At 51.9% G+C, this 64,795-nt stretch overlaps 23 protein-coding genes across 23 annotated transcripts in view; 14 read left to right on the top strand and 9 right to left on the bottom strand.

The window, feature by feature from the left end:
* Positions 1-1,809: 1,809 nt before the first annotated feature.
* On the top strand, positions 1,810-2,088 carry BDZ83DRAFT_533193 (uncharacterized protein; the record flags this gene model as incomplete). Its single annotated transcript, XM_060503336.1, has 1 exon — positions 1,810-2,088. A coding segment is annotated over one exon (279 nt), but the record flags the coding sequence as incomplete, so codon positions are not given.
* Positions 2,089-3,657: 1,569 nt separating this feature from the next.
* Positions 3,658-3,969, bottom strand: BDZ83DRAFT_590241 (uncharacterized protein; the record flags this gene model as incomplete). Its single annotated transcript, XM_060506317.1, has 1 exon — positions 3,658-3,969. A coding segment is annotated over one exon (312 nt), but the record flags the coding sequence as incomplete, so codon positions are not given.
* Positions 3,970-5,854: 1,885 nt separating this feature from the next.
* BDZ83DRAFT_757090 (uncharacterized protein) lies at positions 5,855-6,160 on the top strand (the record flags this gene model as incomplete). Its single annotated transcript, XM_060514846.1, has 1 exon — positions 5,855-6,160. One exon carries the CDS (start codon positions 5,855-5,857, stop codon positions 6,158-6,160), a length of 306 nt encoding a protein of 101 aa, XP_060359337.1.
* A 1,014-nt stretch (positions 6,161-7,174) lies between these two features.
* BDZ83DRAFT_757092 (uncharacterized protein) lies at positions 7,175-8,182 on the top strand (the record flags this gene model as incomplete). Its single annotated transcript, XM_060514847.1, has 1 exon — positions 7,175-8,182. One exon carries the CDS (start codon positions 7,175-7,177, stop codon positions 8,180-8,182), a length of 1,008 nt encoding a protein of 335 aa, XP_060359338.1.
* A 4,088-nt stretch (positions 8,183-12,270) lies between these two features.
* BDZ83DRAFT_638699 (uncharacterized protein) lies at positions 12,271-13,847 on the bottom strand. The gene has a single exon (XM_060509378.1). It carries the CDS (start codon positions 13,775-13,777, stop codon positions 12,440-12,442), a length of 1,338 nt encoding a protein of 445 aa, XP_060359339.1. The 5' UTR covers positions 13,778-13,847; the 3' UTR covers positions 12,271-12,439.
* A 971-nt stretch (positions 13,848-14,818) lies between these two features.
* BDZ83DRAFT_656603 (uncharacterized protein) lies at positions 14,819-15,529 on the top strand (the record flags this gene model as incomplete). Its single annotated transcript, XM_060510886.1, has 4 exons — positions 14,819-14,918; positions 14,949-15,062; positions 15,088-15,350; positions 15,428-15,529. 4 exons carry the CDS (start codon positions 14,819-14,821, stop codon positions 15,527-15,529), a joined length of 579 nt encoding a protein of 192 aa, XP_060359340.1.
* Positions 15,530-16,029: 500 nt separating this feature from the next.
* Positions 16,030-16,520, bottom strand: BDZ83DRAFT_656604 (uncharacterized protein; the record flags this gene model as incomplete). The annotated part of the gene is made up of 2 exons (XM_060510887.1): positions 16,030-16,356; positions 16,404-16,520. The coding sequence occupies 2 exons, from the start codon at positions 16,518-16,520 to the stop codon at positions 16,030-16,032; spliced, it is 444 nt and encodes a 147-aa protein (XP_060359341.1).
* A 451-nt stretch (positions 16,521-16,971) lies between these two features.
* Positions 16,972-17,756, top strand: BDZ83DRAFT_723683 (uncharacterized protein; the record flags this gene model as incomplete). Its single annotated transcript, XM_060512589.1, has 2 exons — positions 16,972-17,096; positions 17,156-17,756. 2 exons carry the CDS (start codon positions 16,972-16,974, stop codon positions 17,754-17,756), a joined length of 726 nt encoding a protein of 241 aa, XP_060359342.1.
* A 1,414-nt stretch (positions 17,757-19,170) lies between these two features.
* On the top strand, positions 19,171-20,130 carry BDZ83DRAFT_590221 (uncharacterized protein; the record flags this gene model as incomplete). The annotated part of the gene is made up of 1 exon (XM_060506315.1): positions 19,171-20,130. One exon carries the CDS (start codon positions 19,171-19,173, stop codon positions 20,128-20,130), a length of 960 nt encoding a protein of 319 aa, XP_060359343.1.
* Positions 20,131-20,225: 95 nt separating this feature from the next.
* On the top strand, positions 20,226-21,137 carry BDZ83DRAFT_723684 (uncharacterized protein; the record flags this gene model as incomplete). The annotated part of the gene is made up of 2 exons (XM_060512590.1): positions 20,226-20,689; positions 20,723-21,137. The coding sequence occupies 2 exons, from the start codon at positions 20,226-20,228 to the stop codon at positions 21,135-21,137; spliced, it is 879 nt and encodes a 292-aa protein (XP_060359344.1).
* Positions 21,138-22,446: 1,309 nt separating this feature from the next.
* On the top strand, positions 22,447-24,451 carry BDZ83DRAFT_104996 (uncharacterized protein). Its single transcript, XM_060501047.1, has 3 exons — positions 22,447-22,916; positions 22,974-23,896; positions 23,952-24,451. The coding sequence occupies exons 1-3, from the start codon at positions 22,694-22,696 to the stop codon at positions 24,186-24,188; spliced, it is 1,383 nt and encodes a 460-aa protein (XP_060359345.1). The 5' UTR covers positions 22,447-22,693; the 3' UTR covers positions 24,189-24,451.
* Positions 24,452-25,527: 1,076 nt separating this feature from the next.
* BDZ83DRAFT_638732 (uncharacterized protein) lies at positions 25,528-26,684 on the bottom strand. Its single transcript, XM_060509379.1, has 3 exons — positions 26,036-26,684; positions 25,872-25,967; positions 25,528-25,799 (listed from the first exon to the last, which is right to left on the bottom strand). Exons 1-3 carry the CDS (start codon positions 26,226-26,228, stop codon positions 25,690-25,692), a joined length of 399 nt encoding a protein of 132 aa, XP_060359346.1. The 5' UTR covers positions 26,229-26,684; the 3' UTR covers positions 25,528-25,689.
* On the top strand, positions 26,574-27,680 carry BDZ83DRAFT_590233 (uncharacterized protein; the record flags this gene model as incomplete). Its single annotated transcript, XM_060506316.1, has 3 exons — positions 26,574-26,965; positions 27,022-27,097; positions 27,207-27,680. 3 exons carry the CDS (start codon positions 26,574-26,576, stop codon positions 27,678-27,680), a joined length of 942 nt encoding a protein of 313 aa, XP_060359347.1.
* An 886-nt stretch (positions 27,681-28,566) lies between these two features.
* On the top strand, positions 28,567-29,522 carry BDZ83DRAFT_638744 (uncharacterized protein). The gene is made up of 2 exons (XM_060509380.1): positions 28,567-28,840; positions 28,938-29,522. Exons 1-2 carry the CDS (start codon positions 28,801-28,803, stop codon positions 29,210-29,212), a joined length of 315 nt encoding a protein of 104 aa, XP_060359348.1. The 5' UTR covers positions 28,567-28,800; the 3' UTR covers positions 29,213-29,522.
* Positions 29,523-30,992: 1,470 nt separating this feature from the next.
* BDZ83DRAFT_528734 (uncharacterized protein) lies at positions 30,993-31,247 on the bottom strand (the record flags this gene model as incomplete). The annotated part of the gene is made up of 1 exon (XM_060503310.1): positions 30,993-31,247. A coding segment is annotated over one exon (255 nt), but the record flags the coding sequence as incomplete, so codon positions are not given.
* A 7,129-nt stretch (positions 31,248-38,376) lies between these two features.
* BDZ83DRAFT_656610 (uncharacterized protein) lies at positions 38,377-39,558 on the bottom strand (the record flags this gene model as incomplete). The annotated part of the gene is made up of 2 exons (XM_060510888.1): positions 38,377-38,644; positions 38,813-39,558. The coding sequence occupies 2 exons, from the start codon at positions 39,556-39,558 to the stop codon at positions 38,377-38,379; spliced, it is 1,014 nt and encodes a 337-aa protein (XP_060359350.1).
* Positions 39,559-43,655: 4,097 nt separating this feature from the next.
* Positions 43,656-44,315, top strand: BDZ83DRAFT_682390 (uncharacterized protein; the record flags this gene model as incomplete). The annotated part of the gene is made up of 2 exons (XM_060511220.1): positions 43,656-44,159; positions 44,199-44,315. Coding segments are annotated over exons 1-2 (306 nt in total), but the record flags the coding sequence as incomplete, so codon positions are not given.
* Positions 44,316-45,816: 1,501 nt separating this feature from the next.
* Positions 45,817-46,566, bottom strand: BDZ83DRAFT_105201 (uncharacterized protein). The gene is made up of 2 exons (XM_060501048.1): positions 46,119-46,566; positions 45,817-46,073 (listed from the first exon to the last, which is right to left on the bottom strand). The coding sequence occupies exons 1-2, from the start codon at positions 46,341-46,343 to the stop codon at positions 45,858-45,860; spliced, it is 441 nt and encodes a 146-aa protein (XP_060359352.1). The 5' UTR covers positions 46,344-46,566; the 3' UTR covers positions 45,817-45,857.
* A 1,353-nt stretch (positions 46,567-47,919) lies between these two features.
* On the bottom strand, positions 47,920-49,669 carry BDZ83DRAFT_638791 (uncharacterized protein). The gene is made up of 2 exons (XM_060509381.1): positions 49,168-49,669; positions 47,920-49,099 (listed from the first exon to the last, which is right to left on the bottom strand). Exons 1-2 carry the CDS (start codon positions 49,629-49,631, stop codon positions 48,196-48,198), a joined length of 1,368 nt encoding a protein of 455 aa, XP_060359353.1. The 5' UTR covers positions 49,632-49,669; the 3' UTR covers positions 47,920-48,195.
* Positions 49,670-50,556: 887 nt separating this feature from the next.
* Positions 50,557-51,110, bottom strand: BDZ83DRAFT_638801 (uncharacterized protein). The gene is made up of 2 exons (XM_060509382.1): positions 51,006-51,110; positions 50,557-50,948 (listed from the first exon to the last, which is right to left on the bottom strand). Exons 1-2 carry the CDS (start codon positions 51,062-51,064, stop codon positions 50,687-50,689), a joined length of 321 nt encoding a protein of 106 aa, XP_060359354.1. The 5' UTR covers positions 51,065-51,110; the 3' UTR covers positions 50,557-50,686.
* Positions 51,111-58,156: 7,046 nt separating this feature from the next.
* Positions 58,157-59,522, top strand: BDZ83DRAFT_638808 (uncharacterized protein). Its single transcript, XM_060509383.1, has 4 exons — positions 58,157-58,200; positions 58,626-58,770; positions 58,930-59,166; positions 59,218-59,522. Exons 1-4 carry the CDS (start codon positions 58,170-58,172, stop codon positions 59,300-59,302), a joined length of 498 nt encoding a protein of 165 aa, XP_060359355.1. The 5' UTR covers positions 58,157-58,169; the 3' UTR covers positions 59,303-59,522.
* Positions 59,523-61,262: 1,740 nt separating this feature from the next.
* On the top strand, positions 61,263-62,881 carry BDZ83DRAFT_710329 (uncharacterized protein; the record flags this gene model as incomplete). The annotated part of the gene is made up of 2 exons (XM_060511587.1): positions 61,263-61,529; positions 61,579-62,881. The coding sequence occupies 2 exons, from the start codon at positions 61,263-61,265 to the stop codon at positions 62,725-62,727; spliced, it is 1,416 nt and encodes a 471-aa protein (XP_060359356.1). The 3' UTR covers positions 62,728-62,881.
* An 859-nt stretch (positions 62,882-63,740) lies between these two features.
* The window catches only part of BDZ83DRAFT_105342 (uncharacterized protein), a 1,472-nt gene continuing 417 nt past the window's right edge, over positions 63,741-64,795 (top strand). The window contains exons 1-2 of the mRNA XM_060501049.1: positions 63,741-64,213; positions 64,265-64,795. The exon at positions 64,265-64,795 is cut by the window's right edge and continues 417 nt beyond it. Coding sequence (XP_060359357.1) covers positions 63,944-64,213; positions 64,265-64,795 — 801 coding nt within the window. The 5' untranslated portion in view covers positions 63,741-63,943. The remainder of the gene's footprint in view (positions 64,214-64,264) is intronic.

Consider the following 64,795-nt stretch of genomic DNA (forward strand, 5'->3'; position numbering starts at 1 on the left):
GCTAGATAGCATGTTGGACTGCTTGGGATGTCACGAGCCTGATTTGCAGCACATAACGCCAGCCACGCCTTGTTGGCATAGCTAAATGTCGGGAGTCATTGATTTCATATTTTTTCAAGCTAAATGGGTTGCACAACTTTCTCTCCTGTGCAGCAACACATGTACCAACGAGCAGGAAGGCCCATGGCGCGGTACAAGGGAGAACCTTTATGTTCAGACCTGTAAGCTCTGACTGACATTTTGATAACTATTTTGCTGATTAATTGTCTGGCGAAAGGAATTGGAAAAGCTTTTATGGCACAATAGGGTGTAAAGACCTCTATTGCGGTCAGATGCATCGTTGGACTCGTTCTACAATAGCATCTTAAATAGGGCTTGACCAAGATCGCAACTGGCGTTGCAGAATTGGCTGGTCTTAACCGCTATCCAACCAGGACAGCTGTCATTCCATGTTGCGTTCTGCAACTAGGTACCTTTGTCAATTCGGCTCAATAATCGCCTCGACGGCAAGGGACGCAGAAAGCTCGTGAATGGAGGGGCCTTCTGATCAAGTACCAAAGTAGGGACACTCGCCTACATGTCGATGGAGGATCTTGGGCCATTCACCCTATCTACGAGATCACGATTCAAATTCTGAGTTCCACGAGGTGCGCTTCACGTTCAGTGGATCACGGCAGGTCTTAGACAAATCAAGCGAATGCCGACTGTATGGCTTCCACTTCTCGTCACAACCAAGCAAAAAGCCACTAACATTTGGGCACCCACATGCAACGGAATCGGAGGTAACTTACTGCTTCGTCACGAAGACGATACGACAGCAAAGAAACATCGGAGTGACTGTAATTACAGTTATAGCAAGCAAGTCGAAGTCTCGCAGTACCGTCCCGAGCAAGACACCTGATCAGCCAGCCACACCACAACACTGCTAGCTATGCGGGGGATCGCTTCGACGCGATGAACAACTAAACGCGTACGTCAGAGTGACATATTGGCTGCTACGACATACTGGCACTTCAAAGGAGGCCCTTAAGTCGCTGGGGCAAGTCCATCTTCTCGCCGCCTTAGGCTAGGGTAGACTGGCGTCCTTCGCCAACAGGGTTGACACCAAGCCTACGGGGCCTGTCGGATGAGAACTATGGCGAAGGAGGGAATACGCAGTGTACAAGAACTGTGGCTAGAAGAGACATTGCTTCCACTCACCACTCGGCTATAAGTATGACCCAGAGATGCGTACCGGACAGAGCTTTATCGTTATGCCGTTGTTGCCTATTTCTCTTTTTCACCCTGAAACAATGCCAGGCTCGCAAGATTACGACGAATCGAGGGACAAACCGAGCCCGGATAGTCCTACGATGGCCACCAGCTTCAGGCGTCTATTACCAGCCGGTGCTAGCTCTCGCGTTATCTCAACAGAACGCCCATTTCGACGGCAGAGACAGACCGTTCCAGCGGCTTGTTTGGAGTGCCGCAGACGGAAAGTAAAGGTAAATTCGCCAAGTATACAATCAAGAAGAGAAGGAGGAAGGTCGCCCACTTCTAGCTGCCGTCTACCCTGATAAGAACATAAAGTACCTTTTGCCATGACCTAGTGTCAATACATTTCCAGCTTTTTGGCGCAGCCATTAAGTGGGCCATCGAGGCAAAGTTGTCAAAAGACCTGTCAAATCATGAATAGATTAGACAGTTAACCGTCATGCCGTCATTGGTAACCCCTCCTTCATCTGTCCCCTCCTGCCTAATCAAACACCTAAAAACATCCGTCATCAGCGGCACGGCCAGGCACAGAGTCAGGCATTTGGCTGATGGGTAGTGTTCGAAACACAGTGTTCCGCAACCCGACCGATCTGTTCGCGATGTTCCGTTCAGAATGTCGAGTGCGAATGGGACACGGAACCCGAAACGACGCGCCGACGAGCGATAGTTAGTCGGCTTCAAGAGTGCGAAAGAGAAAACAGCAATCTCCACGAGTTGATTAGAAACCTGCAATCACGGCCCGAAGCCGAAGCAACCGAAATTTTCAATCGACTACGAGCGGCGAGAGACCCGTTCCAAGTCTTGGATCTCATCCGGATAGGGGACATCCTCCTGGGGAAAGCATATCAATGAAGTTGATAACTTTGGTGAAAGGATTTGAGCCCGCTACCTTCCAAGCCGAGGTTAGCGAGGGATAAATGTTGACACCTGGCATGGCATTTCTAGCATAGTTCTATCACGAATACCTCCTCGAGTCTACGACCAAGACTAGATAAGATTGGCTCGCTAGTCGGTACCGAAGTGTCAAGCTTGCCCTTTACGCCTTCATAGTGGCCAATCGAAATGCATGCTGCTTCCTTACGCAGTTTCGTCTATCCCCTCTTTCTACTTCAGGAAAGCCGGCCAGTGGAAACTGAGATCGCCAGGACATACCAGGTGGCAACATTGGTGGCGACGGAGCGCGAACTCGACGAAGACTTGATGGTGGAGTCAAATAACGCATTCCTCGACCTAGGAAACGATGGGAGACGAACCTTTGACCACTCTCGACATTACCTCTACAATTAGGGCAAAGCATGGGCCGGCTTGAACCTGGCAATGTGTGGAAAGACTCCTTGAGCACTGGCTTTCTCGAAAGCCATCGTTGGATCAACCCAGAAGGAGGACAGTATTCCGCATGTGAACGGAAGATGCTGCATTAGAGACAACCGCTTGCATTCTTCCATCAGACAAGATCTGTAAGACTCTACGGTGAGGGACGGCGGAAATTACAGAGCCGAATCGACCTTCATCCTGGCAGAAACATAAATCTGTCTGATTTCTGCAGGAAGGGAGATTGAGAACTGCGCACACAATAGCACCACCGCCATCATCGGGAAACGCGACCCGCAGGTAGTCACAGTGTCGCTTAATCATTGAACCGCGGCGTCTGGAGCGCGGCCGAGATCATTACCTGATGACGAGTTCTCTAAGTACGCTGGGGTCGACAATGAATATTTTGGTCAATCTAGGTTCAAAACCGCATTTGGGGCACGAGATCCAGCGTGGCAAGAGAACCTAATTAGTTTGTTCTTTTCATGTGATTGCAAAAGCATGGTGGTGTCGGCGGATCCCGCCCTGTCGTCGGCGCGGTCGTATATTGGATTGGGAGCAAGTATTCCGGGCTGGCCTTGAACATTCGGACACATCGCCTCAGGTGGTTGGAAATACCATGGGTCTGAGGAAAGCTGATGTCCACCCTGGGTCTTCGAAAATTGCAGAGCGTAACGGCGTATACCAACCCGACGTCACCCAAGCCAAATGTCGCCAATCACTTGCGTTTATTGTCGATTCTTTGATATCGGCACGACATGGAGTGCCCTGTCGGGACTAACTTTGTACAGTGTACTTAAAGTCATCCGCTCCGATCCGCGACCATCAAGCCTCACCCGCCACTCCATTCACAGAGAATTCCTACCGCTTCGTAGCTGGGATAGTTCGATCTCGTCTATCATCAAGAGACAGCTGAAGAGTCCCTTGAACTAAACTTCTGTTGATGACAGGTTCCAAAGCAGGATCCATTGATGGAATTGGGTCGTCTTGTGCTCGGGTGGGACTTTTGAGAAGTAAATCGAAAAAGCAAATCCAGGGCAATTCCGGTTGCCGATTTCGAGTGGATGCCGAGTTGGCAAGACCCAAGCTTGTCTACTTTGATCTTTCGCCAGCCTCGTTGGGTTGCTTTCTCCGTAGAAGGTCGCCTGTCCGGACGAGGTGCAAGACGTGGAACGCGTCGCCTGACGTTCGTAACCGATGAAATATTTCGACAGCTTCGGCCTCCGGCCGTGAAGAAAGTTCTCTGACCAGCTCGTGGAGATCGCTGTTCACCTTTTCGAGCTTTTCGAGCTCTTCAAGACACTTAGCAATCGCCCGCCGATACATCATTGCGGACTCAGTGACCCATTTGCAGTCGACATCTTGGGGAGAACATCGCGAGCAGGTAGGAGTAATACCCGAACACTAAAAGAGATGGTGAGACATTAATCAAAAGCACCTTGAGAGTAGCGATAATAGACCTGGCTAAGCGTAAGATAGGTAGATAAAAGGGGTAGGTGTGAAGATTGTCGGTCTGCTTTATATTTTATGTATGATTTGACATGCCCCTGGCCGGTTCCTCCACTTAATTGGCTGCAATGCTAATAACTGGGTAGTCTGGTACGCACACCTTTGTGGCAAAAAGGCGCTTTCCCCACGCTGGACAGTCGGAAGAAGGCGAGCTTTTTTTCCCCTTCTTTGCGGGTGTTCGACAACCTTACCTCCATTTTTTGCCTGCGGCATTCTAGGCAAACTGCTGGGACCGTCTCCAATTCCCGTCTATGTAGTGGACTTCTTACAGTGTCGCGAGGTGCAGCGCCGGCTGGTGAGATTTGCCTCAAGCTGGATGTGGTCGCAGAGTCATCTGGGTTCGGGGAATCTCCGCGGTCGTTATCGTGTTGCGGACGCAGCATTGTGTCAGAATAAATTGAGGAAGCATGAGCAGGTGTCCGTGCCGTATCTATTGCCGCACCTGCTTTAGGAGATACGCTTGCCCCGATAACTCATTGACTGTAGAATGTAGGAGCTCAAAACTGAAGTGCCGTTGAAATGTCTGGGTGCCCCGCGGAGAGGCATTTGTGGGCTCATATACATCCAATGAGGGGCGGGGGCCTCATAGTGGACCCCACACAAGAGCCCAGGTCTCCAACCTCCTCATCGTAGCCGAGCTCTCATGATTGATACACAAACCAATCAATCTGGGTCCATTTTCGACCCCGACTACAATGACGCATTCGATCCGTCATGGTCTGATCATATAGCAGCGGGAAGGTAGGAAGACGTCGAAGACATAATTAATAACTCGGTTTGTTACGATAAGGAATGATCAACAGTGCCTACATGTCAAGGTTCTCTTGAGGGTCGTAGTAGGTACATGACAAGTGGAGAGAGGCATGGCACAGTTACGTCAGCGGCACGGCAGAGGTTTATAAATAGATACATTCATCTTCACGATCGTCAGATTATTGTATAGACAGCAAAGAACTTATACTTTGATTAAACCACATTACAGCCATGTGTCTCTCAACCGCAACATGGATGACATGCTTCCGGTAGGCATCTAGACGTTGGTAATGTAACATGCTCAACTAAGACCTAGCCTAAACACGACTACATTCACGACCACAATGATGGGTAAGCGCTGCCCGGCCCTGCAAATCATCCAAGTCCCGGCCATAATCTTCGGCTTGTCAGGTCGAGCAACACTTCAAATCTAATCGGGTAGAGCCTCAGTAAACTGTCTCTCGTCCACCTTGAACTTTGCATGACTTATGATAATGAAGTGTGATAGGTGCTCAGCTGCGCTTGCATATTTTGGGGGAGGGGTACCTGCGGGCGGAATCGTGATGGCTATATTATCTCGTCGAACCTCAAGCCATCAACTGTGGAAGTGCTCGGGTGGATCTCCTTTGAAGTTTAGCAGTGCCCGTCGCGACAACAGTGGCCTCTTAGCAGTAATTTGCTAGAGCTTGCCGCCGGTGACTGGTATGCGCTGCCGAAGCATTTAATTAGAGTTTTACTGTCTGGGCAGATACTATTTGGCTAACCGAGCAGTAATCCTCTTTATTTAGCCCGTGCGACCAACCAGAGCACAGTGGTTTTTAGCGCCTGCTCCGACCCAGCTCCCGTACCTCCCGCGCGGGCCCAAGCTCAGAACCTCCATCTTCTAAGTACGTACTTCCACTTTCACCCAGTACGTACTGCGCACTTCCACGATAATTGCACTTCCACACACCCACTTACCTACCTACAGTCACCTCGACTTCCAACCTCCACCACCATGTCGTCGCCGTCGCGCAGTCATTCAACAATGGATTTATCGCGACTTTCGACGCCAAAAGTCGATTCAGCAGACTCTTGCTATAATGCCGCTAATTTTCCGCGCATCGAATATTCTCCTACAGACAGCGCGCCCGCTGATTCGATTGACGCCCTCATGGCCACCCTCCAGGCCTTCGCCCGCGACCACGGCTTCGCAATCGTTCGCCGCAATAGTTCCAAGTACGTCAATGGCGAGGCCACTTACGACACTCTACGATGCGACCGAGACGCAGTCCGCCAGACTCAGGGCGTTGGTCTCCGCCCATCGAAGACGCAGAAGGTCGGCTGCCCTTAGCATGGTGTAGCTACTGCTCGCGCCCAAGACGGAAGGAAGTGGACGGTCAGAATCAAGATGGGAGATCACAACAACAGTCCATCCCTCCACCCGTAGGTCTACCCTACCCACCGACAGCTCTCCTCCGACCAGACCGCCCTCATTGGTAGCTTATCAAAGCATAATGCCATCAAGCCTCGCGAGATCTCTGCGGTAGTCCGCGACCACACACACCCGACGTATCGTCGTACTTCAAGCAGAATGACGTCCACAATGAGCGGCAGAAGCAGCGACTTGAGCGCCTCGCCGGCAGGAGCCCTACCCAGGCAGTCTTGCACGACATTCAGACCCGTGGCCTCTGCCACCGCGTCTTGTGGAGTGAGGAAGACCCCGACCTGCCCGTGGCCATACTGTAGACCTACCCATGGTATGAGACGATGTGGAAGCGCTTTCCGCAGGCGGTTGGCTTTGATAATACATCCAAGACCAATAAGTTCAAGATGCCTCTTTCTCAGGTTACTGGCACTACAGACACTGGCTCGCTGCTCAACTGCGCCCCCCGTCGGAACGCCGCGAATCGTACTACTTCCTCATATGATCGATCGTTCAATGCAATTCGACGGAAGGTAGGCGGCCAGTCACCAAATGTGGCCACTACCGACTTCGAAGATGCCCTGCGCTCGGCCCTGCTCGAGGTTCTGCCCACAGTCCAACTCCAAGTTTGCATCATCCACATCAATGTGAACGTGGACCTCAACGTCAAACGCAAATGGGTGGGCGACAGCGCTATGGATGTTCAAGATGAGTTTGAGGTCAACAGGGACAAGGAATCCGTCGAAGCTTCTGCGTTGGCCCGCAAGGAACAGAAGGCCGCCGCCGTCGCCCTCCTCCACAACCCTCCGACTGCGGCACTCAACGAGATCTCACGTGCCAACAGATCCTTCACCGCCCAACAGCTCAGGGCCACCGAGTTCGAGCACACACCCACGGGCTTCTGCTAAGTATGGGTTTGCGTGCTCTACGCGGATCTAGAGGATGACTTTGATGCTGCCTGGAGTACTTCAAGCGGAATTCGCTGACCAAACTCTGGCTCTCTCATACGTGGCCAACACGTACATCCCCCTCCGCCACCAGTGGACCCAGTGCTTCATCAGCGAGTATGAGAAATTCGATGTACGCACAAACTCGCCCACCGGAACCGCTCATAAAGACCTGAAGTCTTACATCATCACTGGCCACGCTGATCTCTACACTGTCTTCGGAGCAAGCGACGAGATGCTGGCCAACAGGGAAAAGGGGTACGTCGAGGCCACGGCTATTATAGAGTCTCGTACCCGCCGTGAGTATCCTCGCCAGCCGTGGCTTGGTGACGTGACCAAGCAGGTGGGATACAAGGCTCTGGATCTCATGGCTTACCAGCACCGCATTGCCCTCACTGCAGAGCCGTCACCTGGTGGCGAGAACCCGCCCGATCTCCAACCTTGCCGTGGGCGCTTTACGAACCAGCACAAACTGCCCTGCAGCTACAAGATCCTCGAGATCCTGAAGACGCCCGGACTTCGATTGACGAAGTACGACATCCATCCACGTTGGGGACTCGAGCAGCCCCTGGTACGTCTATCCATCCTGCTTGCAGAGCACACACTAATCTTTGACCTCAAAGATGCCCTGATGCGAATCAAGGATCCCCGTGTCGTCACCAGTCTGCCTGGGCGGCCACGCAAGCAGAAGATCCCGAATCCAACATCCACACCCGCGAACAGCATCCCGTCGAGCAGCCTCCCGTCGTCGAGCAGGCTTACTGCTCCGCCTCGCAAGGCCACTAACCCAGCCCCACGGCCAGTGAGGGCGGGCATTCGTCGCAACCGTTCAGCATTCGAGTATGATACAGAGGATGAATTGGCAGCCGAGCCACCGCAAGAGACTGCCCAGGACTGCATTACGGTTGGAGGAGACGTCTCAACGTCGAAGAGACGCAGCGGACATCGTGCTGGGCAGCCGTCGGCATTCACGGCGCCGGGGAATCTCGGATCCGGTAATTGACCAATAGGAGGCCGTAGTAAAGGGCAGTTTTGACGATCTTGGAAAAATCGAGATTCGACGAGATCTCTCGATTGCCGCAATAAAAGTCGAGATAATTTTCGAGTTATGTACATTACTTCACGTAAGCAGCTGGAAGTGGTCCAAGTGCCTTGGGCAGAGGGTGGGGTGGTTGCACCCCGGATAGCAAAACTGTTCAACTAAGAGGGCCCAGAGGCACCCACGCCGGCGGCCCTACTGCTAGAAGGTCCGGTTCCTGACTACCCTGCCAGTCGCGATGATCCCGGTTAGCCCGGTGACTGGTGGGCTCACCAGGGCGTTGAGCTCCTAATAGTACCTGACAGTAACTGTTGGGGGTTCGGCATCAGTTACCAGCAGCCCGCCCCGAGTCTGGCAAAGGAGAGACTAAGTGAAGGATTGTGGTATGTAACGGCCCTCAGCTTTCGTTTCGCCCTCAGCTGGGCGGCAGAGGGTTTGCTAGTTGAGCGCCTCAAGGCAGGCGGGGCGGTGACTCACCCTATGGGCTGTCAGGGTGGTCAAAATGCGAGCCCCTCGAATGGCAACGCCAGGAATACGCGCTGCGCGGACCAGCGAGATGCCAGCCATGGTATGCCACCACCCAACCCCCAGCAACCTAAGCTGTGCGGACCGTGGGCCACCATTAGCCGAAATGCAAGCGGCGCGATGCCCCGGATTTCGGAATTTAATACTCAAATCCAGTTTCTTCGTGAATAACGTCTCGTCATGAAGTATAACTATCCCACACGTACAACATTGCATGCTGTCAAGTCCGCATTAACGCGATCATGGACACCCCTAAACCTGACATAATTTTGCGCGAAATAAGCGGGGTAGAATGAATGAGAACTTCGAGAAAGCAAGAGAGTATATCATGTGGCGGTGCGACGAGATGAGCCGCCGCTACCAGTCAGGTGTCTATATTGTGTTACGAAGGAGACACAGGCACTATGAATACAGCTCGACCAATGACCCGGCGTGGCTGATATCCAGAGCTGACATGGTTGGTATCTTTTCCGCTTCCTTGTGCATCGCTAATGCCCTTTAAGGAGAAAGTATATCCCCTGCCTATGAGGAAGATAGCAGCCGATTTCACCCATCGCAGAAGCCTAGTAAATGGTCATCGCCAAAATTGACACACGTTACTACCTTTGGCGTGTTCTAATCCTTATATCTGCCTCCACGAGCTTAAGCAGTCTCCATTGCGTCGTGATGTCGCCTAAGTCACACGTGGCAGGGCACATGTGCTTTCCTTGTCGGACCTATGACAAGACCAAGGTTCAGGACTGGTGCTAAAACGAGAGTCAAGGCTGGTGGTGCTAAATCGGGAGCCAGGACTGTGCTGCATAGCAGGACCAAATTAGAGATGAACCTCGCCCCAGTAATTCATTATACAATACAAGAAATACAACGAGACTTCTTTCTCAGTCCGTCCTGAACTATGTACAAAGACGAGCCTCGGATTAGTAAGCCTAAGGGGCGCCTGTCTAAATCGCTTGCCCAAGAGCTTCGGATGCGAAACAATCAGTGAGAAAGTGAAAAGCGCGATCTGTTGTTCGCGGTGGCTGGCTGGCTACCAAGAAGGATTGAGCGTTCTCGGGGTCGGGGAACGTGGAATCACCCCCGATTGGTGCGTTGGGATGCCTTGTCGAACTGGGCTTGCCGTCCATATGGCTTCATTCTCGTATGAACGTGTCGGTTGTACAGTACTAATGTTGTGCTTGATGGGTCTGTTATGTTTGTGACGCTCCCCAAAACCTTGCATTGACGCTGCGCTCGTTATCATCATGTCGGCTTAACATCCGTTTGGCCGACGCCAATCTCGTCATTGTTACTTATCTGTATGTTCACGCTCCTACCAGGGCCCGTGTAACTAGCACCGGTTCCGAGGAGCGGCTCTCGCCGCGCTACCTTTCATAGCACCGCGCACCGCGCACCACGCCTTCGAGTCGGCGGGTGCCAAGACTGGTAGTCCGTGTGAGAGCCAGCGTTGTTCGCAGAACGCACACAGCAGTCTTCACTATTCACTACAGTATATCATTTATTCTCACAGTGATCAGTATTGTACGCACGTCACATCTTCTCTTCGACACCGTTAGCTTCGGCTTGCTTTACGCGTCGCTTTGCTTCTAAAGTGTCCTGTGCTGCCTGGGAGAGCAAGATCTAGTCGAATGCCCCAGGAACCTTCTGCTGCATCTCCCACGATCAAACCTCAAAGTGCTTGTGATCGGTGAACAGGATGGACCGGATTGCCTTCGTGTGACGAAATCTCAGATGACGCAGCGGCCAAACTGCTTTTGCTAGCGATTCAGGCAAGAAAAGGGGCTATGCTTACCCCAGGATGGCTCGAGCCAAATGGTGGAGCCGAGTGGGGTGCACCTGCAGGCCCACGCAAATGACTACGCCTCGAGGAGGCCCGTTATGTTGCTTGTTAAGCCCTCCAACGTTCGTTATATTGTACTGCAGTTGTGTTCTGTTGCAGTTATGTTATATTTCAGCTGTGCCAACGCTTGTCCCCACCCATGACACCCAGCTTACCTAACGAAAAATATTAGACATGCAACACACTAGACCGAATGTACGAGAAAGACCGTTAGCCGGCGCAGGTTTGTGCCTAACTTTCCACGACCAGATCTGTAAGCGGACCCTCGACACGAAGCAGAACAAGCGCCTGGGCTACCAGGCAGGCGCGGCCATTATAGGGTTCTTTCCGAGTCTCAGCTTCTTCGCCTTCCGGAACATAAGCAATCTACAATGCATCGCCGTCTGGGTACTGTATGCATCAGAGAACGGCCCTACCCTTTGTAGTTTTTTATTCGCCTGGTAAACTGGCTCTATTGCTTGCTAAGCTCTATTCCGGGATATCTCTTCACAAAAAGTCCAAGCCAAGCTTTCCCGAGTGGACAGCCAACTTCAGCAGCCCCAAATGCCTTCTGCGCGACAGCCAGAAGCTGATCGTGGGTTGGCGGAGAACCAAGTTCGCACAAGCTTGTCGCATACTTGGCAATCCGTTCCTCAAAGAGTCGAATTCGTTTCAGGACATCGTGGGTTTCTGATAGTAGTGGTCCTTCATATCATCTAGACAGCCAGCGGCAGCCGGTTTAGACGAAGATGTTTCTGCCCTGGGCCTAGGTGATCCAGAACGCGCCGTCGGTGAGTTCAGATCCCAGCCTGATGACACAGGAGTCAACTTGGCTCCTGTCACGCACGGATCCAGTCGCCAAGACACCCACTTGACCCAGGGACACAAGCAAAAACGGATGTTGCAGATCCCACGGGCCAATCATACAGAGAGTCACAACTGGCGCAAGCTTTCGAGTGTAGTCCGTGGGTAGCGGCCTACACCGTCCACCCTGCTGGTAACCGCCCGCAAGGGATGTCATCGCCGCACTGCGACCGGCCTATGTTGACCCTACGCAGTCCGTGGACATCCTACTTTATCGTGAGCCGCATAGTAAGATGCTCCGCCAAGTCTTCATGACTGCACTACCTCAACGAGACCTTTGTCGACCTGCCCTGGATGGATTACCATCTGAACTTGACGCAAAGTCATGGATGATTATGGCTTATGCTTGTACATCAAAGTCTCCTAGTGTGCCCATGGCCTGCGCGCTCGGACCACATGCGATCAGTGCAGAGGGGACACTGAAATTGCAAATAGTTGTTGATACTGTGTACAGACCGCAACATATCGAGATGGATTATAGCCCGTTATTTAGAGCCAAAGATGGATTCTTTGAAGTAGACCCTACAGAAAATCGCTCTTCGCACTGTAGCGTGCCATCATGTCTCCATATTTTGTGTACAAGCTGAAGGTAACAGCCATTACCAGATGTTTGAAGAGGAAGGAAATAGTATCGTGTGCACAATATTGTACATACCACTCCTACAGCAGCATGCCATCGTAGGTCTAGGCTGCTACCAGATACGAGGATGAAATGCCAGAGACAGCTTAGTCGCGATGGCTCTCAGCCTTGCTCTTGGTAGAGTCAGCTATTTTGGCCTTCACATACAATCCAACCTGAGGACAACGGTGGATAGGCTCGGATGGCTGAAGACAAGTTTGGACGGCACGAGGGCCCGCATGGGACGTCAACAAAAACGGCCTGAGGACAGGCTTGGACGGCATGAGGACAACGGTGATGGGTGGCCTGAGAAATTCTTGGAACTTTCACCGACAAGCTTGGACGCTGGATTATTGATGGCGTAAACTCGATTATGTCAATCTATGCATCAAGATCCCTAAATCGGAATTTTCCCCCGCTTGTCATCCGTGAGGTAAAGGCAGTCGTGGCCTTTTCGCACAATTTCTCCGTAGCATTCTTCCGCCAACAGCGGGTAGCCCATCGGTGAGAAAGGTAGTACACGGTATTGTACCATTAATTGTTGAATGATACTTCCGATTTGATTAGGCCCATTTCTGTCGTCAAGATTTATGTCTACATGGCGCTCCTCACGATTGATTCCCGCTTGAGTGATCTGCAGTCTAACCCGCCGCGTTCTTGTATTCGTGGAATCAAGTGTGACCGTTGAATCTGCGTGCCGTGTGGCCGCATGATCCCGTGACTCTTTTGTCCGGTGGTTCTGGACATGTTGGTGATTCTCACTGTGACTTGGCTCTGCTCTGCTTCCACCGGCAAGATAGGCTATATCTTTGTGGAAAATGGCTTTGTAGATCGATCGAAGAAGGAATAAACTTGTAACTTCCTTCTTTTTAACGATCGGCTGTTGGTCGAGGACCTCAACGACAAGATTCGGGCGGTCCATCAAATACGCTTTGGAATCAAGCCATGGGCGCACGTGCATCTTCATAGTGGTTGCATTGGTGGTAAAAGCGCTGTAGGTCTGTCTTTTTGGCCCATGTTGGTGTCCGGAAAATGCTTGAGCAATTTGACCAATGATAGCCTCGTCTGCCACGGAGTTGTAATCCTGGTCCTGCGAAGACCGGACTAATGCCATTGCCTGCCTTGCTATCTCCCGATGAGGAGAAAGCTTTTTGAGAGAACGAATTTCATCATTGTCAAAGCCCAGTTCAACGGCCAGACTTGCGAATCTTGGCAAGAGGCTAGGATCGGTGCGAATGGAGTGGAATTCCCTCATCGCGAACAGCCATAGTCGCCTCATAGCAAGTTGAAACTGAGCCTCAAGATCATCGAATTCGTCTAGCAGCGGGCTTTCTGGCTGTGCTGGCAAGGTCGGTGGGTTGAAGCTCTGAAGGAGCATCCTCCGAACAGTCGGGCCCCTTCGCTTCATAGGGACTAGATGCTTCATACTATTGCCGCACCGTTCGAGATAGCCGAAATCTTTGAAGAAAGTTGACAGAGATGGAATCGGGAAGTCGAACGAGCACAGCTTCGCGAATGCTGCTACCCGTTCGGCTTGGCTGAAATTACCGAAAATATCGCCTCTGAGGATGATGCCACGGAGCGCCTGCTCATCTGACGCAGAAAATTTCGGACACCTAAGCTGAACAGCCTCGACGGTGATCCAGTCGATCTTCTCTAATTCACTTTCGTTGCCCCCGGCGAGTTGCAACCAAGTATCATAGACGAAGTGGAGGTAACTCAGTAATTCCTGCATATGTGGTCAGTGTATTGCTTCAATAGAAACAGGAGGGCTCGATACACACCTCGTCGCATCTCAAGCTGATGATTTTGTGGAGGGTTCCTACTACAAGTCCCGGCCACATTCCTGGAATGCGCGACAATCTTTCAAATGCAGCATTAAAGCCCCGATGTTCCAGAACCTGTCTCATACATCGCTTTTTGTGGGCAGTGAGCGCAACTTCCGACCGAGTGTCGGGGCGGTCCCTCAGGTTCACTCCACGTTGCAAGGTTTTGAAAAAGAATTCCGTTTCAGTGGAGCAACTCCCTCGATAAGCCTGCGGTTCTGCCATTGTCTCGGAATACGTTCCAAAAAATGAGACGGACTACGTAAAGTACCGCTGTATGATTTCCTTAACAAGACAGGTTGTGTCAACTGAGCCTGTTTTTAAGTATCTGATGTACTGTATCCTTGAGGCCATGCAGAGCTTGTTCACACGTTTGCAGCATTCTGCACGCGACAACCGAGTTCGAAGCCATTTTCGGGCTTCAATGGGGTTCATGGAGAGCTGGGCCTGGTCAAGAAGGCTCAGACCACTTGTGTAGGAGTACGACGATATGTTCAAAGGAGCACATCCTGGTGGCAACGCCGTTTTGAAAGCAACATCTGGCGCGACAAGGCATTGCCTCGAGGAGTCACGCCGGTGACGAAGATATTGCTCCAAAAATTGGCATCAGAAGTCTGTTGACATTTGGCTGCGGAGATGCTTCTGGCCACAAACGGCTGCTGGCATGATCCGAACACGCTTTCGATTGCTGGCCAGAAAAAGTTTGGCTGACGAAGTGTGGTCTTGCCGCCCTTCCCCAGCTCCGTTGTCGGAACTTTGGAGTATATGGTGGCCAGGGCTCAGCGGCTAAACAGCAACTTCCGGGGAAAGGTACTATACTGTATGCACAGTCGACATAGATCATGGAGATCGCCTCCCAGTGTTGTGATGCCATAGACTGCGTTATCCTCTGAGTTATAATTGAACTGATTGTACTTGGCATTTTCCGTCCTCGCAACTCCCTCGACGTAATGAGTCTTGTGCTAATGGAATGGTCTCAGCGGGTGTCCTGTGTTGTTGCTAGACCTCCTGCCTGCAAATCCGTCACGAGCAGCTATGCAGGGCACCAAGGTATTTTCACTATCATGCCATGTACTGCAGGGCCAGAGCATGCACCTACCTGCCCGGTATCACCCGACGACAGAGTTCAGCATCAGGCGACCACACGGGAGGCCGATGCAGCAGTGCAGCAGTCATCATTCTCATATCTATGTGGTAATTATGTTCATGGACGTCCCAGGCGCGTCCCCGGTGCGTCCCCAGTACGTCCAAATCCGTCCACCGTTGTCCGCTGACGTTCCAGGTGCGTCCACAGTACGTCCAAACTTGTCTACCGTTGTCCGTGGACGTCCCAGGCGCGTCCCCGGTGCGTCCCTAGTACGTCCAAACTCGTCTACTGTTGTCCGTGGACGTCCCAGGCGCGTCCCTGGTGCGTCCCCAGTACGTCCCCAGTACGTCCAAACTCGTCCACCGTTGTCCGTGGACGTCCCAGGCGCGTCCCCAGTACGTCCAAAGTTGTCTACCGTTGTCCACCGACGTCCCAGGAGCGTCCCTAGTGCCTTGATTGATGACATTCGTAGAAAAGTCAAGAAATTACTCTTACACTGTGTCCGTTGTTTGGATCCAAGCTGCAAGATCCAACATCCACAAACACCGGCAATGAATGGAATGCCGGTCAATGACTCTAGAGGAAGAGTGATCAACAAGCGGACGTAGAGGAATAATTTGCGTATGCATTCAAGTAGCCAATACCGTCGATAGTGAACGTTTAATCATGTGAAAGTTATGGCATTCTAGATCTAGATACAAGATGCACCGTGACGAAGAGGCATAGGAAAGAGGAATCGTACTGTGAAGGCAACGCGTCCCCTGCAGAGAAGGGAGTCATGGCGACGCGCCAAAGCCGGCGTCGTTCGTACAAAGTGGGATGCACTTCACTGCGGATTGCACAAACCAGTCTTCACGCTTCACCACATCATCTCACTGTTCGTGCAGTCTAACTGACGACTTATGCTGAAATCCGAACTTGCACATTGTATTGGAATCAAGACGTAAGTTCATCATCGCAACCTGTGCGATAGCGCCGATTCCTCCAGATCTGTTGGCCATGCACAATGGCTCAAACACCCAACATACGCTCGCTGATCGCTGCCCTTCAGTGGGAGTCTAGCCCCAGGGGAAGTCAGTCGCGCTGGTCGTCATCACCCAGCAAAACGCTCTGCAGAAATTCGATGGCATCGTCGTCGCCATCCTCCATCAATCGTATGGCGTTGGCCAACCAGTCAGCCTCGGCCTGCCTTGCGTTAGCTTCGGCTTGCTTTGCGCGTCGCTTTGCTTCCAAACTGTCCTGTGTTTCCTGAGAGAGCAAGAGCCAGTCGAATGCCTCAAGAACCTTCTGCTGCATCTCCGACGATAGAGCTTCGAACTGCTCATGATCGGTGAATAGGATAGACCGAATTGCTTCATGCTGCGTCTCGTCTGACGAAGCCTCAGATGACGCACGGCTAGTCTGCTGCTTATGTCAGCGATGCAGGCTAGAGAATGGGCAATGCTTACCCCAGGATGACTAGAGCCAGATGGTGGGGCTGAGTGGGGGGCGGCAGCGGACCCATCTGACGACGAAGAGCGCTCGGGTTCATCCCGGCCCGGCAGCGAGCGGCTTGGCGTTGACATCGTGAGAGATAGATAGATGGAGAATGGTGCTTCTTTTTCTTGTCCTATAGTCTGTCTTTGAGATCATGCCAGTGAGGTTCTCGTGCCTTTTTATAATATTTTTGGACTGTCATTTGACGCTCGAATAGCTGCAAACTACAACGCGCGAAGGCCACTCGTTACATTAATTGTTGATCCTTGAGCATTCGTTATGTTTTGCTTGTGTTGTGTTGCAGATATGTTAAATAACATAGTTATATTCCAGTTATGTCAAAGCCTGTCCATCTGACACGCTATACCCATTGCGCAAAGGAGCCCGTTGGCCAGCGCAGGATTGTGTTGGACTTTCCGCGGCCAAGCCAGCATGCAGCCCCTCGGCACGCAGTAGACTGGGTTAACGCATGGGTCAACAGGCAGTGTGAGGCCAGAGTTCTTTCCGAGTAACAGTTCCAGCGCTTTCCAGAAAACAAAAATGCATCGCCTTCTGGGATTGCATCAGAGACCCGCGCCACCGCCCAAACACTTGTCGACAAGAAGTCGAAAAAGCATCGGGCTGCTGCGTCAGGCGGTCAGAAATAGACGGAAGATTCTCACGTCGTAAGTCGCTCCCCACGCTGCCCGGTGCGGTTGTGACCTGACTTTTCAACTTTCCCAAGCCTGCAAGAACGAGCCGAGCTTGTCCGGATCCCTAACGTCGCGGCCTCGAACGAGACAAAAACAGCCGAGTATTCCTCTTCCCCCTCTTCTGGGAACCAGAGCTCGGGCGATACTTTCCAGTCCAAACATGCAGATACTCCCATGCACCACGCGGCCGCGTCCGCCGACCACCAACGTATCGATATTGTTCGATTGATAGGACACAGAGTGTCACGACGCGATCGGTCACAAATAGAGCTCTGCGTTCTTCGGCCAAACCATGCGAAATCGTGGCAGCCGGAGCGAGAAGTCCAGAGTAACGCCCCTGACGAATGGTTGGCGTATACATCGAGTGTTGAGCATCGTGCGTGCTTGGGAGAACATCAGCGTGACAAGTGGCACATTCTGGCAATCCACTCGCACTGGATTGTCCTATCAATAAAGGGCAGACGCAAGGGTCGTAAAGTTATGTTTCGGGTATCATGGGAGGGCAGCCCAGAAACGACAAGTATTACCGAAAGGTCTGCGCGGCTTCGTAGTTCAGCGATGGTCGCCGAATACTGGCATCACTGGGGCGGCAGAGATATCGCACTGCTTGATGCTGACATCAGAGAGGCTTGAAAGAGTGTACGGATTTGTCGACGAGTCGTACGGTTGGTACGCCCTTTGGTACTGGCCGTCACGGGGCCTTGGCGCTTCTCATTCAAACACGCACTCTTGACCGGTGATGGGCATCGCCGGCTTCCTTACACTTTGTGTCAGTCAGATGTCAATTCCTTCTTTCACGCGAGACGAGGTAACGCATCTCTATTAATGGGGCGATTGGCAAGCGGATTGCCAAATTGACGGTCACATGTATGCGAGGGATTGCTGATACATCTGTGATGACGGTCACTGCTTGGAGGTAATGAGATTCATAATGATGAACGTACTGCTGCAATGGTAGAGCAAACAAGCAATGGTATGTGTTCATAGCTCACGTTTTGCTGCCGGCCCGGCTTGCTTCGGGAAACGAAATGACCTCAAATCCAAGTAAAACGCCAACTGGCCGATGAACGATTAAATCTTTGTGAGGTGCGTTAGCATACAAATGGTGCATGAAAGTGTTCATTGCTATCGAATACATATTCTATCTAATTCCCTTTTCCATCAAGTTCAATAAATCGAAAGTACGGATTGGATATGTACGTTGTGTTCCTGTCGCGTATCGCGGCGTAATGATCTTGAATTGAGACAGGTCGGTGACCGTGCCAGATGGGGGAATGAGAGCCTCTGCGACGGACAAGCCGGATTGGCTCGGTGGTGGCGAGCGCGGCGAGTGCCCTCTATAGAGATTTCGACCGTTTGCTATCTCACGGGTGGCCCGACAATGAAATCACCGATGAACGGCGAAAGCTTTCATCCCTTTTCATGCTCTCAATCAGACAATCCAGGTCGCTTGCGCCGTAAGCGGAGAGGTTCTCGGCCGCAGGTGCAATGATGTCACGCAAAATCCTCAACTTGATTTTGTCTGCGAGACCTCAACTCTGCTTGTGCAAATGATTGTGCAAATGCACAACTGCCTGAGCTCAATGCGCTATCCCACTTCGAAAGCCAATGCCCTCTCTTCATCGTCAGGAAGCCGAAGACGGGACTATCCGAATACGGTGCAGGGTTCGACCCGCTCTCTGAGCAGGTTTTGCGTGCTTTTGGTGATGGTCCTGGGCATCATAGTCTGGGATGTGGCTTTAGGGGATGCATTTGAGAGATGCGCTTTGGGGGATGCGGGGATGCGCTTTGGGGGATGCATCTTGGCGTTGAAGCTTCACAATAGTACGTAGAGGAGAGCGGGGTAACTTGGAAGCACGACTACCCAGTCAGCACAAACTGTCATAAGGTTAGCCACGTTTCCACGTGATGCGCTAAGTGCATTCTTGCAAGACCTCAGGCAGCAGTCTCCCCCGCTTTCGCCAGAAGCACACACATCTCAGTTACTTCATACATTATCTCCCCCTTGCCGTGACAGATCAAGAATAATGCTCGCAATTTGAACACGATGGCTGAAGACGCTGATTCTGATGGCAAAGGCAGCTTATGCAGCGCTTGTCGAAACCCAGGAGCACGTCGGTGTGCGGGTTGCTGTGGGGCGCCGGCCTACGATGACGGACCCGCGATGCGCACGTTCTATTGCGGTCGCGCCTGCCAGCGATCCGACTGGAATCGGCACAGAACAGAGTGCAAAATCATGCAAGCTCGTAAGTCACTTGCGCGCGCCGCAGCCTTTCTCGAAGCGCTTTTGGTATGTATCCGTAAAGCTGCGTACCCATTCGCTATCACGTCAATCGAGCGAGAGGCAAGCACGATCATGCTAGTTAGCTCGAACGATGACCAACTGCATGAGTCAAAATTGACACCTCTACCAACGGACCTTGCGAGCTTGCAAGACCATCCGGAGCTTGTGAAACCTATCTGCTTACACGCAAGCGGTGTGGAAGCAATGATATACTTTTGCAATGTCATCAAAGACATGCTTCCCGGTAAGCCGAGACCTGCGATGCATCTGTGCATCGTTCTGACAGAACCAGACACTTGTATCGCGGAAGTCGAACTCATACCAGCAAACTTGAATATCCAGGTTTCTCGCGGTCTAGGTACGGCTTGCGACGAAAGCAATGTGCACTTGGTTTACAAAGTCACACTCGGGTCCAGAGAGCTGTGGGCAATGGATGTGGCCGGCGCCCAGCACGGGCACTCTGATTCGCTAATGCCTTGGTCATCCTTTGTCAAGGGACGTTGCATAGCAATCAACGGGGAGTGGAGCTTGGGCTTCTGTCGCAACCGACCCGCCCGGGAATCGCTGCCCTGGCTGTCGCCCGCTGTGTCGACGCAAGTATTGGCCCTAGCTGATGCGCTCGACCAAGAAATACCACAGCTAGTGACGGGACGTTGTGGAAGCCTGCGAGCCTTGCTCGAAGGACAAGGCACCACTTACCATCCACAGCTCAGCGGTTTCTAGGTGACCTTGAGGCGCGCCTCCCGGGTATCCTCGCATGCCCACTCACAACGTCAGGACCAAATCGCATCAAGGCTGTCGCCGGGAAGGGTAAGGGTATGTTCGCCATGGGCCGCATCGCCAGGGGCGCCCGCCTGCTTGCAGAGACTCCAATGTTCCGAGTTCCAAGAGACGAGTCGAACTTGCAAAAACTGGAGGCCGCCGTAGCTCGGAGCGTGGGATTTCTGAGCCAGGTGCAGCGCGAGAGCTTCTTTGCCCTGTCTAATTTCCACGGAACCCGCCACCGCGAGGCGCTAGGAATCGCGAGAACAAACGCGCTACCGCTAGGCTCGGACGCATCTGAAGGCGGTATCTTTCTCGAGGCGTCTCGGATCAATCATTTCTGTAGACACAACGCCCAAAATACCTGGAACGACAATCGAGGCCAACTCACAATCCACGTGCTAAGGGTTATTGACGATGGCGAAGAGATTACGATATCCTACCTTGGTGCATCGGAAACCTACGCTGCGAGGCAATCGCGTTTGCAGAGGTCTTTTGGGTTCGTCTGCGCCCGCGAACTGTGTACACTTCCAGCGCCACAATGAATGCAAAGCGATCGCCGTCTCAACAGGATCACGTACCTTGACGACCAGATCGGAGATGGCATACGCATTGTATCGACTCCCCTGGCATGCTTTCGCATGGCGCACGAGATGAAGCTTCTCATGGAAGAGGAGGGCATCGCCGACGCAAGGGTCCCGCGACTCTATTATGATGCATTGCAGATCGTGATTGCAAACGGCGATGAAGCAAGAGCGAGGGTTTTCGCTGAGCGCGCTTCTGCCGAGAGGCCCATCATGGAGGGAAGCGACAGCGCGGTAGTGCACCGGTTAAACAAGTACGCTGCGGATCCATCAAGCCACGCCCTGCACGATATGTCGGAGCAATGGCGACAAGGTGTCAATACAATACCACAAGGTCTGAATGAGCAAGATTTCGGAAAGTGGCTTTGGAGATTGCCGACTTGATGCTTCAGGGGAACCACAGAAAACCCCCGATGTAGCCTTCTTCTCGAAACGGATGCTAGCTTCATCAAGCGATCACATTTAAAGCACTCCTGCGGATACTGGCTAGAGGTTGAGCTGCTGCCGCGCATTGTCGACCACATTGTTATCCTACTGGTGCCCCGTCGGTGTATCATGAACGGCCCCTGGTTTTTCTTCAACAGGCTAGCTTGCGGCTTGATTAAGAAGGCCTAGGGGGCAAGCCATTGCAGGTACAATCCAATTGATTTGAACATCCAAGTTATTTGATGCATTCCCTCGTTTGCTTCGCCCCATGCATGATCTTATGCGACTCTCGCTGCCTCGGCATCGGACCCTAATACCGTTTCTCTGCTGTCATGGCCGGGTACCTCATGGGTAACCAGGCAACTCAAAAGTTGGCTTGGCACGTCGACGCATCCTGTCTTTCATCAGGTTGGGGCCAGGTGTTTGCACTACCCCGCCCTCAACTCCTATGTAACATATGTTCGCCTGAGGCATCCCGGGGCAGGCAGCTAAAGGCTCATTGTCAATCTCGCGCCGACATCTCCATTTAGAACGTATGCCCGCCTTTCATAACCGCGCGAAACTGGTTCCCCCATATTTAAACTTCCTAATTCATCAGCTGAGCTTCTTCAGCCAATTCGAAAGCTGACGTGACGATACCAAAAGATGAACAAACCAAATCTGACGCCTCTGACAACAGTTGGATGCCAGCCCACCAAGGAACAAGTCGACGACGATGTGATTTATTTAGGTACCTACAAAGGTGAATAGCATCTCGCCAATCGGGGATTTGACTAAGAAGGATTCAGTGAAGGACTCCCATCTGACCGCCGATCCCTCTCAAAGCAAAAGCGGACGAAACAGCAGACGACCTCGAGACGAGATAATATCAAATCGATCAGGGCGCCGAAAGAGCCATCAGAAGACGACCAGTTCAACCTCCACACTGGAAATACCCGCCGAGATGACCTACAAGCATGTCAAACTGGGAGTGATGAAAGACTCTTCTCAACTACGTCGAGCTGTATATGGATTCTTTGACCACACAGGGAGGCTTCGCCATCGCATTGAGAGCAGACGACACACAACTATAGCGGATCTTGATCCTTGCTTGAAACCCGCTCTCATCAGCCATGATCGAATAGAATACCGCTCATGCTTCCGCGGATTATCACTTCGACAAGTCCGAAAAGAGTTGCGCCGCCACATAGCAAGAAAGCTTTATGCGCATGCACTCGATGGAGAAATATAGCAAAACAAGGCAGCTGGATTTACTTGAGGAAAAGGAGACCAACAAGGCATCAACCCAGTCCTATCAGACGGCGGCGCTTAGCCAGCACGCAGAACCTTTTGTCATTGGACGGACATAAGCGCCGTGAGGGATAAGTCAGGCGAGGAAACGAGGCGTAAGGCTATTGTTGGCATAGGGTTTCATCTGGATTCGGCGTTTCTATATATTGACCCAATGCCTCATGGTACAGCATCAGACCCTCCCTCATTCATAGACGAAGAATCCGTGCCTCTTCCTGTGAGAGATGCTCATAGTCTGCGAAGCCGCCACAGCCATGCCGTCAAAGAAGGAATGCGATGACTTGATAGACAGCCTTACTACTATTCCTCTCCTTTTCAAGCGCGTCAAGGCGTTGCTAGATCACTCGCAGCAACCGTTAGATGATGCGATCTTCTGCTCTCTGTCCAGAGTCAGGGCTGAAGTCGAGTTTCTTGACGAAACCATTGAGCGACATCTCAGTTGCCTCGGTGAGCATGGCCGATTCTGAAGCTTTAGGCCGATCTATTTGTCCTAACCAATACCAGTATTCCCCTTAGGACCCGACACTGGCAAGCCAGGCGCCGTGGAAGCGGACATTCTGTCCGTTCGCTTGTCGCCTATTTCCTCTACCGTCACTGGCAGGCAAGAAGCGTCTGTTGTGCCTCTGATTTCGACACTGACAGCAGAGAACATCGCAAGTTTGACCCGAAATGATTGTGCCGCTGGAAGAGAATGCCGAACCGACCCGATCCCATCTTTTGAAGTAGGGAGGGGTGCCGAGAAACGCGGATTGCCCGGTCCATCGCACGACATCGTGGAGATGCCTAGGCGATTCCTCGGATTGATTCCGCCATCCCGTGACGTGTGTTTCGTTGACTTAACAACAGAACATAGCCCCAGGTATGGCCCCGCCCTGGATACCGCGTCAACGATAGACGTCAGTTCCAATCGCAATCTTGACTCCGCCACCGAGCCAAGACCCAACGGTAAGCCTTCTTCGAGGAGCATCGTGAGATTGATTGACCGGGCAGTCGAGCATGCCCACGTCGGTTGGTTATCGTGCCGAGACCAAGCTCAATTCAGAGAAAGGCTTAGTCAATTTTGTCCAGGACGGTATGTTGACGACGTTGTGTTCCTTGCCATGCTTCAGTTAGTGTGTTGTACCTCTTCACTTCAGATCATAGATCCATTGCTTGTGAGGTTCACAGAGCCGTTCTTAACCTCGGGCGCTTTCGCGTTCGCCAAGGGTTTTGACGGGATCGTACTGCCAATCAACGTCAATGCGGCAGATCAGTTGTCGGATCACCACAGAAATCACTGGATTCTTGCAATCGTCAACTGGAAAACGGAGGCATTCGACGCCTTCGGGATGCATCCAGTTGCTTTTTCTCGATGGAGCAAAAGGATCGATGAATACGTCTCGGAACTTCGTGGCGCTGTGACGCAACTCGAGAAGAGATCGCACGAAGTAGGATTCGTTCATTATGTTTTTGATGTATCGTGTTTTTACTCACATCAATTAGCTGGGACCCTATGTAGATGACTCATGCTGCGCTTTTCTCTGCACTTACGCTCTTAAGCGCTACCTGGGCCGGGCACCTCAACGTCAAAAACGATGGCCGATGGGTCCCGCGTTGAGAAGACACTACTTGCGCAGACTTCTTAACCAATGGCAGCTGCCCGCCAGCCATCCTACAAAAGGGTCGCAGTCTTCGGCCTCTAGTAACGGACCAAGGGTTGGACGAGCGCTTCTCTGTTGACGAAGCCAAAGTAGTGGGGGGCGCTGTATCAGAGGGAGCTGTCGCGACACAGTCACGTAGAGGAATCCCCCCAAACCGAAATCAGCGACCGTAATCTCCGTCAGCTTAGCTAAGCATCGCATGATAAGGAGACTGGTGTCGGATTCGACTGGCCAGCCAATTAAATCTTCGCTGGAGTCCTCCACCAGATGGCACCAGATCGTATGGCTTAGAAGGACGTTCGACAACGGCAGTCCCCGTTGAGGCAGCCAAACAATTCGACGCAGGGCGGCAGAAAGACAACCCGCGAGCAGCCAATCAAAAGCTTTGCCGGGGTTGCTGCACGGAGGTCGACGGCGCAGGGGCTGTTTCATTAGCCGCCGCCCCTTTCAAATTCCTCCAGTGTGAAAGAAAGCTGCTGAATCTGGTATTCCGAGAATGCATTTAGGATTTGCAAAGACTACATTTTGTTTACGGGTTCTGGAATAACCCTGGATGGGACTGCAGCTCTGAAACAGACTATACCGTTGTCAGCAGGGTGTAGTGATGACACAAGTTGCATGTAACCATGCCAGGCACCGCTTCGGTACGTCCGCCTTGTCCCTTCCTTCCAGATTAACCTGGGCAAACACTCCAATACTTTCGCGTATGCCTGTATCTGCACAATTTTCCTTGTACGTACTTCATAGCCCGATTCTAGAATCATTTCATTCCAGAATTACGGTTCTCACGTTATGTACCTTGATTCCAGAATCATGATGTGTTCCTGTTTTCTCAAAGCTGCAGGTATTCTAGAATCACCCCATTCCAGAATCTCAGTACATCAGGGATATTCCCTCGTTCTGGAATCACTGGCATTCCAGAATCGCAGCACACCCATGGCGTACTTCCTTTCTGGAATCATCGTGATTCTGGAAGGACTGCATTCTGGAATTGAGGTGGACTCTTGTTTTCTCAATTCTCGATCTTTAAGCATTCTGGAATTGAGGTGGACTCCTGTTTTCTCAATTGTCGATCTCTAGGTATTCTGGAATTGAGGCACCATCCGTTATGTAGACCAAACGAGACATGGGACAAGGCTCAGGGGACAAGATGCCAGAAAGACCGAAAGGCGTCCCAGTTGTATCAGAGAGGCTTAGGCGTCCGCATCTTTGCATCCGTTCGGGGTGTAGCCCAGGGGGGTTGGCCTAAATCGTCAGAACGGTCCACGACCACGTGGTTGTAGCAACTTATGGATCTTGCCTCCTCAGTACTGCTTAGTGGATGAATCCAGATGCGGATCGAATGAAACGGGCCCAGGTCAGTTCACGGGGATTTCTACAGGCTTGGATATGCCTGGCCTGAATTGGTAAATCGTGCTTTTGAACATAGACCAATGCACAATCGTGCATCTCCACCGCAGCCTCATTTGGTGCCAGACGGGGAATCAATCCACTTCGTATGCGCACTAACCACCTCCAACACCATATCCCCACACTATACCTGCAGCCAATGTCGCAAGAACCCCAGAAACGACAGCAGCTCATGGCATCAATGTTCCCAACATGGCCATGCTTGTCAGCGTCGCGAATAGGCCTCCCGCAGGAGTGAAAGCTCCATACATAGAAGACTGGAAAACGGCAGCGAGAGTTCCTTGCGCCACGCAGTTAGCTATCTTGGAGATGGCCAAGAACGTCAACAGCAGGGATCGACGTAGCGACTCACCGGCGCCGACTCCGGCTGGGCCAAATCCGAGGCCGAGTATGGCAATGCTCACGACAGTGAATACAATCGCCCATGTCATTACTACCACGATGATCTCTGGAGAGTTCTGTTAGCGGAGCCAACAAAGCTTGCTTTCCTGATGGAACTGAGCAGCGGCCGCTTACGTGGCTGGGACAGCCAAGCCCTCAAGGCGCCCCAGTACTGCTTAAGCCATGAACCCAGGCTTCCTTCATAAGCCAGTCCCCTCAACATCGGACTGATGGATAGGCCATCAGCCGCCAAAGAGACAACTTTCTCATCGTATTCGGAAGTGGGGTTACAAATGATCCGAGCCGCTACACCGAGGGGTAGGTACATGATGTGCTAGATTCGAGGAGAACAGAAGAAAGATAGTGGACGTTGTTGAACGTGGCGAAGTCTTGCAGGGCAATTATTGTGTTTCTCGGAATTTTTGAGACGCGGGGTGATGCAACTAGGAAGATAACGTTTATGTCTGGATTACCCTCAAGCAATATACGAGGCCGTGCTTGCTCCCAAAAAGCTCTACCCCGCCCAGGACATATCAATTCTGCCTCAGCTCACCGCCCGATAAATGCATCCCAATCGCATGGGTGACAGTCTATTAGCAGTGTCAGCTGACGATTACCATGGCCTATCACCTGTGCAACGGCTGTGCGTTATTGGAGAGTCCTTACGGCCAACATGCGGCGTAAGGATCGCAGTGTGTACGCAGAGCCCTCCCGATCCGAAAGAATTAGTGTCTACCGCGACTCCGATTGCAAGGCTATCTTCTCTGGACTTAACCACGGTCGGCTGCGCCAGCGGAAGGCTATTGCGTCCGTCGTCCGCGAACGCGGTCTTTGGGTCCCCGGCTTTTCTACCGAACGCTTAATTACCATATTACGGTCACTTCAGAAGGATAGGATATTCGAGCATTCCTCCTATGCTTGCAGATCTTTCCGGGAGCTCTTCCTAGACGAAGAACCCACATCACCGGCGGCCGCCTCTGCTCCAGCCTCCGCGGCAGTTCCGGCCCAAACCGCGATGGCTTCCATCGGCCGGCCCCAGAAAGACCTCGTCGAATCTCTCGAGAGGTGAAGCTCGCTTTCTATTCATCCTGTTGATTAGCCTTACGCTCACAGTATCCCAGGCTCTACACAACCGGGATCTACTCAGATCTGACGATATCCTTCGTTGCCAAAACCTATCCCGTCCACCGCGCTATTGTCTGTCCACGGTCTAACTTCCTGGCTGCTGCATGCCGTAGTCCTTTCAAAGTTCGCATGTCTTTTCTCGCGCGCAAAGTCTCTGGTACTAATGTAGGCGGCGATACAGGAGTCTTCCGACGGCTCGATCCACCTTCCAGACGACGAACCATGCGTCGTCGATATGATGATGCAATATTTTTACCTCCTGGACTACCGACAATCGCTCTACACAGACAGCCTTTTACAATCGCCAGAGCTAGAGCCAAGCAAGGCTGAAAGCATAACTTGTCTCCTTCTACACGCCAAGGTGTATACAATCGCAGAAGAATATGCCGTTGATGGTCTCAAGGACCTCGCCGTAGCCAAATTAAAGGTTGCTGCTGCACAAGCTTGGGACCCGAACGGTTTTTTATATGCGACTACCGAGGCCTACACCTCCACCATCGATACTGATCAGGGTTTCCGGGACGTTGTTCTCGAGGCATTCGCCGTGCATAAGGATCTGTTAGATCATGATGAAGCCAAGACAACCATCAAGAGCCTAGGCTCACTTCCCTATGATCTTCTTCTGTACTTCCATCGGGAAGGGAATTTCCGTTAATAGTACAGGATGCTGACCAGCTCGACCTTGCTTTCAAATGGTTGCTTTCTAGCCTTGGCGGCTGGGGGCGTGTATGGTGGCCGCATCAGTCGGCGACAAGAACGATACCATGAATTTAACATTTAGATGGCTTTTAACATCGCGCGATGGCTGCCGTGTGACAATTCATCAAAAGTTGACGTTCGGGACGAGATGCGAATCAGAGTGTCGGGACGCGAGCCAAAACCATAGGTCTAGCGTCAGATACGCGGCGGATTTCATGATGGTTATCCAAACTGTGGGCCACAACTCAATGCCCCTACTCGAGGACCACAATCGTGTCCCTCAAGCACATTCCCATTGTCCGGGAATGTCGGGTTCGAAACGGGTTCAGAGAAGGGGCCCGGGCGGGTCGACGCAAGGTGGTGGGCGTTGCACCGGCTCCGATGACCTCCGGTGCGGACTGGGTTGCGGCAACCGAAGAGTTTCGGCCAACGTTGTACAAGTCCTCAAACAAATCATCCTGTCGTCAACTCTCACGCTGCTTCTCCTCAGAGATAAGGTCGAATACATCAACGCACAGGCCAGCTGATCATAGTCAGCCATGCTGTCGCCTTCGGAAGGGGGGCACGTCGCCTCGATTCCCGCCCGCTGTTGTTGGAAGAGGAATTCGCTGCCGTGGATCGCGTTATTGGTTGGTCCGAAGGTCGGGCAGATTGGCACGCTAGGTACGGTGGTAATTGGAGAGCCAGCTTCCGCCGTTGCTGCACCTCGACGCTTGTCCATCTTTTGTACAACTGCTGTTTCCACCCTGCACGCCTGTCCCAGAGCGCTGGCTTTCATTCTAGCATATTTTGGTAGAAGCGCTCGTTTATCAATGCTTGAGAACCCCGCCAAGGCCAGGCTCAATAGCTCTAACCTTGCAACGGCGGCCGCCTTGTAATGGTGGCCAACGAGTCACCCGGATCACAGAAAAATGGCCTGTGCCGCCTACATCTGCCACCAAAACTCACGCCATTTATTCTGTCACCCAGTGCGAGCCTGGCAGCCTATGCGGGCCTCAGAAGCCTCTGGTCGCTGATGTCGTGATTCGTTGCATCGGGTGTAGCTTGGCATACCCCGGAACAGGCCCATAGATAACATGCCGGCCTGCAGTGGGTTGGTACTTCATGTCGGTCGACCTGGCAGGAGGAATCCGGCTGTCAAGATCAGCTAACAATCTGCAGATGCGTGCTTCAGCGCAAGCAGCACAAGGCACCTGAAGCTGACTACACGTACATTTCTGGCCTTGTGTCTTGGCCTCTTTGCTGACCACCGGGTCTCCCTTTCCTGCTCAATCCTCCACATCTGCCCCTTTCTTTAACCTTGTAGATACAATCGACTTCGAAATTGTTCCAGACCGTTATCCTGGTGCGTCAGGCCAAGAGACAATGATGGACCCATCTGCCAAGAAGGTACTCGCGGACGTCCCCATACTATTTCGCAAGAAAAGGAGATACCGACAGCAGCAGCTACTGCAAGCGCTTCGCGTTGTATTTGCGATTGAGAGCTGATTATGGATTCCCTTCAGTGACACTATCAGCTTTTTCATCAGTACTTATGGCTCGTGATAAGCCCAGTCAAAAAGTGGACACGGACATGCCCACGCTCGGGAAAACAACGTGGTCTGTCTCGTAGGGGACATTTCCCCTCCGTTCCTGGCATGCTTCGCCCGCTATGCATCTAAGAGCTCTGCAAAATGGTCGCTTGGTAGTCAAAGGCCTGTACTGGGTCATGTTTCCCTCTCTCTCTCTCTCTCTCTTTTTCTTTTTTTTTCTTTTTCTTCAATGGTTACTGAAATGTCTCATCACCCTCTTCCTCAACAAGTCAAATGACAATACGTGACTGTCATGCAAGCCAGCTGGAGGAGAGTGACCAATGCCAGAAAGCAGGCAAACCAAACATAACTGGATCATCACCCTTCCGTTTATCGGTGGCGTCTGGCCCTAGTTATGCTTGATCAAAAGACCATTCCTGTCATGTATTGAAAGGACCGCCAGCAGCCTGCGAAGGACGAGGCCATCACTGGTTTTGCTGTCATTCAAATTGACGAGTATGCTCCGATGCTCGTCCGTAAGACTCCCACGCTAAAGCTGCTCGCAACTTCGGCGATATACCGCCGCATCATCTCGCAGTCGCAGTCGCCAAGCCGAAGTATTTGGTTCTTAAGGGTCGGCACCTCGTTCAGGAGCGCTACCAGGCATGCATCGAGATATATCCCTTATTGAGCTAATTCGTGTTCCTTGGCCGCAAGGTGTTGCTCATACTGTTTCGTCTTCTCTCTATATCGTTTTGCCGCTGTCCGATTGACACGGTACACTTTGATCATCACCGAGCCCCAGCTGTTGCTCTGGTCGACTGGCCCATCCCCATTATCCTTGTCCCCGCTATCGTCTTCGATCGTTGTGGTCCGATCGACTCGAGAATTCAGGCTTGATGTAGATAGTCTGCCTCGAACACCAATCTTTACTCTCTTGGGACCTGGTTGGTGGGCTGAAGTGGTTGGGGCATTCGTATGGTTCTCGTCTCTGTCTGGCTCGATGCTTTACTGGATCGAGGACGGGGTACTTGATTGCAATTACGCATTGGTAGGAGACCAAGCCTCGCTTCTATACGTGTTCACGAATGACGGCAGCGGTTGTTGTAAGTTTCCGTCTCCGAACGCGGGCCAGCTAGTCGCTTGAGAAGTCCAAGTAGTAAATGCATTTGTTATACCAGTTCCAAAGTGTGAAGCTTGCAGGCTCTGAGCACCAAAATCTAGATGCGCAACATATTCGAAGTCGAAAGCTCCGTGTGCATTATGTACGGGTTTGGCTCCCTGGGCGTTCCATCCAATCCGTTGCTGGCATTGGAAGTCCCTACCTGGGGAAACCAAGTAGACGTGATCCGGAGGTGTGGGATAGAGGCTAGACACACATGTACGTTAATAGAGAAATGCAAACTACATGAGGGAGCCAGCCAAATGTAGATGGAGGTTGGAGAGCAAAGTGGGAAATCTGGCGAAGTGGGACGCAACGGAGTAAGACCCGGAGCGCGTCGGCTATTGGTTAACCCCCGCTATCCGAGGATGGCTGCTGACTAAACCGGCCAAAACCGAGTAGGCGTTAACATATTTCAGACAACAACAATCGATCAATCAATCATGGTGTGCCGCAGCCGCCGCAAGCCTGCGGGGCAGGCCTTGGTCCGAGTGCCCGTGAACCTCTCAGGAGCCTGTTGCTCCGTAACTAAAAGAGAAGCATGACTCATGTCCCAAACTCCCTCGGGCTCTCTGTTGTAGGAGAGAGAGGGTTTTCCCCCAACACTGACATCGTTGGCCGTCCTTGTGATGTAACCCTGAATCATCTCGCAATTGCAACCGCCGTGCTCGAGAATCTGAGTCCTTAGCGAGAGCACTTCGTTTCTGAGTGTCGTGATACAAGCATAGAGATGAAGTCGGTCTTGTGAAAGCTGTCTCTCTTTTGCAGTAAGGTTGATCTCGGATTGTTTCGTCTTCTCTCGGCTTCGTTTGGCGGCAGCTCGGTTCTTGACGCGGTATGGAGTCTTTTGATATGGCTTGGCATCGCTGGCACCCTCGCCCGGAAATGCATCGTTCCCTTGCCCAGTATTTTTCACTGTTGGAACATTATTACTTCCGCTGTTCGTACTGGTCTTCTTTACAGCCTGCTCCAAGGTCTGACCAGCGGAGGACCTTCGATCGGTTGGCTCGTTCGTCACAAATTGCGTCTTATCTGAGGCTGACCTTCGTCTGGGTGTTTGTTTAGAGGGAAGTTGGCTTTCCGGGAGTTGCTGCCATCCTGGAGTCGTGCAAGGTGTCCCCATGGGTTGAAGCCATTGTTGGGGTAGTTCGAATGCTGCGGGCTCACCGGGTTGTATATCTGGCCGCGGATATGAGGCCCAATTGTTGGACTGTTGTGCATACTCTGAGGTAACGTAGCTCGGCGCGACGGCAACTGCGTTCCATGGGTAATGGCCGTGGAAGTCTGAAATCCAGTTCTCCGAGCCCACTGAGGCGAGAGAGCCGCCTGGAGAGACCAACAGCTCCGCCGAAGAGGTGTTGTAGTATTTCGGGTCCGGCCAATACTGATAGGGGTAACAATCATCGACGGTGGATAGGTACTGTTGTCGTAATATGGGATCGACGGTCATGGCCCCGTGACCTTGCGGCGCAGTTGCCATCGCTATTTTGTGATACGTAGGCCGGCCGTCCTTACCAGCTGGGTTGCACTTGTCGAGTGCCCTGTCAGCTGACCGAGATCTGATCAGAATGGGGGAAGGTCAAAGTATGAGAATTTGCGATTCTTAACCGTCGATCCTTGAAAAGCTTGGCGCGTACGTTGGCTGATTCGACGTCGTGAGCTTATTGCAAGTGAATCTCTGCTCCAGCGACCCCACTCGCTTCGAGTCTAACAACCCTACTAAACCACGGTTTGTTAGCCACGTCAGTGTCGTAGAAAAGTACTGATGAAAGCGATGGCTCCTGGGTCCGGGAAGTGCGGACATGGCCCTACCTTGGAACGGTATACAACCCTAGTGTCAGCGCTAAAAGGGTCAACAGACAAGCGGATGGTTGTCAAGTTCACAATGTGGTGTCGAGCGATGGGGTTGTAGACTATTTGAGCCGGCTCTCAATAAAACGGCCAGCTTACAGCCGAGATGAGGGGGGAAGCGCTGCGACTATAGAATTCAAAGCGATTGGCCTGGTACTGCCATCCTCTGAGACTGAGAAGGCGGCGTTCGAGGAGCTCCGCGAGATGGAGGGGAGAAGACTCATGTCTTCGTCCAGGAGGCATTGTACACACCATTCCGACAGTCAGAGGTCCGTGCCGCATTGCATACTGTCTACACGGCAGACAGGACGCCGTGGCTTGCATACAGCCCGACAGCTTCGTCGTAAAATTTCGAGAGGTTGACCTGCCAAGTTGTCTTGATAGAGTTGTCTTGATTGGAGCCTGATGAGTCGCAATGAGACTTGTGATTTACGGCAGGGATGGCTACAGTACAGTTGCTTTACAATCGTACCACTATGTTCAACCCCCTGCTACTACCAAGTAAGGGCAGTTGTCCAGGGCTTGTTTGCAGTATTAGCAAGACTTTGAGAAGCGACAGACACAAATACCTAAGGTCTCGACATATAATCCCCCCTATGCCCAATTACCTCACCAAAAACTTGATCTCGTTCTCTTGGTGGGTACTTCTAAAAGGAACTGATTAGGAACACGCAGGGCTGGCGTGCTATACGGACACCTGTCCCGGGAGTCCACTTGTTCCCGCATTGAATTGACCAGAGGATGGGCTTCGCTAGACATGGCCCAGACGGCTCACATGGAATCACTACTATAACAAGAATATCTTTCTAGAGTAGCTTGGCGATAAAGATACAGCCAGTCCAGAACCAGTACTTTGAAGAGCAAAAGCCGACAGCCACGCTTGAATCCGTGTCATCCCTTCTTACACCGCAAACCATCGACTACACTACCCGAACTGCCGTCGTCACTTTTTATCACACGTCACTTTTTATCACAGGCAAATGTCTGGGTGAGATACTGCTTTGGGGATCTCTAGGAATATCTGCACTGCAACGGTGCCGCGTTGTAACACAGGGCGACAAGGCGATAGGAGGACACAGGATGTGAAAGTCACACATCTTTTAACACCAGTTGGCGCACACATGGTAGAAGCGCACACGATCGGGATTACTTGCCAACATCGGTGGGATTTCTTCACAGGTGGGCGTTGGCTCTTAGGGATGTGCCAACCATCGCCCTGGGTTATGGCAAGTGGGCGCAATCGCGTTGGCCGTGTGAGGGGCTGATTGACAATTGACAGCCAATCGGACCTAACTCCTTGGTTCCACTGCAGACACCTTGTCATCCGCGTGGGCCTATTGGCGAGGTCGACGTCGGCATGTCAATCTCGTGCTTGAGTCTTACAGACAACGGACATGCATTTCCCTGCTTCCATTGCCATGCCGGTCTCGTATGATGCTGGTAGCTATGCGAATGATATCCTGATGCGGCCGTGACTCTGTGAACTTGGGTACATGCAATCGTGGAAATGGGATTTGCTGACATTCTGAGTAGCAGTGCATACTTCATTTGATCGTTCATGATCTGGTCCAGTGCCTAATGGCCAGCGTCAAGGCCGGTAAAGCCTCGACAATCTGGGGGCTGCACAGACCCCGTGCCGGAACCCCGGCTCTGAAGAGCATTCGGACCAAGAAAGTAAAGCCTGATCTGAAGCTGGATGAGACGCTTGTGCAGGCGCCATAAAAGCTACCTCATTCAAAGAGACCAAGAACTGCGCAACTGCGTGTGATCGGTTAATCCCACCAGGAGCTCAACATTCCAGTGCCACACCGAACCAACGGGTCAGCAGAGAACCCCTCGAAGACCGCTCTAGCGTGCCTAGACCGTTAGCGCATACTGATTGTGTCACCTCAGACCCTTACGGTGTAGCCTGGTCTTTATACCCCGCAGTGGCGTGAGGGTGCTGTGCTCTCAACTCTAACATGCTCGATGGTGAACGTAGGGCATGGCCGATGGCAACATTCGCGGCTATAGTTCCCATGATAGGCGAGTTGTTGCCCTATTCAACCTTTCCTACGCTAACAAAATTGGCCTCGGGGGCCTTTATTGGAGTTTCAGACCATAGAGCCTATGTACAGCATTTAGTCACCGCAAAATCAGAGCTTACGTCGGCGTCTCATCGCCTTTGTTGCGTACTTCCGAGCTGACTGCCCCGTCGTGCTGACTTTGGGTTACGTCGCGCGCTAACTAACACATGCCCTGCTCTCTACCGATAACCGGATGCAGAATGAGGCACACACGGATGCCCCACCAAGTTAGGTAGACCAAGGGTATCCGGACCACTTGACCTATCGCTGTGTCTCATTTCCGTGTGGAATCCCACGATTTTTAGCATTACGGCGGAATCCGTTTATGGAGCATAGCCAAGAGAAAAAAAAGAAATCACGCAACGCAACCGCTGATCTGTTAACCGTAAATGACGATTCTCATGTTATGCGAGGCCAAGAGTGTAGGTACGAATTGGAAGATCATAGGCGATATGATTAAGCGGCGCTCATAAGGCCCCTCACCTGAGAAAAGAGTGATGGCCCCTACGCGTGTCTCGCGCCCTGTGGCAATTCGAGTTCTGTGATGTGATTAGACTTTTAGACCTTTTCATTGGTTTTTCAATGTCTACTGGCACATTTCAAGGTTCAAGATTGACAGAGACAGCTGGATGTGAATCGCGGGGCTGATGTCACCCAGCCGGTGTCAGTCGAGCCCAGGTTCCGGGGTAGAATGGACCTTTTGAGGATCGCCACATCGATGGGCGAAATTCTCGCCTACATTCATCTGGTATCGTTCTGTTGAGGAGATTAGCGGAATGCTACTACCGACATACCCTCAGAAGCCCCCCTTCCTTAGGCTTTCTTCTTATTCCTGCATCCCTTCAGCGGTTCCGGCCCATTCTACGCAGTAGACCATTTTGCGATCACCACGGTGCAAAGCCCGATTGTTGCATCAAAGGACGTAGGCACGCCATGATGCAGGTGCCAAGACTCATACATTAGTCCATGTCGGGCGCAAAGTAATATCATGCATATCCGAGCAAGGGGCCACGGAGGCGATCTCCAGCGTAGCATCCTCCTATTGCAGAAGATCCCCGATCCGAGGTCGCGACAGGGATCTCTGTACAGGGGTTTCAGCTATAGCTCATCCAAGCCAACGCATTGGAATGGCGGTTTCATACCCAACAGCAAAGAGATTTGGGTTATTAGCGGCACGTCCCGCCGTCTCATCACGACTCGGGGGAGACACTAGTAGTCGGACATTGATACGTGCTTCCTCCTGATGTGCCGGGGAGCAGGTCAATTCTCGTCGAGCGGATCTAGGGATGATAAGCGCAGTTGCACAACCATGAACGGGGCCCAATGCCCAATCTAACGCGATACTGGGTCCGAAGATAAGCGCACAGAAGCCCAAGGGATCGCACGTCGCAGCAACATCACCGATCACAAGGAAGGTTGGGCGCGGGCACAGTCACAATTTCGCCAGGGGAGGACTCATGCACCTGCCAGACTTCGGTCGCAGAAGTGTCCTGGAGGTTACCGACACACAGAGAAGGAATTGAATCGCTTTTGGGAGAACCCAAAACTGGACTTTACCAAGTGGAAAACAAGGTGATGCACTGACAAATGGTGTCGCGAAGGCGAACGCTGTGCTATGGCAGGCCACAGAGGTCGCTGCTACAAAAACCCCAAATTCCTTGCAAAAATTCTGAATCAGGTTAGTGTGCTAGTCGATTAGCTCCGCAGTATAACAACCTTTGTACCTGCGCTCCGTTTTCTTGATTTTTGTGACGAGGGCGATGCCTTTTTTGACAGTAGCGAGTCCGCTGCGAACTTGACGGCTACGTAACCAGACAGTCGACGCGCTCCGGACGTTGATCCGTAGCACCCTGATTCGCCAATGCAAAATGCTAGCCAGCTGTCTTCAAATTCATATTTTATCCAGCTCCCTCATGTATTTCCCGGTTCTTTGCCATGCAGGGGTCAATTTGCACCACCACTCAAACAATCCACCAAAAGCAACCATGTTTTGACCTAACATGCATGACCAAAGATCAGGGTTTGCCTCGCGGGCACACAGCGACTACAGCGCCTCGTGACTAATTGATTGATTTTAATCTACCCACTTAGCAGCCGCTCTTATATCAGCAACTATGCCCAGATAGCGAGATTTAGCTAACAGCCTATATACTATAACTACAAGATCGATTATGGATTTTCATCAATTATATTATAATCAATGAGCACTAAAATATTTTAATAAATAAATTTTATATTAGAAATAGATACTTTCTCTATTTCTTTAGGCCTTTTATTGAGTAGATAATTTATTTTATGATAATCAATAATATTCCTCTTTTCACCACTAAACCTTTTGTATATAATGTATATGATAAGCGAGTGAAACACCCCTTTATTGTGTGAACATTAATGCTGCGTCAGTGCGTTCAATGGCGTAAACACGGATCTCGCAAATGCCCAATTCGACTGCAAGCTTTCAAATGGCCATCAATCATGGGCCTTGTAGCTGACGTGGGTCCTCCCCCCCTCCGGCGGCCCGTCGTGGGTTCTTTCCCATCCTGGGGAGATCATGACGCACCTTTCCGCACCGTAGAACGGCTCCGAAACTAGACAATCTGCGCCGGGTCGCTTTCCCGATGATCCCGATGCTGCTCACTACCCTTCACCGCGATGGATTTCTGCCCGAAATATGAGTCGAATGGGGAGCTCGCGCTGCGGTTGTCTTCAACTCGAACAGGTATGACTCTGATGAATTTGTCAGCGTGCTAGCTGCACACGCAGAAGACTGCTTCGGCATGCCTGCCCACGCAGAAATGCCGCCTAAGCAAAGCTGCTTGCGCAGTATTGCGCAAGCAAAGCTGCACACGCAGGAGTCCGCTTGGGCAGGCTCTCGGCCTGAACATTATGACTTGGATAGAAGAAGTCACGTGCCAATCGCTGCTGTCAGGGCTCAGCACTTCTCAAAAACAGTGTTCACAGTGGCAGTTCTGGATCACATTCGTCGGCTATCCTCAATCGATGCAGCAGTCAGGAAACGGGCCAAGCGAGAGACACTCTATGTACTGCTTTGCGCTAACTTCTTTTCAGCCACCCGAGATATTCATAGTCTTGCCGAGTCCATGTCATGACCAAAGAAACCAGTCCTTTCAACTTTTCCGCCACGAATGCAGGAAAGGATGCTAGAGACACATCAGTGGCTGGTTTCACAATGCATTGGGGTAGGCCAACCTCGCTCGACTCGGCCGCAGATGATGCAGCAGTTGTCGCCGAGAGGAAGTGAACGACTTCCGAGTCCCAGTGCTTCGGATCGTTCAACCCAAAGTTGGCGTCCTCCTTCATAGGTCCTTGCATTAGCTTCATCATCGTGAAGCCTAGGTCGTCCAAGTCTTTCCTACGGCTGCGCGGTCGACAATCTTCCTGGCCGCCTGGACATTCCGATCAGCGCCAAATTCGCCAATGGACGAGTACTCAGCTTGACCCTACCGCTAGGGTGAATCAGGATACACGAGCAGCTAAGAAGGCCGTGCTGCAGTCTCATTCTCTCGAGATAAACCAGCGCCCCGACTACATGGTTACCTGCGAGACAAAATGGGCTGTCAAGGGAGGATCGGACGGACCTTCCATAAAATCGCTGCTAGGCGTTGACGATTGAGATACGTTTTACCGACGGCCACTTGCAACGATCGTGGCATGCGTCCGTCGGCGACGTGGCGATTTGCCTTGTCGCTACAAATTTTATGAACCGTGACGATGTTCGGGTGCTGAATCGACTGGAGCATCTTTGTCTGCTGCGCAGATAATCGCGGAAAGTGGCGGATATCTACGACGTCGCCAGACATTCCTCTCTTTTCGGCAACAAGGACAAGATCGGCGTCTCCCAGAGCTTGCCTATATGTTCTCTCGCAGGTAGTCCATGTAGATGCCTCCTGTGGCTGTCCCAGAGCTTCCGTCTTGTCTTGCTTTGACAATCCTCAGGAGTTCCAGTTGACAGGGGTTTCTGGATTCATGTTGGCGGCTCTCTCTATTACGATAACTTGTCTCTTTGCAATGTTTCCTATATCGGATAATGCTACACGAATATCAGTCGTCGGCGTCGAATGGAAGGCTGTCCGCATCGGCCGTGCTGTCGCGCTGTTCAGTCGCCGAATGGCGAGCGGGCTGCGTCAACAGGTCCAGGTCGGATTCTGCGCCAGCACACCAAGACAACAGGCCCCCCAGAAACATGGGCTCGGAAGCCAGTTTTCGAACCTGCGACGCAGATGTATACGTTTCAAGCCAATTCTCGCCACGGGCAGGATACCCCATGTGACCAGACTGAGAAGCACTGCTGTGAGGGCTTGGATGCTGTCTTTCAGTCGGACATGCGTATCTAACCGGTTCAGCACCGCGAGGAGATCACCATCACGAAGTCATCGAATGCTAACGAAGTTAGTACCTAATCAAGCAGACGGTACTGCGCACTAACTCTCCATTCCTCAAATCGCCCGGTAGGAGGAGAAGGATCCCGTATCCGTACCTGGCAACTAGTGTGGCCAGCTTATTCCCGAGGGTCAGCCACCTGTTGAAAGCGCTCTTAAGCGGCTTCCTCTTGAGTTTCGGCCCCTGACCAGCCTGCTTTTCTGCTGCTGAGGCGCTGGGGAAGAGCCTCTCGGCAAATTGGTCAACCAGCGACTGGGAGGCGCTGCCTGGATCTGCCACCTCAATCGTCGTCTCGTCAAGGTCTCTCGCCCTGTTGTATAAATGGACCATCTGAGTATGGTGATAGCGCTTGACAGCAATGGAAAAGTGAATGCTTGAACTCGTTGCAGCCGCCTGCTCTTTGAGGGATTCAAGTCGTTCCAGCACAGACGGGCCATCCAAGTCACCTTCCGGTTCGACAGGTAGGATCTGTCGCGTCCCACTAACGATACTCTGATCTCGAGCCCTCGATGCCCTGCAGCTGTCCCATAGGCGTACGAGAGTCTCTGGGCTACCGATATTCTCCACCTTGGCGATGATCGGTGAGATGCGTCCAGCTCTCCTGTCCTTCCTACGCTTAATGGAGGTAGCAGCGCCATCAGCCTCTATGGATTTGCTCGTTGGCAACGTGCCTCCCAAAGCTCGTAGATTAGCTTCGACGGAAGCAGCTGGCGAGCGGCTAGGTACATATCCATCTGATCCAGAGCCTGCCTCACCATCGCATCTACAGGGAGATATGGCAGGGGCGGCTTGTGTCGGTTCAAGGGTGGTCTCGACACTTAATGTGGCCCGGGGCTGGTACATATCCCATCGAGTACGGATTAACGTCAAAAACGCCAAGACCAGAGAAACCCACTATTGTACCCGCTTTTACTCCGCACTTCAATGAGTACACGACGAAACATCAGGTGCACCTATGTTTCCTTCCCTATTGTCACCACCACAATCAGGATTTTGTTCAATGCCGCGATGTCTTCTAGCGATTCCGATGCCTCCAGGGCTTCTGGAGCTTCCGTACAGAGCTGTATTGTGGTTGAGCTCCTTCCTGAAGACCTCGCCGTCGTTTGCACTGCCGACTGTACGCCGGAGAGGTGCGATAACAGCACAGTCCGGCCCCACGAACCCCCCGCCGTTGAACGCGGGCGACCGGGCACCTTCAGACCCTTTGATGTACCGGCCCGGGACCGAGGGATACGGGACCTACCGGCAGCCCCGCTTGAACTATTCCTTCAGTATGTCCCCCGGGACCTTGTTGAGCAGTGGGCGCAATGGACGAATACGGCGCCGTTATCCAAGCAAGGCCCCCGGGCTAGACGGTCAAGAGTGTATGAGTGGAGAAAGACCTCTGTAGAAGAGATTTACCTCTTCTTAGGTATCCTACTTTATATGGGGATTCACAATGAGTCTCAAATATCAAGATACTGGTCAACTCAACAGCAAAAGGAGGATCCCATCCATCCATTCACCCGGTTTATCTCCCGGGACCGCTTCCAAAGTCTACTCCGGCAGCTACGCATCTTTAATACCTCTGATTTCCAGCCTAGCCACTCGGGTCAACACCAGGCCCAAGCTGGGATGCCGGATATATACCGGAAAGTCAACGATTGGTCAGCCCATATCCAAGAGACTGGAGATTCCTTCTACATAGCCGGCTCTGACCTTACTGTTGACGAGGCTATGGTCCGGTTCACAGGCCGATCCTTAGAGACGACAACAATACCAACAAAGCCGACCCCAACTGGCTTCAAGGTCTGGATTCTTGCCCAATCAGGCTACTGTCTACGGTGGCTCTGGCATGTACACGGCAAGGGCCCGTACGGACTAGTCCCTCAAGCTCGGCCAGCAGATAGTCAGGCTGGAGTAGCTACCACAGTTCCATTAACGCCAACGCAGCGGGTTGTAACAACACTTATTACCTTGCTTCCAGTTGCAGTTTACCACGTGTTTTTAGATAATCTCTTTGCGTCTATACGGCTCCTTCGGGCCCTCCGGAAGCAGCAAGTCGGGGCTTCTGGAACCTGCCGGAAAGACAGTGGGATAGATAAGATCCTTGTCACCGAGAAGGAAGCAGAAGGTCAAGGTATTTCTTGGGGGCAGACCCATTGTATCCCTACCTTAGATGGGGAGGTATGATATTACAAACTACTTTCTATAGAAATCTCTGTACTAACCAACTATCTATTTCAGATTAACCAATTCACCTGGAAGGATAATGCTCTTGTCCTGTTCATGACAACTGTCTTCCGAGACGGCCAGGAGGTTACCCGTCTCCGGTGCCGGTCGGCCGGAAACTCTGCGAGCAAACGGGCTGCCCGGCAAGTCTTTGGCCCAGACGTCCGCAAGAACCTCCCAGTACCCAAGGCAGTTGATGAATATAACCATAAGATGAATGGGGTTGATATTAGTGACCAGATGAGGTCCTACTATCAATATAGTCACCCCATTCGTCGAGGAGGCTGGCAGGCACTTGCTTGGAACTTCCTACTAGAAGTAATCATTGTGAACAGCTTCTTTCTACAGTTCTGGGGAAAGCCTGAGTGGCAAAAGGTTAAGACCCAGTACCAATGGCGGCAACTTCTTGCATCCCAGCTTATTCAGCAGTTTGGACCATTAGCAGGAGGTCGAAAATATTCACGGTCTCAGCGGGCTTCAGATAAGAAGAATACTTCTATTCCCTGGCAACAGCATCGTCAGGGATCTAGGAAGGCTTGTTCGCCGTGTTCCTATTGTAGTAATACGGCAGCACTAAAATCTCGCCAGGCTCTTAGCGATATAACTGGGAATAGCCTCAAGCGGCAACGTAGGTTCACTCGGAAAGGCTGCTTAGATTGCGACGTAGCTTTATGTACCAGGAGAGATTGCTGGTACCTCTGGCATACCCAAAATCAATAGGGAGTAAAGGTACTGAAAATCCTAGTTATTCATTGGTTGACCCCGATAGCATCGCGAGACCTCATTGGCTCTACCCCGCCCTTGGCGTTTTTGACGTTAATCCGCACTCGATGGGATACCTCGAAATCACGACTGTGAACTTCTCTCGAAATGAAACATCTTGATCGAGGAAGGAGCTGACGGCCTCGAAATCGCAATCTAGACGATGGCAGAAGCTGTGTAACTTTTTCGTTGTTAGTATGTATGCTGGGCGGTCGCTATGAAACAAAGACTTTACCTCCTGCGCCAAGTCCACAGGAGCGGACATCTTGGAGGAAGCGAAGTGGCTATCTCAATGGCAGGTACAGTAGCACGGAGCGACTCTAAATACTCGACCTACTAATCTGGAGTCATCAATCGTAATGGCACGCCATTACAGTATTTCGCATATATCGCTTTCTCTTTTGCAAACATTTTCAACGTTTGAGCAGTTCAACACTGCTGTGATGGGCCTCAGCAAACCTCTGGCAGTGGCAGCTTGTTTGCAAATGAAATGTGGGGTTAGGATGGTGTCTGGTAGTACGAGTTGGGGCACTTCATTGAAATCTACTCGAAAGTATCCATGTTTGGCTTCAACAACGGCCATTACCCACTGCCAAGCGTGGTGAACTGTACACAGTGAGATCAACTCCAGGTCTAGCTTACGTGGGGTCAAGTTCAGAAGGATGGATTGTGTTGCAAAGAGGAAGTAACATATGCTCGTCACTATCGATACAATCCCTTGCTGGTGATTGGCCTCTGCCACGCACCAAACTAGCCATGGACTGAAGCAAGCTGAGCAAACACCTTAGAGCATGAGTTGTATGCAACGTAAAATTGAAGAACGCGATCGAAGCGAATAGAAGTCTGTGGTTCAGACCAGGCGTCTGCCGTATGATTCGCGTATTATAGCTAGCCTTTGATTATTCCGGCCACAGCGACGTGAGGAAAGGTAACATTTCTTGCCGTAGGCTTGCCTCATCATGAATCACGAAATGCGCCCCGCTTAAAGTGGCTGATGCGGATCTGCAATTCGCTACAGTGGCTCATGGATGGAGCCCAGCGGTGCATTTGTATAAATTTGGCGGGAATATTCCCAAGAGTCTGGTACCTTGCTAGCCATCGTGTACCCAAGCATCCACGGTCCGGGTTCGGAACCGCGATCAAAGTTCGCGTCACTGGACCGCAATCCCTTTTGCGGGCTTTGTTGCATATGTTAGATCGAGGATCCTGGGCTTAGCCGGGTCACTATCACATGAGCTGGCTACATGGCCAACCGGGACTCCGCTCCCAGGTGTCAAGCCAGCAAGGCCAGCTCACTGAAAGCCGAATACCTGAGGATCAAGCGCGACACCCACTTCGATCTATGTATTGTCTACATACAATGATCATTCTGCAAGTTGCTTGTTCAAATTTTGTTCTCGCTACTGCACATGGTTCCTGAGCAGTGAATTGCAGTGAGCGCTCGGAGGTGGCGTCGCTAGTGAGTGCAACGCGTTGAAGCGCCCTTCCGGCGTAGGCGTCAACTTGGCCCTCACCTCGTACGGACACAGGTCCCAGATCCGGCATATGTACCTTCAGGAGCCATCTCGGTCGGTGCTGCTCTGAACGTCATTCATGTCCCTGCATATTGTCATGCACTTTTTGTTTAGTTGCTTATGTAGACATCTACCAGAAGCCTGTTGTGTACTGTAACTTGGAGGAATACAAGTCTGGGCCCCTCTGCTCGGCACGGAAATGTATCTGCGTTTTGAATCGTGACCAGTGACTCACAAGGCAGATTAGACTATCACACTGCATCATGGCCAGGCAGTCACCCCAGGTTAGCGTTCTGACACGAACCAAGGTCTCCTAAGAGCGTAATTCCCGACTGCAGCGCAGACGCTGCCCCGGTATTGCGAAACATCGCCGCTTAAGGACTGTGACCAGGAAAGTGAGGGGTGGGATGGGTGCAATGCAATAATGCTGCATCGTGGCCTTCGCAAACCACACACAAATGTCTGTAATGTTACTACACAGGCCTTGGGCAAAAACTCTTGGTTCCAGGCAGTCGCGGTCTGTGCGAAGCGCTGCCCAACTCTAGATGTCTTCTGCTTGGCTGAGGAGAAGACAGCCAATGAAAGCCTGACATCCACCCCACAACTCCCCTGATGGGTACTTAACAGCCCACCTCCTCCCAACATGAGCGCCTGTCGAGGCATGTCCTGACAAAGCCATGTCCTGACAAAGCCATACCATAGCGCTACAACCAGACCGTCCTAACCGTCGCAGATGGTCATTTTACCACTACTCTCACCACCGTTACCATGGCAGCGTCGCCTGTTCGCTCTCCCTCTCCCGACGAATACCGGTCACAGTACCTCTCCCACGACGAATACATAGAATTGCGAAACTCCGAGGACAAGCATCTGAATGCTGAACTCGCTTCCATCCAATGCTCCGTCGACAACGTCAAGCGGGAGTTGAAAGCCGACATCAAGGAGCTCAGAGACAACGTCACGACCCTTAGAGACGATGTAACAACCCAGAATCAGCGTCTTGGGCGTCTCGAAGACCAGACCCAACGCCTCGAAGCCGAGATTCGCCAGTCCCAAGCCTATATGCGCAATAAAGGATTGAAGAATCCAACCCTCCCCATCAGACCTGTTGTTGTGTATCGCCCCGGACATGGCATTCTCGAGCCGGAACCCTCACGATTTCCTCGAAACGCGGACGATTTTTACTCCTTGAGGGACCCGCAAACTGATCGGCACCGGTCCATGCTGGCCTACCTTGCCGTCTTCTACGACGTCCAACTTAGAAGTGCTGGTCATTTGCCTGAAGAGGAAAGCAATAGCGACGATAGTGACGACGACGAAATCGTTCTCGAACACCCTGACCTCGTCGTAGAGAAGTTGGAAGACATACTCGGCCTGAATGAAGATAAAATTACCAAGTTCAAGGAGAGAGCTCTGCAAATGGCATCACGAGCGCCATCGAAACCCATCAAACGCTCCCAAATATCCTGGCCTGAAGATGGACCTATTCCTGGTCCACGCCGACAAAGACTCGAATTACGTATCACTGCCAAGGAAGAGCCATACTTTTACGATCCCGAACGCCCGAAGAGTGTTTCCTCTGAAGGCTTAACCAATGCACGTGTCGGATGGGGCACACGTTCAACGCCTTCCTCGCAACGGGCACGAATACAGTGGTCTCCCAAGCCGGCGCGCGTGTCCCAGCCACCTAAATCTGAACCAGAGCGACCGAAGTCTGCGTCTAAGAGTACCAAGGCTGAGTCAACAGACACCGATAACGATACACATGTGTTTACGAACTCGCCGGAACGGTGATCTCAGAAGACACGAGCGGTTGAAACCAGTGGCCCATCAGCCAGGCGGATACTGCACCCTCCAGGGTGGTATACAATTGTCGGCTCAATACTGTCTACGATGGAGCGTGGAGTAGCAATGGTCAGGTACGCATGGGTTTTTTGGCGTACGGAAGGCGGTTTGCGAGCAGGCCTAGGACGTGTGTGAAAGGAGCTGGAGAGTGACTGAGCTAACTTTTCAATGATACAGCTTGGCTCTCGGCTTTTGGCACCGCGGTTACCCTTAGATATCTACTGACATTCGCCCCTTGAGCTTCTTTACATAGTACTTCCATCGGGATGGAGTGCTCCGATACGAGACAGGATGCCAACCAGCTCGACCTGGCCTTTGAATGTTTGCTTCCCAGCCTTGACGGCTGAGTGCTTGTATGGTGACCGCATTAGGCACGGAGTAGAATGATACCAGGACTTCGATATCTAGATAGCTCTAAACCTCCTAAGATGACTGTTCTGAAATCATTCATCAAAACTCGACGTTCGGCACGAGATGCGAACTAGAGTATCAGGACATAAGCCATCAATACAAGTTAGTACTAACTATACGGCGAAATGCAAGACGAACATCTAAAACGTGAGCAACAACTCATTGCCCTTGTTCAGAGGATTATGATCGTGTCCTTTGAGCGCACTCCCATCATCCGGGAACGTACGGCCAGAAAGGGGTTGCCAAGTGTGATGTCTATGGGGGCTCAACAGCGCTACTGCAATCCAGATCGCTCAACCCAGCAGTCACATGTGTAGCCTTTGAACGATCATTTGGGATGGGGGCGCCGATTGATTTTGGAGATCTTTCATTTGGCAACTGTATCTAGTTTTACCATATCTACTTCTTTTGAGCTGTCATTCCCTTCCACGCAGCGCATGCTGTCAGAGCCAGAACGTTACGTCGATCTACATCTGACGATCTCTCCCCACCGCAACATGAGACGTCATTTCCTTTTGCTGTGGTTCCCTGTGGTGTATGGACGACCGATGCGCGACTTCGTTTACCAGCAAAGTCTTGGGGAGTTCTTGTTATGGGAATGGGGTACATCCTTTCCTTTGAAATGTCAATATTAGACGGTTGCTCTACAGCAGTACTCACCATCTCCGCCTTTGTCTTAGGCCAGGACGGCTCGTTAGATGAAGTGTACGTATAGTGTTTGTGCATCCTACGGACTTGAATGTATACGTCGGCGCCATATTGCTCCCTGATTCGGTCGCATCGTGCTAGTAGGTTCTTCGTTGCCTTGGTAAAGTTCTCACCAGACCTATCTCGCTTCTTGGCGATACTCTGACTTTGAGATGCCATGTTCGGCTCCCGGAGCATCGCTACCGCTAGAGCGGCTGTCGCTTGACAGTCTACGCTTAAATACTTTCAGGACAGAACGTGGAGAGCAACAATGTCAGCATTTTGGGTGTTGGGCCCAAAATGGCCGTCACTGTCGCCATTTTCCACCGGATGGCCCTATGACGGTGCAAGTCTTGACCAATGGGCCACACCCTGGACAGGGGAAGCCGAAAATAGATAGCCATGATTTATTTTCGGCTGACTTGGCTCGTTAGTTGGTCTGCAGCGTCGCGTGCCGAGGATGAGCTTGCCCACTATTTTTGGCACTTTAAGCCCACAAGCTTCTTCTCGAAGCTTCTGTGGATATTGAGTGCTTGCATTCGCTACATTTGCAGTCTCTATTCTCGCAGTCAGAAAACTGTCTAACCATAGATGGCCATGAAGAAGGATTTAAGATTGCCGACACGCCGAAATGCTGCAATCCTACTGTACAGTATCACTGCTACTGGTGTCATTTCCGTCAAGTCATCCTCTTCTCCTCATCTTGAACCTTGAAATTGCCGTGCCTGTATCGTTCTAGTACGCTGTGTCAGACGAGGACATTCTTGAAGTGCTGTGCTCCTGCCTCTGCAGTGCTTCTGCAAAGTGAATACACTAATGAATCATGTCAGGATTGGTTGGGAAGTAGGTCCTTCCACAGCACCAGTTACGCTGTTACCCCAAACCGCTTTCGTACTTTACGCGATAGCGAACCTGCCTCGGCAGGCTCCTGCATACGCGGATTCTCTTTCTGCGCATGCGGGTCCGCTTCAGCGTATTCTTGCCTATGCTGGTCTGCTTGAGCGCATGTCTACGTAAATGGTTATGCTCACGCACGTTTCTGCGTATACAGGTATGCTCAAGCAGTCTTTCGCGTATGCCGCTGGTCTCCCGTACCCACACACAAAAGCCATACCGGAGGAGATGCAGGCTCCGGGTTCATGGTCGTGAGTTGAAGCATCCACGTTTCTCATTGATCCGCATTTGATCCAGAAACCTACCGGTGACTCATTGGGACTTTGTGCCTGTCGGAATCACAGTTTCTGTGGGCGGGCTGAGGAGTATGTAGCTCAGAAGCCCAATAGGTCATGTCTAGGGACAAGGTGACGAGATACAGCGTGAAGGACATTGAGGCACCAGGCGATGCTGGAAGAGGACTTGGTCGATAACTTCGACTCCGCCCTGGAATGAGGTCCTGTACTTGGTCAGCGGTACACCGATATTTTTGGTATACCAGTATGCCTACCGTACCTGTACGAACAGCATACTGGTACGAATGTCATACTGGTACGAATAGTTTAGATCCGAATAGTTTAGATCCGAATAGTCATACCAGTACGGTAATTTAGGCGCACCGAATTGCCATACTGGTACGCATAGCATACCGGTACGAATAGCAGACTGGTACGAACAGCATACCGGTACGAATGGTCTTATTAGTACGAGAATGTTAGGCCATCTTGGTACGAACATTTCAGGTAGCATACCAGTACGGCAATTTTGGTAACTGTTTTGTCATTCTTCTGCTTTCCGCACCTTGAAGGTCCGGCACTGTCTTGCCTTTTCGTCCCCAGCATCACGGGATCGCGTGCCAGGGTGATGTCGAGGTGTCGCGAGTCTAAGCTTCACCCAAGCTAGGTCTCCTACTTCGAGCTGGCGGTGACTGCCCCCTTCGCATAAGTCACGCTGTGTATTAGAGTCTTGAATGTCGGGCGTTTTCATATGTATGCTTTCTTTACTCCACACTACAAATCCTAAATCTCATAGGAACAATTTTATGATACAGTCACCCATATGACAGTGCCATTATTGACCACGGTGGCCATAATCCACAGGTGCGCCTTGCGCTTATTCACACCTCGTCGTTGGCCGGCCTTTTCCCATCGGCTCCAGAAGCACGCCTCCTGACTTCGTTTGGAATCGGCCTCCTCTCCGTCGCCTCCCGCGCAGATGGTTGTCTGTCGGTGTTGGTTCGACGCGCAGTGTGATCTTTGGCCGTCCATGAATCCCGCGGAACCTGAGTGGTGGTACCCATCTCAGTGCTAGACAGTGCCCCAAAACGACTGCGATAACGATCTGTGGATATCTGTCGAGCCGTTTCGTCCGTAAACGAGCCGATCCACTGCGCTGAGCCGTTCGTAGATGATGCCTTCTTGACGTCAAAGAGGTCTGCCAAGGTGGTGATAACTACTTGGTCGCTTTCGACATCTGCAATTAACTCACCAACCCGATAAATTCTCTGCTGGGCAACTGTCTCAGAGGCCGCTTTACAGACCTCTAGACACTTCTTCGAAGCCTTGAGGTCCTCCTCCAACCGTGATTTCTCGCTTTCATCTTGACTTGTCCCGTTCCGAGGCAAGGACGCTAAGCGCTCATGCAACCGACCGATGGTTTCCGAGAAGTTATCCCGGTTTTCGTCGAGTGTTCGGCGTATCATCAGCTGTGCTTCGAATCGCACCTGGTTGTTTCCACTATTAGTCGGGGGCAGTTGTTGCTTCAGAAGGTCCCCATCGCTCGCCAAGGTCTCAAGATAATGCTGCGCATCCTCACAGATTCGCAGGCATCGCTCTGTGATAACCCGCTCATCCTCCAGGTCTGTGGTCATGCCAGAGGCATCCACGCTGCCTGCAACTTCCGTAGTCAACCCGTCCATCTTTTCGTCGATACGCTGCAGTCGAACGTTGAGGCGATAGATGGTATCCATGATCATCTCGTTGTATTCCTCGAGGACTTTCTGAGAAGCTTTAGATGTCTGCCTAACATGATGTAAGCCACTGCAAAATGAGACTCGAGTTGACGCAAATCGGCAGGATGGGTAACCAACATGGTGATTGTGCCGAGACCTATCGAGATCGTTTCTTTGTAACCCGACAAAGCGTCCAAGAAATCGTTGATGTCGCCCCGCATGAACTCCATTTTTGCCCAATCTCGGAAGCCCACTTTAGACTTCCCGCTGAACACCCTCATGGCTTTCTCGAAGTCGTTACATAACTGGCTGCATCGGAGAATAGGGTCTTTAAGAAGGACCATCATGGCGGATTCTGTTTCGACGACCTTGTGTAGCGCATCTAGGATCCGTAAGAAGGCCTCGAGCTCTGCTTGTAGTCGAGACAGGGTTCTATCCCGACCTTTGTAGCGATTGACAGTCTCGACAAGCAACTTTACAGACTGAGCGGCTGTCGTGAGTAGCGCAAGCACGGATGTGGTGATGCTTAAAGGGTCCGCCATGCTTGGAAAACGTTGCCAATGTAGTACCGCATCTGCTTGCATTGGCCGCCTCGCCGACATACCTTGTGGCTGGGGAAGTCAATGGATAAGCAGTGAATTTATGTTCGAACTCGGGCCCCTTTTCTGCAATAGGCCACGCTTTGGTTGGCGCACTTAGCGCCGCGCCCAGCCTAGTTGTGCCGCGGAGGCCGTGTGGGCCTTACCCCGCAAGTGATACCTCTACGGAGTACATACATACATACATACATAGTTTATTACGCCCCGGCTAAGCTATTCAGGGCTCGCATGGTTATCTACATATTCGCCACCTGCGTTCATATCCTTGTCTCCCAGAAGCCCACACAAGCCTTGTCCGTCTCCGCATATGTTATCTTCAGTTTTACATGCCGATGCTGCGGTTGCTCGTGGAGTTAGTAATAGGCCATCCTGAAGGTGTCTCCCAAAGTGTTCGGCGTCCTATCGTCGGCGGCCGAAGCTAGTCCTGCTGTCGATGGCACGAGGGTGCGTGGGGGATGTCGTCGGTTAGTGTGTTGATGTAGATGGTGTGTGGTTTCGCTGCTGGCTGATCTGTGTATCTAGTCTCTCCGTGCTCATGGCGAACTTGATCGTCTCTTTGACAATATCTACGTTTGGCGACCAGTCATCAGGATCGGACGCGTTTTTTCCTCCGAGAAAGTACGATAGGTTCCCTCTATGCCACTCCGTCTGTTGAAGCATCCGAGTTCGTTGTGCCGTCCACTGTGTGCAACGGAAGAGAAAATGCTCTACCGTTTCTGCCGCTTGCCCGCAGGCGCATTGCGCCGAGGCAGCCGCACCGATCTGGTGCAGGTACCAACTCAGTCTTGCCATGCCGGTGCGCAGTTGCGCCAGGATACTGGCTTCTTTCCAGGACAGTCCATCGTATAGCTCGCGTGTATGCTTTCCTGGTAAAGCCACATCGATCTTCTTCGAATATGCTCCTACGTTGTGGGGCAAGGCTCCGTGCTTCTGTCGCACGCTCTGTAAAGCGATCCTAAGTGCCGTCGAGTAGGCTCTGGCCGGTCGTTTCTGCGGTGTCTTGTTCGGTCGCGTACTGTCTTTTGCTGCTGCTTTGGCCGCTTGCGCCAGGTCTGACTCTATCGCTGATGGAAGCCAGAAGAGAGTGATTCTGTTGCCTCGTGTCCGCAGAGCTTGCATGATGGAGTGAAACAGTCGGACCTCTCCGCATGTGCACTTCCTTCGCGGAACTCAAACGTCTTGCTCTCGCTTTCTTGGAAGTTGCCCTTGAGGGCGTTCTTGAAGTATGGGCTGTGAGCCGCTAGGACTAAGCCGTGGGCCGGCAACTCGAACTCGCCGATACGAATTTTGACGTCGGCATGGTCTGATTTATTGAAAAGCCTTGTATGCCATAGTCAGTTCTCATCTTGCGTTGGTGAGATATCCAAGAACTTTTACTCTGCAATCTCCTTAAGGAGAGTCTTGGACTCGGCCATCCGTTTCACTTTCTTACCCATGGAAGCTATGATGAGGTTGGTCAGCTTATGCGGGGTTCGAGTAAGGCACACCATGTTGCTTAGAGATTGGTTTATTTAATCAGCCGCCTTTATGTCAGCAGCTATGCCCGAATAGTGGGGTTCGGCCAGCGGCTGACGCGCTCCGGCTGTTAACCCGTAGCACCCGAACTCGCCACTTGACTGGCTGTCTCCAAAGTTCCCATATTGCCCTCCAACCTCATCTATCCCTGGCAGCCACCAAGTGTATTTGGCGGTTCTCTGCTATTTTTTATATATGTGTCTAGGCCCTTTTCAAGTCTTGCTCCTCGTGTGACGGTTCCAAGTACCTCAGTCTCCCCCAATACTCAGCTTTGTGCGGTTGTGATAGATCTTCAGTATGGTCAGCAGTGGCATAATGAATTGGGGATATGTCTCGTTCCCTTTCTTAGGGCGACCTGCTGGGCCTGCAGTAGATCTATATAAACGAGTGGCATCTATCCCTAGTAGGGCAATCCTGGCCCGACTGTGCGGTTAACTGAGTAATGACTGTATGCGGTGAGTTTCACCTAAGCAAGGGTATCCCAGGTTCTGCCAGGTTGTCACTTGATCACGTGTTGCCTAAGGATGTCGGTCTGTTCGGATCGGACTGCCTTGCTGGCTGCTTTGCGCTTCTTCAGTATGATCCGGAAGATGTATCTTCCAGGAAGCACTTCGAATCTCTGGCGTGCTGTTGAATCCTGCCGCATCGCAGCTTGATGTGCCATATCGTTTGTCGTCCTCCCCGGCAGAGGCAGTGGGCGTTGTAAAATCTTGAGAGGAAGTCCTGGAGTCCGATCTTTTCCTTGCGCATCCAGACCAAGAGTGCGCTTTGGCCATCACTGAGGCCTTCGTGGAGTTCAATGATGTTCTTCGTTGGCTTCAGCGTGACACTGAACGACGTCCTCCCTCGCATCTCTTTTTCCGAGTCGGTTCGCCAAATTGGGTGAGACTGTTTGTACGACCTTGTCTCGACTATTGACCTAAGCTTGAACGAGGCTCCCAGCGGGCTTCAGTCATGTTTTCGGCTTCATTGCAGCTTTTCAAGAAATCCGCGTCGTAGAAAAGGTGGGCTATCGGCGATAGGGGCGATCCGTCTTAGTTTAACCTCAGCATCCGAGAGAACTGGCATTTCAACACGCCGCCACTTCGTCATCACGTCTCTTCCCCGAGTTGTGCAGAAGTTAGCTGTGCGAAGGACTATAGAAGGCGCTTGACACGGCCAGGAGAAATAGGCTTGCTGCCATTCCCTTGAGCCCTAGGCTTCGTATATCTGTACACGATTGATGCAGTGCGTGTTCACTCGCCCATGTGACTATCTGGGAGCAGCCCGGGTGTTTCGGCAGGGTAGCTCAGTCTTTGTGCTATTTATGGTATCCACGACTTTTTCAACCGTGTTGAAGAGTGCCATCAGGCCTGTATATCTTGTGCGCTGTGTAGTTTTTTCATCTGGCTTTCTCAACCCTACTGTGGTGGACTTCCTGGAGTGTTTCGGACAATATTCGAGTTGGAGGATGTGCGCACGAGGTGTAATGCAATCCATTTGTCAGGCATATCCCAGTGCACTCGTTACAATGATTGTCACACCATGCCTAGGGGGACCCTATGGTCTTACACAAGCATAACTAAGTTTGCCAAGAATATGCCGATATAGGGGGTCTTCATTGCACTACAAAGATAGTCGGGATATTCCGATAGCCACTCATTCCTCATTTACATCAATACATTCCATTGACCCCCACCTAACAATCGTGTCCCGCCACCATTTTCTCCCCATTCGAAGTGCCAGTTTGGTGATGCCATCGGGATCCGGGGCTTTCAGCGACATCAGCCAACCTGACCAATCAAGCTAATCAAGTGTTATGGCAAAAGAACAGCGACATGCGCAGCTGAGTGCATCTCTAGTCCGGAAACATTGCGCAAAGAACACAGAACCTATCAGCATGGCGCTTGTGATGAGTTGCATAAGGGCTTTGCAATACGTGTAGTGTAAGGTGGGGTGCAGTGGAAGGGCAACAGGCAAGATAATGATTTATTCCGAGTAGGCGGTGAATAGATCAGCATGTCCTACTGGATAGTAGGTCTGGCTAAGGGTTTGTCGTGAAAAGGTAAGACAAATGCTGCTTGGGGGGTCAAGCCTCTTGGCTCAAAAGTGAAGGGGGTGTGGGTGGCCAGAGCAAAGCTCCTGAGGACACTGCGCAATTCGGTAAGTGGTGTAGAAAGCCCCTTACGGGTACCCGCTCGATCCGTAGGCGGTGAACAAGCGCCAACCGTAGCACTGGGGTGTTTGGCATTGTGAGCAAGCGGTGAGATTTCTGGCGGAGTCGCCACCTGGACGGTGCGGATTCAGGAAGGCGGTGTCATGCCCAGAGCAGGGTTTCACGAGGATTCATGCCTTGGATAGGAAGGCGGTGAGTCGTAACGGTGAGGCTCCTGCGCGTCTAGATAGGAAGGTGGTGTGACTGACAGGGTCTCGGATCAAGCACGGACATTACATTCAGTCAGGCAGGCGGTATGGAGCCCGGCACATCGAGGGCCATTTTCAGCAGGCGGTGAACTTGATTACTCACTTCCCTGTATTCGGCCTCGGCATCACGTCAAGAGATGAAGCTTATTCAAGGAGCAAATGCTGGAAGTAGAGTCGAAGAAGGCCGGGGACACATGTACTGCAAAAACATCAACAAAAGCGAGAACGAAATTTTTGAAATCGGAGCCAAAACAGCGCCACAACACACTCCGAAAGGTCAATTGGACAGCCGTGTGCTCGTCGTGAAGCCCATAAGCGACGCAGGCACCATGGCAACCCCATGGCCCCAGGAGCAACTATGGCCAACGCAACATCGAGAGCATGCCACCCAACTTAACAGACACCTTCAGACAGCAGTCAAATCAATCGATACCGCAAACGGACAACCCCTCAACCCGCAAGCTGTGAGGGCCACGCTCATCGCAACCCTCTCTCTGCTTGTCAAAATGCAAAACCTACCCGAACTCGGACACCTCCACCAAGCCATCGAAAGCCTACGTGCAGAAACCAAAACAGCCAGCGAAAACACCACCCGCGACACGCGAAGCATCAGAATTGCCATGCAGCAGAACACGGTCGAACTCAAGGAAAATACCAACACAACACGCGCGGCCAACGCGGCTGCCAAGGAGGCTTGGAAAGCCAGCGAGCTGGCGGTCAAGGTCGTGAAGGATATTAAAGCACTGGAGCCGATGAATCAGGGGAACACCGTGCAGTCATATGCTAGCGTAGCCGCCCGAGGAGGACTTGCAGGGAGCATGCATAACCCCTATAACCAGAGAGCGTCCCAGACCCAGACTCTACGTGAGATCATTGTGAACATTAGAGACCCCATCACCATTGCCAGCATAAGAGCCATGAACCCCCGTAGCCTCAAGGCGCACGTAGACCGCGCCATCGAACAAAGCAGCAACGAGCATATCCGCAAGCTCAAGACCGTGTCTGCCAATCAACTCAAGAGCGGCGACCTGAGCGTCAAGACAGCAACGACGAAAGACATGGAGGTCCTCCGGCAATTTGCCGAGGACTGGGAAAACCACATCGGTAACGGAGCCGCGGTGCGGATCCCAACTTACGGAGTGCTAGCGCATGGCATCAGAACCAGCTCCATGAACATGGATCGCTTCACAGAAATCAGAGACGACCTGCTACAGGACAATAAGGCATTCATCCCCAGAGCAGACATCAAGTACGTAGGCTGGCTGACCCAATCAGCCAGCAAAAAGACGGCATCATCAGTGGTTGTGGAGCTCTCAAGGGCGGAAGACGCCAATAAACTGATTGACGAGGGACTCATCTGGCAAGGCCAGGTGTTCCAATGCGAACGATATGACAGACAGTGCCGTCTGAGGCAGTGTTTCAAGTGCTGCGCATACGGCCACATAGGAACCCAGTGCAAGGCAACAATAACATGCGGCTACTGCGCGCAAGAACACGCGACCCGAGATTGCCCCTCGAAAAGCGACACGACGACCCCAAGGAAATGCGCCGCATGCTACGGTGAACACGAGGCGTGGCACGGCGGATGCCCTACCAGGATCCGCGAGAAGGCCAAGATCAAGGCCGCCTACGGCCAACGGTCGAGGTACCATCCAGAACAAACGGCCCCACACCCGGCCCTAGGACCGGAAACCCGGACCAGGCCGAACCCGAGAATCACACGGCCGCCACTGGAACCAGGACAATCCCAGGAGAATCGTCCGAGCCGGAGCCGGTCCCCAACGAAGAAGATCCAGAAGAGGCCTAACCCGACAGCAACCCAGGAATCGGAGGAGACGATTACCGTAGCTGCAGAGAATACGCGTCCGAGACGCACAATCATCCGATCGCGAAGAGCGCTCGAGGCGCTCGACCCCAACACGCAGATGACAGACACGCAGACGATAAGCAACAGCACAGCGATGGAGATTGTTGTCGACGATAGCGAATGAACGCACAACACACACTCACAATACTACAGTACAACGTAAGAAAATCGAAGGATACCGTCATGGCGGCACTTCTCCGTGACCCGAACATCGATAATTACGACATAGTTGCTATTCAGGAACCGTGGAGGAACCCCTACAGCGCAACGACACACCATCCGGCCAAGGACCAGTTCCACCTGTGCTACCCCTGCAGCGAGGAAAGAGGCCAAGCCAGGGTCTGCTTCTTCATCAACAAGAAGCTCGACCACTCTCGATGGCAATTTAGGGAGGTCAGCAGAGATCTCTGCACTCTGATTATCGCAACAGATGACGATACCGAAACAAGCCTAGTGCTACATAATGTGTACAACCCGTCACCGCGGGAGGAAGATCGACAGCCGGTCCTACAGCAGCTACGAACAACGCTGGAAACACACCAGCACGTCGAGCAAATCGTCGTCGGTGACTTCAACCTACACCATGAGCTGTGGGGAGGCAGCGATATCCGAGCGCCGGACCGCGAAGCAACCGAGCTCTTAGATCTAATGGACGACATGAACCTTACGAGTCAACTGAGAGCGGGAACCATAACGTACGAAGAAGGAGATCACCGGACAACTATCGACCTCTGTCTCGTAACTGTAGGTCTCGTTGACCGAATGATCAGATGCGAAGTAGACAACAACATCGGCCATGACTCCGATCATCTACCCATAGCGACGTCCCTGCACATAGCAGTGACCGAGCTACAACGAGAGGAGAAACGGAAGTGGAAAGCTGTTGATAAGGAAAGATTCGTCGAGACGCTCCGGGGATCGTTGCCGCAGCTACGAAGACCAAGAACGAAGGCAGCGCTCGACGGATACGTAGAGAAAATCACAGACGCCCTGTTAACCGCCACCAGAGTGGCCGTCCCGACCAGCATCATTTCCCCCAAATCCAGGAGAGGCTGGGACGAGCAGTGTGCAGCCATCCTGGCCGAGACGAAACGACTCCGCCGCGATTACAGCGAGCGACAGACAGAGGAGAGCTGGGAGGCATACAGAGAGGCACGGAATAGAAAAGGTCGCGTCATAAAGAAAGCTCTACAACAAGCACATCGCGAAGCGGTAGAAACAGCGGCCGAATCACCCAGATCGCTATGGAAGATCGCCAAATGGGCCCGGAACAGACAGAGCCAGCCGCCAACCGTCACGCCGGAAATTAAGAAACCCAACACGTCTCAGGTCGCCACAACGCCTGAGGAGAAAGCAGCACTCTTCAAGGAGACCTTCTTCCCCCCGCCACCCGAGGCAAACCTCGAAGACATCGACAACACATCGTACAGCAACCAGATTGGCCTGCCGCCAGTATCGGAAAGCGAAGTAGAAGACGCCATCCAGGAAGCAGCACCGCTGAAGGCCCCGGGCCCCGACGGCATCACGAACCTGGCACTTCAAGTGGCGAGACCATGGATCACGGCACATCTCGCCCGCATATTCAACCAGAGTCTCCGGTTAGGATATTGCCCACAACACTTCAGAAAGTCCACCACGGTGGTACTCAGGAAGCCAGGCAAAGACAACTATACAGTGCCCAAAGCATACAGGCCGATAGCGCTCCTCAACACGATAGGCAAGATCATGGATGCCATCATAGCGAGGAGACTGAGCTACCTTGCCGAAACACATGGACTGCTGCCAGATAGCCACATGGGCGGGAGAAGATGTCGGTCGACGGAACACGCACTACATCAAATCGTAGATAAAATATACGAAGCCTGGGGTTCAGGGAAGGGAATGGTAGCAAGCCTACTTCTCCTGGACGTGTCAGGCGCCTTCGATAATGTTTCGCACCGCCGACTCCTGCATAACCTAAGGAAGAGACGCATCGACGAAGCGACGGTGCGTTGGATTGCCAGTTTCCTGGGATGCCGGGAGACGGAGATCCACGTGGACGGGTTCCGGTCCGAAACTTACAAACTCGACACTGGCATCCCACAAGGCTCGCCTCTTTCGCCAATACTCTACCTCTTCTACAACGCAGATCTCTTGGACAGCTGCAATGAGACCGGAGATACGACAGCCACCGGCTTCATCGACGACGTAGCAATCCTAGCCGTGGGAAACAGCACTGAGGAAACTTGCCAGAAGCTCCAAGAAGCGCTTCGGAAAGCCGAGACGTGGGCTCTCACTCACGCGTCCGTCTTCGCGCCCGAAAAGTTCCAGCTTACACACTTCACAAGAGCGAAAACCCGAATCGACATAGGCACAACACTCCACAGCCAGTGGGGAGAAATCAAGCCTAAAACAACCTGTAAATACCTCGGTCTCACTATGGACTCAGCCCTGAAGTGGAAACAACACATCGACGAGACAGAACGCAAGGTCACGAACACCATCACAGCACTGAGCAGTCTAGGCAGCTCCACGTGGGGCGTGATGACGAGAGAGATGAGAACGATTTACAAGGGCGTTGCAATACCACAAATGATGTACGCATGCTCGCTGTGGTCCAACAGCGGTTGGGGAGAGATGGGCTACACGAAGAGAACATTGAACAGACTGCAGAGGCTCCAAGCCAGAGCAGTCAGGGCAATGTGCGGAGCATACAGAGCAACCTCGTTCCCAATACTAGATGTGGAAATGCACCTCCTGCCAGTCGAACAACAGATATGGAAACACAACATCGACACCATCAGCAGAGTAGGCATGGCCGAAGTCACCGCACGCAGAGGAAAGAAAACGAGCCCAAGACAGACGATAACAAACCGAATACACGATGGACAATGTATAACCAGCGAACAACACGAACACGAGCACATACCGCCTTTCATCACTCCTCCGTGGTGGCAGGGACCGCGTATCCACATCGCCGGAGGCACGGAGCAGGCCGAAAAAGAACACGAACGTTGCCTGGAAAAGAACACCGACGCAGCCCACATCTATACAGACGGCAGCGGCATCGACGGTCAGATCGGAGCGGCAGCAGTCTGCACAGCTACACAGCAAACTAGGAAATCTCACATGGGGGACGACACGACATCGACAGTCTACGCGGGAGAGCTGCAGGGCATCGTTCTGGCCCTCGAGATGGCGCAGGCAGACAAGGAAAGCGGAAACTACCGAAGCAAAGTCTTCATACACACCGACAATCAGGCCGCCATCAGATCGTCAGCCAAACCAAAGGGGAAGTCCGGCGCGTACCTTCTCAAGACCATCGCAGAAAAGACACAAGCCCTCTGAGAGCAGGGACTCAAAGTCGAGCTCCGATGGGTACCTGCCCTCGTCGGCATCCAGGGCTACGAAGCAGCAGATATCGCAGCCAAGGAGGCGACGGGATGGAGGCCAGACGGACAGACAGGTTCCAGGGCAGACAAGCCGAGAGACTTGTTCAAGCTCAGGTCGACAGTCAAGACATGGTCGCATAAACAGTCCCACCACGCGTGGCAAACCAATTGGAAAACCGAGACGCGAGGGAGAACATCGTTCCGTCTCACGCCGAAGCCGACGAAGGAGGTCCTCGAACTCCACGAAGGCCTCAGTAAACGCCAAAGCGCACTCTTGGTCCAGATGCGCACGGAAAAGATCGGGCTCCAGGATTTCCTCTTCAACCGAAGAGTACCGGGCATCACCAACGCCAACTGCCCATGCCGGGAAGGACGACAAACGGTATCGCACATCCTGCTGCGATGCCGCAGGTTGCGACAACTCCGACGCCAGGAATTCGGAACCCTCCCAGGACGACACAATCTCCGGGTCATACAGAACAAGCGCAAAGCAGCCGCCAAGGCAATCCGATTCATAGAAGAGACCGAGATCCTTGGGCAACACGGGATCGAGTCGCACACCAGACGAGACTGTAGGTACGCTGAACCGTTGCACGAGGAGGAAGACCTCAATGGAGCCTAGACATGCATGTACATTAGCAGAGAACCGCGAACTACACCAGGTGGCAGCCAAGGGTAGTTGAGGTTGGAGAGCAAAGTGGGAAATTTGGAGACAGCTGGCCAGTGTTTTGCACTGGCGAAGTGGGGCGTCCCGGATACACCCGGAGCGCGTCGGCTGTTGGCCAAACCCCGCTATCCGGGCATAGCTGCTGACTAAAGCGGCCAAAATCGAGTAGGATATAATCAAATCATCAAATCATATCAAATCATATCAGATCTTAGTATGAACTCAAATCATTTCTCAAAAGTCTCGAGTCCTACATCTTCGACCCGTTACGATAGAAGCCTTCATGTTTGGTATCTCATAAGTATACTATTGTACCAATGATACTTTATGTATTATTCTCACAACAGTCGTCGGCTTTTCGTAGTCCATATGTATACGGGAGACTGCACATGTTCGCTGAGGACCTAGAACAGTCTTGACGCTAACATCCGCTACAGGCCCATGTTTCCCGGCCCAGCTCGAGCAGTGAACAGCTATTGCAATTTCGGTCAAGGTCAAAGATGTAAGACAGTCAGGAGCACTTTGGTACATAATACCAGATTCTGGACCATTAGTTGCGTTCCGCGTGTCACGAGATCGCGTGCCAGGGTGGTGTCAGGAGTCTTGGCGAAGCCATGACCCCTTTTCTTACGGCGAAGCGCCGCTCGCTTGTCTTCTTCGCGTTACGTCTAGACCCGACACTACGGGTCATTAAAACAATCCATCTGTTATATCAACCATCAACCCAACTTTCTGGAGCTGTGAAGCTCACACTGTAATTACTACAGCATAGTCTTGTGTCCAGACGACCTCATCCGGGGCCAATAGGCCCGTTACTGCAGTAACATTGAACTCGCTGAAGTCTTTTTTGAGAGCAATCCAAACAAATGACCATAGGGGCCAGGACAGTATGGCTGGGCCGTCCCATCACATACTTTTTCCGGGTTACGTAGCCGATGTGCCACGGTTCGGTGATGTAGTAGCTTGGGAATCGGTTTCTGACTGAGCAGTTTGCCTTTTAGCTTGTGGGCTCAGCGGGGACATTGGTACATTAACCCAAGCACTCTCGTTTTGTCACAATCTGTCACGGGATCGCGTGCCAGGGTGGTGCCAGGGGAATCGCGAGTCATGGCTTCGCCATGACCCCTTTTCTTGCGGCGACGCGCTGCTCGCACGGCGCGATCTCTCTTTCCTCTTCTTCGCGTTGCATCTTGTATCTAGACCTGACCCTACGGGTCATCACAATCCACCTACTACCTAGAACCTGATCTCTACAGCCGTGACCCTCACACAATCTACTGTATCGTACAGCACATACGTATGTACATAACAAAACCACATGTGTCTCGGCTAAATCTTATCCTGGTTGAACCTACTGTACGCTCAAAAGCCCAGAAGCGTACTCAATAGCCAGAAGCGTACTCAATCACCGCCCCGGCTCGCTCCATGAGACTCCTTCTACCTCATGTTTCCAACGACGCTAGCCTAGTGTGGCAAGTATCTGTTTGACCCTGTTCTGCTGCGCCCGATGAAGAGACGTAGACTGTCTGCTAGTGTTCAGAAAGTATGAAACAGAGGATAGAGCCATATGCGGCTTAGACGGGGTGAAAACTCTGGTGTATACACATACATGGCCGTGGACGGTAGCGCAAGCTGCTGGGTACGTGGATCTGGAAGCACGATAGTGATGTCGGGAGGCCGGCTTAGTGGTATGATTAGAGAAAACGCATAAATCCAGGACCGGCTCCGAATTGTGAAGTACATTCAAAAGGGGAATTAAACCGGGATTCCACATTCAACGTCCAGCGTCATGAAGCGTCATGATCGATTCGATGACCAAGAACAAGAGACGTTTTGAGGGCGACCTCACAGATCGTGATGCTTTTTGGAAAATACTCCGAAGCAAAAAGCGCAATGATCACCGAGTCGCGCATCGACTAGAGTCCTCTCTATCGGACCACAAGAGGAGATGTGTCAGACAGATAGCTAAACACCAAGCGTTTTACAACGCCTTCGACCATTTGTCACGGATCCCGGGTCTGCGATCGGGCCTAGTGATCGGCAACCTCAATAAGCTCATCGCTCTCAAATGCGACGAGGTCTGCGTCCTTCCCCCTCCAGAGCAAAGCCCACACTAATCCCTCATAGGAAGTTGTGAATTACCTCGAGCATATATACAACACATGGCTGTATCTTGCTGGGAATATTGAGTCAAATCTCGGAAAGATTGATTCATTCACTGTCCAGTCTGTGGAGCTCCGGTGCCCTAGATTTCCAGCAGAGGATGCAAGATTGCTTCGGAACGCAGTTCTGGACGGTCGTGTCTTCAGGTTTTTTGACGAATCTGAACGAACTGTCATTTGGAAAAATATTTGTTCCATTAACTCTACGATTCCATCGCTGACAACATTTTTCAACGACGTCAAGTACCTTGAATTGTGCACAAAATGGATGAAGCGTTTGGTTGCTGTACCTCAGGATGGACACACTGTGAGGTCAGCATTGACGAGGGCCTTCAAGCATTCGATAAGAGATGAAACCCTGTATCCAATTGAGGAGTCCGACATGAGTTTCTCCTACCGACCTATTGAGATAGACGCTCGTCTCCAGCTTGGGTTGCGGCAGTTATGGCTTTCGACGATGAGAAATTTCCGACAGATGGAAACGAATCCAAGCTTACTTCCCAAGCTGGCGAGTCTGGCATCGGAACTGGGGTTCGATACGAAGGATATTCGTTGTCTGAAGTCTATGTCCCCAGATTTGGAAGTTGCGCAGCAAGCATTGACAATGGCTCGACCGCCGAAAGACTATATTTACGACGTTCTGAGCTTTCAAGCTGTGGCCGACAAGATTTCCCATACGTTCCCGGACCTTCAGCACAATGATTCAGCTCAGGAATCACCCGAATTTTTCACCGATGCCTATAGTTCGAAGCATGATTCTCGGCCGTGGCTAAATCAGACATCTTATGCGGACGCCGCTGAGTCGATGTTTGTTGACATCATGGACCAGCAACTGAGCACGGGAGGCGGGAGACTTTCTGGCCTATTCATTTGCAGATCCATACACTTGGCGTTCTTCTGTACTCCTCGTCGAGACAATCTACAGGTGCCAGTCGCTTCATCTGATAGTGGCATCCCACCAGAACTAGGCCACCACCAAGAATCAAGAACAAGCAATCAAGGAACCCCATCCAGTCAACATAAAGACCCTTCTACAGGAAAGTCTCCAGCACGAAAAGTCACACTCGAATTTATCACCAGAGAGGCAAAGAGAGAAGAGTATGTCCTTCTTTAGAACCAGGTGATAGAACCCGGTAGTAGAACCAGGCGGTTGGCGGAACTGGACCTGCGGAAAGAGTACGCGGCAAAGCAGGGCGGTTGCTGTTAGTGCTAGGACACCGCATCTTACTGTAAGAGCCGACGCAGGCTTCTCATGTGTGAAAGTTTTGATTGCGTCGGTGAACCAGCTATGTGCAAAAAGCACATCCTGTTGGATTAAACTCTTTTGATTCTCCAAGCGCACGGACTCTTTTTGACAGTGCGGATACTTGCAGTCTCGCACAGAACACCGGCAGCGGACCTAAATTGATCACTCCAGAAATGGCTTACGCCAGGAACGGATGAACGGCCGTTGAGTCATGACCACCATGTTTAATCAACCAAAATTATCTATGTAGCGTTGAGACGGAGAGCCAATTCAGGATGAAAGATAGTTGGACAGCCAATAAGCATCGGATGCCTCTCTCACAAACATTCTCAATGTTTGAAAAGCCGAAAACTGCTGTGATGGGTCTCCACAGACCTCTGGTACTGGCTATAGCGGTTGATTTGCAAACAAAAATTTGGGACAGGATGGCAAACGACAGTGCGAGTGGCAGCGCGTGATCAAGAGCTACTCCAAAGTATCCATAACCGGCTTCAACAGCAGTCATTCTCGCACATCTGATCGTGGTCGCATGTACACCGTAAACGACTATGGGCCCAGCCTGTGTGGGTCAAGTCCAAAAAGATGAAGTGTGTTGCCAAGAGGAAGCAACACATGATCAATACAGTAAAAGGCGTATTGGGCGTCGCCAAACCCTGCAGTTAACACTTTTAGTAGTGGTGGTGTGGAGTTGCTACTCACATGGGTAAGTAGACGCCTCTTGTAAAGTGCAAGTCATTGGTGGAGCCTTTGCTAACAGAGCCAGAATCGAACCCGACAAACGACGGTTTGAACCAGCTTTGAAACCCATAATAGAAAAGAGAAATGGCGGATTACCAGTAAGCCATTTCTGGCCTTTGCATCTTAACTCTGATAGCGGCTGCTCTATCAGTACTTGGCTAGTACAGCTGTAATCTGCTATCCCATGTTTGACATGACCCCACACCACCACTACAAAAGATGTTAAGTTTGAAATCTGGCGAAGCCCGTTACGCCTTTTACTGTACTATATTATGTACATATACTGTACAAAGAAGAGGTGGAAGCACAGAGGTCCAACAGGGAGTTACCTGCAGATCACATTTTCATGATGGCTGACGATTCTTGTGCCACAAACCGAGTGTTCATAGAGAGCGATGCCTTCTTTGAGATACTGCGGCACAAGAAAAATCATCAAACCCGTCAGGTCCATCGTTTGGAAGACCTATTATCTCCTAATCAGAAGAGGGGCGTGAGGCAGATCGCCGAGCACCCGCAATTCCGTCGCGCATTCGAAAAATTGGCGGGTATCCCAGGCATTCGATCGGGTATGTTGACGGGCAGTCTTCACAAATTCACTAGTGTTCGCTGCGATGAGGTCTGTATTCTCAGCGTCTTCTTGACTGGACCGGATTAACGATACGTACAGGAAATTGTCAATTATTTGGAACTGATCTATGATATTTGGCTGCACGTCGTTGGGGGAATCGAGTCCAACCTAGTCAAAATCGACAAGGATACAGTGCAGCTCTTGGAGCTCAAGTGTCCTGGCTTCTCCACCAGAGATGAACGAGATCTCCGCGACATTGTGTCCAGCGGCCGGGCGTTCAGAAACTTCGACCAAACTGAACGAAATTCGATCTGGCAAAACCTTTGCAGCTTGGATGTCGTGGTACTTTCGCTGTCGACGTTCTTCAAACACTTCAGGTACCTTGAGGAATGTGCGAACTGCATCAAGTCCCTTGTATCGCTTCCTCGACACGGTAGCCTACATGACATTCTCTTAGCCAGCTTCAGACCACATGCGATATCGGACAACCACTATCCTGTCCAAACTTCCGATTTGACGCTCGAATTCCGCGTCATCGAGCCAGGGGCTCAATTCAACACTGGCTGGTGTCAGATGTGGCTTTTCGCAATGCGACATTTCCAAAGCATGACAACGGATCCCAGAATGCTC

This window comes from Colletotrichum acutatum (genome assembly GCF_030867785.1).
Source record: "Colletotrichum acutatum strain CBS 112980 chromosome Unknown BDZ83scaffold_150, whole genome shotgun sequence".
In the NCBI taxonomy this organism is placed as follows: domain Eukaryota; kingdom Fungi; phylum Ascomycota; class Sordariomycetes; order Glomerellales; family Glomerellaceae; genus Colletotrichum; species Colletotrichum acutatum.

Bases quoted from the DNA above. Each gene is read 5' to 3' on its own strand.
- BDZ83DRAFT_638699 (XM_060509378.1), bottom strand. From the start codon at position 13,777: ATGCAGGAATTACTGAGTTACCTCCACTTCGTCTATGATACTTGGTTG.
- BDZ83DRAFT_104996 (XM_060501047.1), top strand. From the start codon at position 22,694: ATGCTCATAGTCTGCGAAGCCGCCACAGCCATGCCGTCAAAGAAGGAA. The intron at 22,917-22,973 runs GTGAGCATGGCC...AACCAATACCAG, and splicing joins GCGACATCTCAGTTGCCTCG to TATTCCCCTTAGGACCCGAC. The intron at 23,897-23,951 runs GTAGGATTCGTT...CACATCAATTAG, and splicing joins TCGAGAAGAGATCGCACGAA to CTGGGACCCTATGTAGATGA.
- BDZ83DRAFT_638732 (XM_060509379.1), bottom strand. From the start codon at position 26,228: ATGTACCTACCCCTCGGTGTAGCGGCTCGGATCATTTGTAACCCCACT. The intron at 25,968-26,035 runs GTAAGCGGCCGC...AGAACTCTCCAG, and splicing joins GGCTTGGCTGTCCCAGCCAC to AGATCATCGTGGTAGTAATG. The intron at 25,800-25,871 runs GTGAGTCGCTAC...GCGTGGCGCAAG, and splicing joins CCCAGCCGGAGTCGGCGCCG to GAACTCTCGCTGCCGTTTTC.
- BDZ83DRAFT_638744 (XM_060509380.1), top strand. From the start codon at position 28,801: ATGCCGGCCTGCAGTGGGTTGGTACTTCATGTCGGTCGAC. The intron at 28,841-28,937 runs CTGGCAGGAGGA...GACTACACGTAC, and splicing joins GGTACTTCATGTCGGTCGAC to ATTTCTGGCCTTGTGTCTTG.
- BDZ83DRAFT_105201 (XM_060501048.1), bottom strand. From the start codon at position 46,343: ATGCTCCGGGAGCCGAACATGGCATCTCAAAGTCAGAGTATCGCCAAG. The intron at 46,074-46,118 runs GTGAGTACTGCT...GACATTTCAAAG, and splicing joins CTAAGACAAAGGCGGAGATG to GAAAGGATGTACCCCATTCC.
- BDZ83DRAFT_638791 (XM_060509381.1), bottom strand. From the start codon at position 49,631: ATGTCGGCGAGGCGGCCAATGCAAGCAGATGCGGTACTACATTGGCAA. The intron at 49,100-49,167 runs GTTGGTTACCCA...ACATCATGTTAG, and splicing joins GGTCTCGGCACAATCACCAT to GCAGACATCTAAAGCTTCTC.
- BDZ83DRAFT_638801 (XM_060509382.1), bottom strand. From the start codon at position 51,064: ATGGGTAAGAAAGTGAAACGGATGGCCGAGTCCAAGACTCTCCTTAAG. The intron at 50,949-51,005 runs GTAAAAGTTCTT...ATGGCATACAAG, and splicing joins CTCCTTAAGGAGATTGCAGA to GCTTTTCAATAAATCAGACC.
- BDZ83DRAFT_638808 (XM_060509383.1), top strand. From the start codon at position 58,170: ATGGAAACACAACATCGACACCATCAGCAGA. The intron at 58,771-58,929 runs GTACCTGCCCTC...TCGCATAAACAG, and splicing joins TCAAAGTCGAGCTCCGATGG to TCCCACCACGCGTGGCAAAC. The intron at 59,167-59,217 runs GTATCGCACATC...CTCCGACGCCAG, and splicing joins GCCGGGAAGGACGACAAACG to GAATTCGGAACCCTCCCAGG.